The sequence below is a fragment of the Strix uralensis genome, chromosome 4 (genome assembly GCF_047716275.1).
Source record: "Strix uralensis isolate ZFMK-TIS-50842 chromosome 4, bStrUra1, whole genome shotgun sequence".
Lineage (NCBI taxonomy): Eukaryota > Metazoa > Chordata > Aves > Strigiformes > Strigidae > Strix > Strix uralensis.
Genome location: NC_133975.1, coordinates 21086785 through 21145325, shown reverse-complemented (window position 1 = coordinate 21145325; position 58541 = coordinate 21086785). Strand labels below are relative to the sequence as shown.

The 58541-nt window shown below is 36.1% G+C and overlaps 1 protein-coding gene across 1 annotated transcript; it reads right to left on the bottom strand.

Moving 5' to 3' along the window:
• Window positions 1–2688: 2688 nt before the first annotated feature.
• On the bottom strand, window positions 2689–58060 carry TBC1D19 (TBC1 domain family member 19). The gene is made up of 21 exons (XM_074865950.1): window positions 57916–58060; window positions 47886–47958; window positions 45170–45215; window positions 43328–43403; window positions 34800–34874; window positions 33807–33870; window positions 32869–32915; window positions 29577–29687; window positions 28657–28729; window positions 27807–27845; window positions 25274–25386; window positions 17876–17950; window positions 17366–17428; window positions 13384–13468; window positions 10997–11041; window positions 9770–9802; window positions 7228–7337; window positions 5920–6011; window positions 5085–5200; window positions 4054–4124; window positions 2689–3076 (listed from the first exon to the last, which is right to left on the bottom strand). Exons 1-21 carry the CDS (start codon window positions 58012–58014, stop codon window positions 3002–3004), a joined length of 1581 nt encoding a protein of 526 aa, XP_074722051.1. The 5' UTR covers window positions 58015–58060; the 3' UTR covers window positions 2689–3001.
• Window positions 58061–58541: the final 481 nt, after the last annotated feature.

Sequence of the window (58541 nt, the reverse complement as noted above, 5' to 3'; positions counted from 1 at the left end):
ATATGATTCTACTATCAAAATCTGGCCATTACTTAAAACAGCAAAAATAAAAAGAAGTTTTAGGGATTTGGAAGTCAAATGATAGACTATAGGCATCATCAGGTTTGAACTGGTCTCTAAAGAATTAAAACTTAAATAATTGATACTATCTCTGTATACAAGAGAAGTATCTAGCTGTAAGATAGAAACCAGTCATTTTAATATTTAAAAAAAAAATATTTGAGTGTTACTTAAGCAAGGGAGATTAAAAACACAAGTGTCAGCCAGAATCTGAAACACAGTATTTTGTTGGAACTAAAATGAGAAACTGAGTGGAACATGCAAACAACACCTCTTCAGTAAAAGCAATTTTTAAAAAATAGATTTAAAAAAAATATAAAACCCTAACAGTATAGTTCAAGTCTAAGGAGATGATCTGGTTAATTTTTAATCTCATCTTAATCTCATTTTTAAAGCAACTATACTCATTATTCCTGTACTTTGTGTGTGAATCCTTCTGTGTCTCAAAAAAGTCAATTTAAACATCTGACAAAAGGCAGCAGAGATCTTCAAGAGATTTGCTGCTGTAACTGCTCTGTACAATACCTGGCTCAAGAGGTGCACAGAGTCAGTGAAGCTTTTGACCAACCCTGAAGCATGAGGACCAGCATCACACCAGGTTCACGGAGCAGCCAGCCGGGGCAGTCAGCACGCGTGGTCTAGAGCATTGGCCCACAGTAGCCACAGAGCGGAAGGTCCCCCTGTCTACTCACCAGCAGAAGGGAGGGTGGAGGTCAGAAGTGGAGTTTAAGTACTCCAGTGGGGAAGGTAGAGGGGCTACAAAGGAGGTCCGAGATTGTTAGGATGAATAACAAGATGCCAAGTCAGAGGAAAACATACCATATTCTGTCAGTCACAGAACTCCTTGTTCAAACAAGGAACCAACAGTCTCTATCTCTACCTGCTTAGAACATTTTCAAAGCTATTGAAAATGAAAAAAATAGAAAAAATACTGCTCAGAAATCCCAATATGGAATGAGTTAGGGTAATGTTCAGATTCTGCAGCATGGACCTACACAGAGCAATTGGAATTAGAGGGTCAGCAGGCCTCCAGGGAATCTCTGTTGCTATTTCGTAAATACTTTTAAATCCCTAAAAAGCCATGGTAACCTTGTAATGACCTTACTGAGCCACAGTCCTTGTGACCGCTTTGTAACATTACAATTTTCAAATTGCTACCCAATCTTACAGATTTTAAAAACTAAAATGCTGCATTTTTAGAGATAGATGTGCATTACATGTTATTGTGAAGATGAAATAGGGTGTTGTGGTTAATACACAAACCGCGCATCTCAAAGTATAAAGAGGAATTCAGGAGAGGCAAGACTGCTCACTTCTTTTCGGAATTTACTCTGTAATCTTTGGCAAATCACTTAATCTTTCTATGCCTTCATTCCCCATATATAAAACAGAGCAATGAGTTCTGTAAAGACAAAAGCTTTCACATGTGTCCTCTTTTTAAAAGACTAGTTAGTTAAAACCATTTCTTGCAAATATTAAGGAAAAGGTCAATTTTGCTATCCAAAACAAAATTTCCCCAAATATTATCATTCAATACATCTGTTAAGCAGTTTGGTTCTTTATATAAGAACTGATCATACTGAGTCCACAACTTTACCTTTTTTAAAATTGGCCTTATAAATTTACTAGCACTCTATAAAAAGTTCAGTAAGATTCTTACTACTTTATCCTGACAGAAGCAACAAGAATCACAGACATAATGCTCATAACCCTATCTGAGACTACAGCTTTGGTCACTTTTCAAGCAACTTTTGAGCCAGCTATGAAGGATTCATGTTTCACTGTCATACATTCCATATGTATGACAAATGACGACAACTACATGTATGTAATCTAGGCAAAGATAGAAATCCTGTGGCAAACACGGTGGCTATATTACGCATTATGTTCTTGTGACTTTGATCCTTTTTCAGGTATTAAGATATACTTAATCAAATCAGATTATTGATTCCAACTTCGCCATTAAATCAGTGGAAGAAGCTGGGAGACCTCACAAAAAGGTACGATCGCCAACAGACGATGAGCCAGCCTTACTATGTAGTGACAATCCGTCACACATCGATACGAGTTTGGATTCTGAACTGAAGCCTGAGCTGTTGAATCAGAGCGTCTGGAAAACTGGCAAAGGCGTAGCACTGCTCTCCCAAAGAGGGTGTGGGGCACAGCGAAAGGACTCTTGGCATTGTTCTCAGGGGAATATTTTGGCTCATGCAAGGACTGGCTCCAACAAGTTCTGAAGGAAGCTATGCTCAGGCCTCCTCTGCAGGGGAACATATTTTACAACACAGGCCCTTTGATGGGACGCTGGGTAGGAGTTCAAAAGGCGCCTGAGATAGCTGTATACCTAACTGAAGATGAATGGGGAATGCACGACTACATCTCTGTATATGAAAAGAATAAACGGAAGTAGCTAACATGAGAAAGAACATGGAGAAAATTTATGTGAATTTCTGTATGATCCTATCTTTTTCTTAGAAAATGAGAAAAAAATTCTTGCATGTTCAAGTACCTTTATTTTCTCAATAGACAGTATTTGAGCTGATAACCTCTAAGCTGTGAGCTTGAAAAAGTAATTTCATATTAAAAGAGAGCTTTCACAACTCTGACATTAACATCACAAAACTCAGATCACGAATTACATTTGCTTTATTTAATTTAATATTACATGCATTTTAGACACTGATTCATATTGTTTATTTGCACAAGTAGTGATTCTCAGTGTACAAGTAATTAACCATTGCTGTTACAGTGAAATTCAGTAGCATGCACTGCACACACTCATGTGCAAAGTTATTGTTTTCAGTTAGAAAATTTTAAGGTCATGATTTCCAAATTAATATTATACATACAGTTTAATTTTGGTTTTATGCAGACATTGCATAGTTGATGATTAGCTTCTCAAGAAAGACTGGAATTGTGGTATTAGTATTGTTGAAGCAGATCAAGTGACGGTAGCAAACAAGAAGATTTGAAGAAGAGGCATAACTTTCAGGGTTGAAAGGTCAGCAAGTACAGCCTGGGATAAAAAACAAAAAGGCTTGTTAAACTTGACATTTGAATCATATTTCTTTAAAGCAAGTCAAGAAATCAGAAAAACTCAAATGCTGACTACAATACTAACAATAATTAGATTCAGACCTGGCTAGAAACAAATTATGCTGTTCTATGAATTATACAATAAGGCAGTATTGTATAATTCATTCTAACATTTCAAAGAAAAAGCATATGTTTACGTATATAAACCAAGTAACTTTGTTTTAGCCTTTAGCCTTACTTCAAATATACATGGCATCATGGGTGAATAAGGGGTCTAACATTTCAACTTGCTTCTAAAAATAATTGGGAATTAAGAATCCTTATCCTGTGGCTTGGCTAGTACTTGTGAAGTAAGTCCAATGTAATGACTCAAATAGTCAATGTCTTCTTATGAAAGTATGTTTAAAAAAAAAAAAAAAAAGAGTCATCACAAGCTCTCAAAGTTTGAAAAAATACATCACAAGATTTTTGAAAAAATCTATTTTAACAAATTACTAGAGATAAACAACAATAATCATCTTAATGACTTAATTTTCTTCATTTCCCATGACAGTACTCACAGTGAAATTTCAGATTCAATATTGACAGAAGTAATCTTGTAAAATCTTTGTAATATCAAAAAGCACAGAAGCAACTACATTAAAACATACTGAGAAAAAAAAGTACAAACCTCTACAATATTGTAAAAACAATATATCCCACAAAGATGATTTATATGTTAAATCTAATTGTACAAAGTAATTTGATAACACTGCATTTTTGTAGCAAACATACTCTTTTACTCTAGAAAAGCAGTATTATGTACTGCATGTTCATGATTTCCTTAGTTTTTTTATCTAAGGTAAGAATTTAGGCAGAAAGATTTGCACTATGTACCACGTGCCATGTGAAGCTTAAGTTACTCTTGTTGGCAAAGCATCAGAAACTATTTCAATCTCCTCTGAAACTTATCCTTACTTCAGCTGCAGCCAGTGATGTCACCTCCATCAGGTTGACTGCTCGGAAAGCAAACACAGCAGCTGCCAGGACTGAAAGAAAATGACCAATATTTAAGTTGCTGACCTGTTAATTAGTGGTTAGAATTAATCTTGAGATAAAATACCAATTCTCACTCCCTTAGAGTGGTTCTTTTGATTCTGACTAATAATATACAATGGATGGCTGTGTTTGAGTTTTTTTGGCCGCTCTTTAAAACGGGTAAGAAAAACACAACATTCGTTCAGAAAAGTCTGAGTGAAAATGCCTGAGTTGATTAGCTTTTAATTAAGAGAGACAAGGTGATTTAAAATTAGTTCATTTCTAAGCCAATAATTTTAATTTATTTAAATAACAATATTTCAGTTGTGAATATTGTATAACATTTTTTAAATGTTTATTTTGTACTATCATATATCTCTCCAGATAGCTGTCTTATACGTACAAATGGAACCAAACCCTTTTCTCTTCTCTTCACCTACTTTGTATTTAAAAACTGACCCAACTGAAGACACGTCTTCTTTAGAACCCTCATCTTAAACCTTGCATAAATCTTAGGACGTTACTTCCTTTATAAAAATAAGTACAAAACTTTCAAAGTCTCTTAAGAAAGATGGGACTTTGAAAGAAGAAATCCAGCAAAATCAGGAGAACTCTCAGGGGCTGTAAGTGCTGAAGAAGTACTTGTCATAAATAACATGGATCTTGTATTTTGTGAAAGACATGAAGTCATTTATTGTTACCACTGAAGCTGGGAGAACATTCTATGTTCTGTTCAGAGAGCGCTTAGTATTTTTGGAGTGCAATCATAAAAAAGAAAATTACTTTGCATATTTTTGTTAGAGATGCAGTATTTATGCAATTTTATACTCTTTGACGTGTATGTAGTCTGCTTTCAGCATTCAAAGAGCAACTATTTTCTTCTTGTTGCAAAATACACTGAAGCTAACATCCGCCATTGAAGCCTTACATCCACCTGGACTTAACACATTTTGTAAAAACAGTTCTATTACCAGCAAGAATTTCTAGAGAGTTGTATCCCAGGATTCTGTCCCACAGAAGCAAGAGCTGATCTGTAGCTAAATAACCAGAAAATGCTCGTACCATCCATTTAAATGAAATTCGTAGCCTGCAAACAAGTGATAAACAACAGCTATTACATTTCTGTCTCCGTAATGATCAGACAGATCCTCCATAAATTGAAAATATTTCATTGTTCTTCTCCATTTCTCCTCCAGGAAGAACAGCTGTTTTCTCTTGCTGCATTAACAATCAATATTTTCCTTTGCAATAGCCAACAGAAAATTATTTAGCATCTCATTTGACAAAGTACTAATATCATTAAAATATTCTGACCAAACAAGCACATTAGAGGGATCCTCAGCTATTATCATCCTTTCTGCTATTACGATGGATACTAATTATACCAGCAAGATTTTCAGATTCTATTGCACTTGGTGCCATGAGTACACTATAGAAAACCTCTTGCTCTCTCCCCCCTTCCAGTAGGTTCTGCTGTAACTAACATATCTGTGTCTTCTGTCCCCTAGGATATAAATCACTTAGTTCCATCAGATCTGACATGAATAACTGAAACTTAGCAGAATAATGCAGCATTTCTCATAACACAATTCTCCTCTCTTTTTCACAGAGCATACAGAAGAAATGCACAAAGTACATATATGCAGGTTAGACAAATGACTCCAACTGACTTTCACGGAAAAATGGCACACTGATGTTTGCACTTTTGAATAGTTTCCCATCTCTTTTAGATTAAAATAGTACAGAACAGCATTTTCAGAACAATGAATCTGCAACATTTGCAGCAAGGCAGAAAGAAGTACTTACGGCTGAGCACCAATTTCTCGAAGGTGATAGAAGAGCTGGGGCAGATGGGTTTGTAGAAGAGTCTCAAACAGCAAACACAATGATACAATGCCCTAATGAAACAAGATCATATCCTGAATACTAACACTCATCCTGTCAAATCTGAGAAAATAGTATCAGCATGTAAGTATGCATGAATTTTTAATTCAAGCAATAAAACACTATTAATGACATAATGTCAGGTAAGCAGGGCACAAGCAGCTCTAATGTCTTGTCACTAAAGCCTTGCTCCTACAATTCTATGTACATATTAGCAACATAATAGGTTGTGATAGTCCCTGTCAGCTCTAAGTTACTTATGGTACTCATATGTCAGCATCTAAGTATTTAGTGGGTTATTATAATATGACCTACTTGAAATATTTCCACTTTGATGAAATCGACCTCAGTTGCACTAAAAAACAGAGCATGTGAGAAATAGTATCTCTCTGATAACTAAAACCAAGCAGCAATGGGGATAGCTACAAAAAAGTTAAATGTAAACACATTTAAAAATTTCTTCTAAAAATTACCATGAAAATGAATAGATTCCTGTCTGACCATTCCCTGCTATTAATGACAGAAAACACAATGCACAGCCTTGAAATGGTATAATCAAATTTCTTTTCACCAGGAAAAGTTTACAAAACGTAATATAACTATTCAGCACTTTTTGAAGGAATAAAAAAAAATATTTACTATGTTTTATTCTTCAGAAATAGAACATAAGCCAATTTCTACAATTGTCTTACATTCAAGACAGTTGGTCCTGGTCATAAACATAACCAAATTATTTACGTTCATCTAGTAGTGCTAAAAATCATGTGCTGTCACACAGATACTTGAGTTAAAGAAACAGACATTAACTTGATATCACTGAAACAATGTCTGTATATATATGACTATTTTAGTCCCTCTACGCCACAAATACTTAAGTGTGTACTTGCATGTCATTAATTAAAATGAAAGTGAGTATGCATTTATGTGACTTCTTGAACTGAGAAACCTATTACATAGAAGACTTGACTCTCAAAAAAACCCCCACACCCTCATAAAATGAGACCTGTATTACTTTAAAGTACATGATATTCTATAGCAAAGACTAACATTGATGTAGAAAACAAAAATACCCAAACTGGAGCTACCTAATCATTTTTCCAAGCTTGCCTGATATATTTTATTATATTTAAAAGGATATATTTCAATTGCATAGAAAATCATGCCACTGGATATTACTGTTCCATAGCAAACAATATAAAGTGAGTGGGTTTTAATTCCTAATGAACTTACAGAGGGATGAGAAGAGATGGAATGGAGTCTGAAGAAAAAACGCACATACATCTCACGGAATATCTGATACAATTTGGAAGGTTCATGGTACAGAAAACAAAGTGGAGCAACTGAAAGGATAAAAGAATTATAATTGACTCAACACTGTAAACTGCTAAAAGAGTTCAATGGTTAAGTGCATGAAGTATGAAGAAAAAACAAGTAATTTATAATAGTAGCACAATTTACAAAAACAATACTAACCCAATTATTTAGAAAGAAGTATTTTATAATAGTCTACCTTTCGATGTAAAAAGTTAAGAAAGGGAGTACAATATATTCTAGGTAATAGTTCTATGTATTTCAAGAATCTAAACTAATTAGAGCCTGCTTACTGCAGTGCTGCCTTCCAAAGCATAAAAAACACGTTCTAAGGATAGCTTCTCTGGGTGCAGGGCAACGATATATTGAACAGCACACATTTTTGATTCAACCGTCTGTAACTTCCAATGTGCCCTTGGGCTAGTGACCATCTCCAAAGTGGTTCCCCATTTTTAAGACCAGAATACACTTACTGCTTGAAGATGGGTGTTGTGAAAACAAAAATATTTTTAAAAAGATTTTGGTTGCCACAGTAACATCACATAAGTATGACAGACTGATAGAGACCTGTTTATTTCTTATAAGATCAGAAAACCGTGGACATTTGCTTATTTACCGTTTAGAAGTCTTTTAGTATACCTGATTCAAAGTAAGAGTTGGCTACATTTCTAAAGCAGCAGTTCTCAAACTTTTTTTCAGTCAGTCCTCATCATCTTTTTGGAAGTCTAGCATATAGATAAATCTGTTGTATGTATACGATAGACAAACATTATCAGTTCCCCCTGATTGCTACTCATTCAATGCATGTTTTACAGACAGTTGTTCTATACCCATTTCTGTAAACAACCTTTTTATCTGTCCACTCATCATATCTACTGCTTCATTTACAGGTGCGTTCATTATGGATGACAGCTTACATTTTAACACACTCATAGTCTCTATCTCTATATTCACCTTGCCTTCCAGTTTTATTTACAGAAAGCTAGGGATATGGATACCATTTGTCTGCATACATATGTATACATATGCACACAGATATAAGTGTATTTTTATATATATACATGGGTGTATGCATGTCTGAATTCATTTTCATAAATACATATATACATATTTCAGAGAAGGTGGCTTAATAGAAAATAGTGGTGATGAGAGGTGGGGTGCTAAGGTAGGGTGAGATGTTCACAGAAATGTGTATTTACGTAGGGCTAAGAAAAGCCGAGGGTGTTACTAGTGCATATGTTTTTAATGATTGAAGATGAAGGTGGAAGACTTGTCAGCGTACATATGTACATAAAGGCCAGGAGAATAACATAACATAACAGTACCTGACAGCTGGCACCCTACAAGTGTATGCATGCAAACATGCAAAAGTATATAGCATTTACATAAGGCCCCAAGTATTTCCTCCTATAGCAGTACAACATGGAATACACAGGATGCTCTGCTTGGTCCCAGCTACCGTACCCACAGCCTGGAGTTATGCTATTGCGTTTCTGCTACCTTGCTTTTCAGCCTCCCTCCTCCTCACAACCAGCAATATTCTGAGCCCTTGCAAAGAGAGAGGACAGGAGAGAGGGAAGAAGCTCACACCCAGTTTGAGAGATGCTGTTCTTAATGGCAGAGTCAAATCCAAACATTTTGAAAAACAGTTTCACACAGAAAAAAGTGAAAGACTCCTAGTGAGTACCTACAGCACAGTTTGTAACTAAGCTGTTCGTTACTTCAAAGACTTAAGATTCCTACTCAGGTTCAAATTTGCATTTCATATTTAAATCGCTTGATTTTAATGAGCATGTGGTCATTAAACTTTCTTATTAGCAAAACATAGCATTTTAAGTATAATCTTAAAATTTGCTTGCCTTGTGATGCCACAGACACCTTTGATAAATCAAAGTTAGAAAACTGAAAAGCTGTAACAAATAGTCCCACACTGTTGGAGTACCTCTGCACTGGCTGCCTTGTTACGTCTGAGAGCTGAGGAGATTTTTATGTTCTCTTCCTAGGAATCTTTTTGATATTTGAGCTTTCCTTGGTGCGGTAAAGTAGAAACCATTCTATTATTTAATGCTCCTTTAACACCTGTTCTAGGCAAATGGATACAGCAACAGGCCTTTCACATGATTCATGTTTTCAAGAACTCTTTACCACAGGTAAACTGGTCTACTCTGACATGAAACACAAGAAAAGAGCACTCTGTCAACAAACTTTATCCCTCTATTCATATTCATTAAGATGTATACCTCAGCTCTTAGCTCTCAAAGAAGGAACTCCCATATGGTAGTGAGCTGTAATATAAGTAAATAGGAACAGCCTAGAATTTTTAAAATTATGTACAACAGCCTTCAAACACAAAGAAACAGAATACACACAATTTTTAAAGTTGCAGAAAAATACATACAGCTTTAAACTGCAATATGATAAAAAGCAAGCCTGAGGTCTCAAGAGTTTGAGTCACACTTACCATACATAGAAAAGCCATGAAAAGGAATTACACCTACAAAACAAAAATATTTCATTTTTTGTTCTTTTATATTTCTTTTTATCCATGTAAAAAAACGTATTTTACCCCAAGTTTCTAAATTGTATTCTGCCTACTGCAGGAATAAAATATTTCCTTGTTATGGCATTTGCAGTCTTAGATCTCGATCTTGTAAATATTTAAGTGCAGGAATTGTATCACTTGTAGTACGACCAACTACATGCTTATATAGTTCCTCAAAAGCCAAGCAAAGCTCCATTTCCATGAAGTTATTACGCATAAGCTTTGCTGAAATCAGAACTTAATTTCAGATAAATGACAACCCATAAATGTCATGCGCTGACAAGGAGGGAGCAGGAAAAAATGAAGCCAAGACTTCTAGTAATTCTTGTACTCAGATGAAACATTTAGAGGACTTCTCAGTTGTATCATGACAGTTCTCTTCTCCTTTCCAGCTGATCTTAGCTCCTATTCATTGGCAAAAGGTTGTAAGGACAACGTTTCAGGGCTACAAAGCTGCAAAGAATTGCGGAAACAAAAATGGAAGAAGGGGTAACAAAAGTATGTGCTACAACTGACACCACTGAAACACAGAAGACATAAAAGACAAGGCCAGAGACACAGATTTAAGAATGGTGACATAAGGCCTTGAATGCAAGAGCAAAGAGCTTGAACTTAAAATACAAATGCAGCACAAAACCAGGGAAAGAATTCAACAGACAGAGATTGAAATGGTCAAAATAAGAGCTGAGAAGAAGAATTTTAATAACTGAACTAACAACAATGATATTGTCTTAAAATTTAATATAGAGTACTTATGGGTGAATTTTTAAAACTAACACAAATTTTGAAAGGAAAAGACTTCAAGGTGTGGTCTGTTGAGTACCAAAAAGCTGGGGGTCAGACAGTTTCAGCATGTATCATTCAGATCCTCTAAGTGGTGAAACAAGACTAGAATACAAGCTGCTGCACCAGAAGTTGTTTTCCTTCTCCTTCCCACACACATAGACAAACTCCGTATGTGACTACTAACACCAGGCTGAATGTGGTTTTGGAATAGCTTCAGTCCAGCTTACTCCTTTAAATTAATGAATTTTGCAGAATAACAGCAAAACATAATTTGTAATAGAAAAAGAAGCTATGTATTTCAGAAAAAAATCCTGTATCTTTCTAATCTACCACAAGAGGAGGCAATAGTATAATTCTTACCATTTGGAGGATAGAAAACAGCATATTCTTCCATTCCAAGTTTTCCTGTGAATCATCAAACCACAATTAAAATGTGATTAAAGATTGATGTGTAAAGATTTAAATTTAAAAGGTAGATTCTAAGTTACAATTATAAAAATCATAACTAATTATATTATTGACCATTTGATATTGTCTAAAACAAGCAAGCAATGCAATAGGACAGGTACTGTGTCAGATATAAAACTAAAATGCAGCACCAATAAGGGAGGATGACAAACAGCAAAAAAGAGGAGGAAGATTTCAGCAATGCTATCACATAGAGATTTTATCTGGATGTGTCTCAGGAGCTCTAAAGGTGTTTGCTAGAGACCTTGAAGACAGTGAAGCTCTATGAGGGGATAAGGTTAAGGGGATAAGTCTGCCATGATGTGACAGACTGACCTAGGGACAGAAAAGGCATTTAAAAAGATAAAAGAACAGATGAAAAATATTCAAGGCTTCATTAAGCCTGCAACAAAGAGGAAGATGGATGGTATAGCTTTGATATAACAAAAAAAATATTTAAGTAATATGTTGGATACAGAAGATTAATTAAGTCAAGACAACCTGATAGTATAGACTGACCATATAACTTTTTCTCTTCCCAGCAAAATGAACATGTTATATTAGTTAACTATATTTTAACTATAGAACCTAATAACTTAAAATCCACTATTAAAAAGTAACAATTTATTTAGAAATATGGAAGTGTTTTTAAGCATAGTTACAACTAATTAAAAACTGTAATTATTTTAGTTTTAAAATGAGAAACTTTAACTAGAAAATGTAATTACTTATGTGAAAATTTATAGAATATTCAGAGATCGTTTAGATTTCTGTGTATTTTGTTCAGTCTACACAGAAGAATTTAGCACAGGGAACTTTTGTCAGGTTCAATGGAATCTGGACTTAGATATTTTCCTGTAGCATGAATCGATCGAATTAAATTCAAAATTACCCTGGGAAGCTCCTGCCTACTAACCCATGAAAATAAAATCCAGTATTTTCCAGCTACAGAAGCCAGTTCTTTCATTAAACTACAAAATATTTTTTACTTTTCCTTTCAATAGTTTGCTTGCTGTGCAGCAGGGAGCTGTAATCTGGAAGGAGAGTATTTTTAGCATAAAGCACATCTCTTGGAAAATTAGCCAAAAATAGGACCTACAAGCCTTTTGGATTTACACTGCACAGGTTCAGCAGAGATTTAGATTTCAGCAACTTCATTCCCCAGATTTGTCTAGGAATAAGTAGAATGTTCCCCATAGCTGTGTTTCTGGACTGCCATGCCTCTGTGCCTGAAGTGAAACCTGGGATCCCACTGCTGTTCTGCTCTCAGGTGAGCCCTTCGTTGTTTCAAGAAGTAGGTAAAGAAAACCCCCTAATTCAGTTAAAGGGAGAGAAAAGACCTACAAAGCAATAAAGTAGGAAGAAAGAAAAATTAGAAAACAAACATTGCCTCTAGTGACACAAGAAGCAGCAAGAGGAAAACTGTCAGCAGAGGTCCTGTTCAAAAAAAGTGCTCAGTACAGGGATCACATTTGGCTAAAAAAATATACTGGCATGAGGGACCAAGGAAGAAAGTGGGAATGCAGAAGGTAAAGGTACATGGGAAAAAAAAGTGATTGGATGGCTGAATGATTAAAGAAGGAGGACAAAATCAGGAACCTCTGGATAAAGCCAAGGCAGGTGAGGATCCAAGAAGCAAGGAAACGGAGTCCAGAGGTATGGCGTTAGAAGTTGGCAGAGAAGGCAAGTGGACTGAACAAATAAATTTAAGATTGTTAAGGAAAATAAGACTCACATGAGAATTTAAGCCAAAGAACATCAAAAAGTAAGCTAACACTCTGGAAGATGCCGTGCTTTGAAAAGAATCAGTGTAAGTCTGCTTGGTAAAGCCCTGCTCTCCCAGACCTTTGAACAGAGCCCAACATGTTACGCTCCTGTCTACAAATATCTGCAGAACTCACTGCTTTGGGAAGATAACATCCTACCACCACTTCCAGTTGCTATATTTATTGAAGTTGCAGAGGACAATGTTGTGTATTTAAATTTCTAGCTCTGGTGAAGACAGATGTCAAGATTTTATCATATTGCCACAGCTGCGTGTTTATTTTGGTAAAACACTGGAGAATTATACACAGAAAACTACAGTAAAAGAACAACATTGCAATTTGGCCTTCATGTTATCAACTTCTAAACTGTCATAATAGAATCTGCATGATGCCAACTGGATACACAAAGTTTTTATTAACATTCTTCTAAATGTAGTCTACTAGGTGTAATGAACATAAAGCAAATTCACATACTGTATTACTGCAGCAGTCAACAAAAATCTATACAATCTTTTTTAAAACAACTCTTTTTACCTCGTATATATGATCTGGGTGGAGTGGCACTACTGTAAGTAAAGTGCTCCAATACAGCTGTATCTCGGGAAAAACAGAGTAATACCTGCAGAAAAGACAGCATCTAAATATCAGCTGACTTACTGGATCAACAAAGCAATGTCAAACAGATTTAAGGACCTGCCTTAATTAGTACCTGTTAGATGCTACTGAAGAGAGCTAATATGGTTGAAAGCTCTTGACCAACTTAATTTACTTTCCTGTTCAAATTTCCAGGCTCGCTTTGAATTTGTTATGATTTTACCTTCACATTCATTTGTTGTCAGTAAAATATCCCCCCCTTCTCCAACCCTCCTCTTTGCCTCTCAGCACAGGTTTATCCCCTTCTGTCCCATCATTAGTGACTGTGCATGCAACTGGCTGCTTTGATGTCTATTAGGTTATTTTTCTGTTCAGTTACTATGACCCCGGGAAGACCTAGTAAGTGAGTAAGGAAATGAAACATTTACATTTTCGCGTGTGTGCAGTTCCAGAAGACTGATCCTTACATTTGTTTTAATTCCTAGGAACTTTAGAGAACACTTGCACAATATTCAGTTCTTTCAAAAAGCACAGATTATAATGTTCACCTTGTATCCATAAATTCTGAAATGTACACTGTATTTTGTAAAACATATTTGTATTTTTTATTGTTTACACAAATGAAGTATCTAGTATTCACAGCAATTGAGTATAAAATTAAATGCTAAAAGCATTCCTAGAAAATAATTAACAATAAAGAATCTCATCCTATATGCGGTTATACTTGAAAATTTTCATGTTTTCATGCAATGAAAGACTGCACTATCAAGAATGTACACAAGAGGGCAGAAGTAAGACAGGCTTCAACTTGCTGCTAACTTTTTTGCATACGTTAAACCCTCTTTCTGCTTGTAGGTTTTAAGAGTTTGGTTTTTTGTTTTAACTGTAGTCAAGGTGTAAAAGGTGGAAATGTTTTAGATTTAGATTTAGTTTTAGATTTAGAAAGGTGTTTCACGACATAATTTACTGTGAATAAAAATGAATGGATTTTACCTTCAACTAATTATTGCAAACATTTTCCAGATACCAGATTTGTCAAAAGGAAACATGCAAAACCGAAACACTGTGACATCTGAACATCATTGTCTTTTTTATTTTTTATGGAAAGCAGGTCATATTTTGAGAGGTTTTCCTCTTTTGAACCTCAAAAATAATTTCTCAAACACCTTTAAAAAAATAGTTTCTTTATCTTGAACAGTTTAAGCTAAATATTATTTTTGCACAATACACAATAATTTTCACAGCTGCCAAAATGTAGCTGACAATAACAATACACAGGCAAACAAAATTCTCTGTATATGTTAACTGAGGTGAAAGAAAAAGAAACTAATCTAAAAAGGACATGAATTATGTTCTCTCATAGGGGAAAGAATGTTTCCCCTGTTTTGTTTGAGGTCCCCTTTTTTAGGAATGCAGTGTCCAGTACCACTATCTGGAAGTCTTTAAATTAAGACTATGCATCTTCGTAAGAGACAGACTAGCTCAAACATAAGTAATGACTATACCTAAAAGCTGCCAGGTGAGGTTCTTTGCATGTATTCATTATGCAGGATGTAAGACTAAACTATTCAAATTGAACCTCTAGCCTGAAATAATTAATTTACAAATGTAATTATGTATTATTTTTCTCATTCACAAAAAAGATAATGCAAAAGAAAACAATGGCACAAGCCCCCTTTTAAGTGCAGAAGTGTTTGGCAAACTATTGGATATTTATAATCAAAACTGAAAAGAAAACAACTGAATTCAACGGACTGAGAAAAAGCAAAAAAACAAAGCCAAAGCTTTTATCAAGAAGAAATGACTATATTAAAAGTAACCGTATTCTATTTCAATAGTTATAAAGAAGTAATAAAACCATGTAAATTTGGGGATGAAGAAAAAGATATTAAAGGAAATAAATTACATTATTTCACAGTGTTCCTCCTGAAAAGGACTGCATGCTACTAAAGAGGTACCAATAATCCAACCAAATATCCTCGCTGTTATTTTATGACCAAATTTTCTGGTTTTGATGGATACTTTATCTGTTAAGTCATATACAGTCAAATGCCACACTGCTCAATGACTTGGAAAACTTAAGAGGCAATAACTAGTCATGAAAAAAACCACAAACCCAGTGCAAACAGAAATAATTTATCTGTTTTAAACTAACGTTTTCATTACCTATTTTATTTAGCCAGTATTTAATTCCAGTTATCATATGAAATCAGAGTGACTCATACTGCGAAATTTTTCCAGGGGCCACATAACAAAATCATTCAGCATCAATGCATTTGCAAATTAGGTTGGAAGAGAAAATTATCAAGCAAAATGGATAATGTTCTTCTAGAAAAAGTCTGAAGAATACCACAAAGTACCAAACAAAACTAGAGCAACTAATAATTGGAAGTTTGAGATATTCTGTGCCTCAAAGCCTTGCAGTAAAATTAGGCACTTAATTTTTCAAAGATTTTTGGTGACTCCCCTTCAAATTTCTAAGGATAGTTCAGTCCTTTTTATGATTTTAATTCTGTAATCATTCTTTAATAGATATATATATAAAATGAAAATATTCAACTCTGCTATATATTGAGAATGATGAGCAAAATCTATTTCTAATAGTCTTAAAACAAAAGATCATACTAGTTCATACTCCTTCATAGATTATAATCCTGTGTCCATTGGAACTGTCAGTTAAGGACTAATATGCCTTAAGTAGTCTATATAATGAATGAAGCAGAAAAAAGAATGAGATTTTCACATCTGATGCTGAAGAGATAATGCTACAATAATGAAGATCATCTTTGACCCTTAAATCAAGAAAAAAGTTCTACATGTAAATATTTTAGTGAATAAGTATCAGTGTTTGAGTTCTCATTATGTAGCCACTTTTCAAATTTTAATTCAGAAACAAATTCAGATACAGATCTTAAAATTGGAACTATCTTAAGTAAAAAAGGCTATAATTTTATGAGGTTATAATTTTAAGTATTAACTTTTAAATGCTTATTATGCTAAAATATTATATGTAGACATGATTGAATAATATGCTTAAATAGTAATGCATATTTTTATACCTATATGGACTAAGCAGCATTAAGGACAGTTTCTTGCTTAGTTAAATTACTAGCAATTTTACATATTACCATCAAAGAAGAAATAATTTAGTGTCACATAGCTCTAAAACAAAAAATTAAGCAAGTCTAACCTAACAGATGCAACTAATGAGATTAAAAGCACTGTGGAAATGGTAAGTTTGCTGCATGACATTTATGTTGACACTGCAATCAACTACACATTAGGAAACTCATAAATGTAATGTGCTTCTATTTAAGGGCATTTGACAGGCAGCAATGAAGATAATTCTTTATAAATTAGTTGGGAATACCATTGCTAGAAGCAGCTTTGGAATGGGAGCAATCCTAGAAGTAACTATACATATCACTACCTTATTCAGAATCAATGTCTTCAATTTAAAAATACATCAATAAATAAGTCTTTTATGCTTACTGCACTAGGTCACTGTAAAGCAATGTGTTGGGTTTTTTTTAAAACTGTATCCCTGAATATACTTGTCAAGTCTTAATTTCTCTGTATGCCACAGCTGTTAATCATTTTATTATTGCAAAGCTGGAAGGGGGAAGAATATGGCTGACTGTGTATTTTCTGGTTTATTGCATTGGAAAGACATTGTGTAGGGTCCTTCAGAGTAGGCTTTTTAGAAGCCTGTCCTGATTAATCTGTTTAAGTGTACAAGATTAATTTACAGGACTGTTATTCAGGAAGGGAAAATACATGTAATGCAGCAAACAGATGCTATCTAGGGTCCCACCATACTCTGCCTACACATGAAACACAAAGGCAGTCCTTACACCAAAGATGATATAATCCCCCAGGAGTATACTTTCTAGCTTTCTAAGAAAAAAAAATATTTACATACCTGATATAAATAATCCTCAAATACAAAATAGTAGTCATCATTGCTTGCTGTCAGCTTTACATCCTGTAATCAAAAAATACAGCAGTTTGAAGCCGAAAGACATCTTTTCAGACTCCCATAGAAGCTAAACTTAACACAGTGGTAGAAGACACTGTTTCACCATTGAACCATGAAAGAGCTGTAGTTAAGCTATATTAACTTGATGATTAAAATGTTCAGAATTGAAACCTGAAATGGAAGCGCTCAGACTCTTGTGCTTTCTTCCTTGCAAAACCAGTTATTCCTTCAAATGAAGTTACCATTTCTTTATGACTTAACAGCTCAATTCAAACAAATATCCTACAGGAGAGCCAACACAGGCACACGGAGAGAGGTTATAGTAATAAATTCACACTCATTATTCTTACACTCCTTAAAACTAAACCATCTAACATTTTCTTTGTTAAAAAAACGAGATACTGGTGTGATGAGTATCTAAATCATTTAATCACTGTTTATTGAATCACTTACTTTGTAAATCAGGCTGTCCACTAAAAGGTCGTGCTGAATCACATTTGACTTAAGCTGTTCATAATACAAGATATCCTAAAATTAAAAATATTATCATCAGCAGCCTGAGATACAACTTTAATTTACATTTAAACTAAACAAAGACAATTTTTAACAAAAAAAAAAAAAAAACCAAGAAAAATCATAAGAATGTATTCAGCTGAAAAACCCACTGCAAAATTTATGAAGTATTCTATCACTGTTTATTCTGGCTTAAGCCCTAAGAAATGAGGCAGATATTTGAGACTTTGTAAAATTACTACCCTTTAGATAATTAATAAAATGAGAATGAAGGAACTAATTCAAATCAAAGATCTGTATCTTCCAACCTTTGGGTCTCTAGAGCTAAAACCTCTTCAATGCTCAAAATCATTACTTTTTTTTTTATTTGCTACCCTCTAATTTCATGCACCTCTCCATTAATAGGTTCTGTCATATCTTCTAGCATTAGTGAGTTGCTGCAAATATTTGATATTAATCTAATATGAATCTCTAAATAGTATAATTTTGTGAAAAGAGTCAACTATAAATATATACAAAAATATTGTGAAGAATACAAAGAACTCAGACCTTTTTTTAAACTCGAATTATTTCCTGAAACTCTATAGAACATATACAAGGATGAACAGATGGGGAAGTATCAGAACAAACACTTCTCTGCTTTTGCTTATTCTACCCCTTTCTATTCTACCCCTTGCAAAGGAAACAAAAAATTAAGTATCGCACAATCATGATGTAATTCCTAAATCCCTAAAAACCTCTCTGTCATTATGCCTACAACTGAACAACAGAGTTTCAGACTGAATACCACAGTTTCAACTGGAATTGGAATAACTTTATAAACTAAATCAGCAGTCCCAAAGCTCCTTCCCACTTCACAAAACTATTCCGATTTCAATGTGTATCTACAGGCACCACACAAATGCTTGTACATTCCAAGTTATACATAATATTTATTGACAATTTCTTTGCAAAAGAAGGTAAGTCTGGAGTAAGAATTTAAAGAACAAATGGGAAGTAAGATGAAATTCTGAGTGGAAGAGAATGGAAAAAAAGTGAAGAGAAGGCTAGGGAACATTGTAACTGTTCTTTCTATCAATCCAAAACTGAGAAGTGGTGAATATTATACACTTAGGAATTATCAGAATTAACACATTATTAGACTGTTAATTGAAATGAAGACAAAGCTGTATTTATTAAGTACTGATAACTACCACAGGGAAATTATTTACATTTTACTTCCTAAGAAATAGAAAGGGGAGGTATAAATAGCACAATATTTCTTTACGAAGGATCAGACACAAGTATTTACCAAATGTAAATTAATTGCAGTATAAACATATCACTCTTTTCTTAAAAGCTACAGAGAACTACTCTAATATTCAAGTCACAATTTTAAAGCATCAATACTAACTAATCTAGCTAAGTGTAACACTGTCAAATTAATAATCTCTAAAGGTTTTTTTTCCACCTCAAATAATTGTACATATTACAACAGGAGCTAATAAAAAAACTCTCTTCTTTTTCATGCTAAGCAGACTGCATAACTCTTTCTGTTGTACACGGAAGTACTCCTGCATAAGAAATGGTAGAATGGTACTAGTTAATGCAACTACTAATCTGTTGTAACTTGAGAAAAGAGATTCTAATAACCTCATGGTTTTCTGTTATCACTTCCTTCTTTTTCATTCTCTAGAACTGCCTTGAACAATTGCGAAAGGCTGTTTGGAAGTGGGAGAATACAGTGGTATGAAGGAAGAGATTAAACTTTTGCTACACACATATAGAGCACACTTTAAATTTATATGCAGAAACAAGTTTTCTTCTTAAGATACTTTCACGTCAGGTCACAGTGGCTCCAAGCCCCAAGTTAACATTATCACTAGTTCAGTGTTTTGCACTATCCTTTTCCTTCCTGAATTAGGAAGCCATTCAATTATATTTTACATCTGCTTACAAGAGTCCATTTCCCTGTTATTATTAAAATTATTGTAAAACCACACCTAAAGAGTAATCACTTAAGTACATGGTCCATTCATCTTAACAGTCAGAATAACTCAGCATTACGTTGAATCGTTGCTGCTTTAACCACACTTAGAACAGACTTAGTGATTTGGCATGCAAGGAATGACTTCATTGAATGTTTGAAGAATACATTTCTGTACAAGAAAAAAAATATTCATAAATGATGTTCTACAGTACTGACATAATGACTTTAGAGTGCTAGTTTCAGTGCAGGTTTGTTTATGGCATCATACGGAACTATGCTTGTTATGTTATTAATTTCTAAAATATTAGCTAGCTTCCTATGCCTTAATTCAACTGCATTATTAATCGAAGTGTAAAGAATCATGTTAATTGCAATTATGTATAAGTTACAGTAGCCAGTGAACAGTATCTTCCACAGAAGAAAACAGAAAACTGCTGAAAGAAATTTAAGTAAGTTTAATCAGAACAGAGTAGTTGCTATTTGCTAATCCAGAATGACATATGCATTTAAAACATTCTGTAAAATTTCTTTTTGTTTTAGCAAAGAACTCAGTTAACTTTGCATTTCCCACCCTTCAGACTTGTGTACCAATATTAAAAAACAAATCTCATTATTAGGCCATAGGGCAAATATTGCCCGAGTTAGAACAGAGATTTGAATCACTTAACCTTAACCAACAGGATGTACAATTTCTGAAACATATATCCTTCACAATTTTCCTCCTTAATTTGTTTTAATTGGTGTAAATATTTCAAGCAGTTAAAAAAGTGGTAAGAACAAGCAACCCGCTGTTTAGGGCACTGTCTAAAAGACAGAACAGCTGGGCTCAGATTCTTCAGCAACTCACAGAAACTGGAAATTCTTTATAATTCAGTTGAATACTTCCCTCAGTATTATTTTAAGTAAAAAGGGTAAACAGTTTATCACCCTTTTTTTCCCATAAATAATAGTTTCTCCTTTGTTCTTATGAAAACCCCACTAGGCCAACTTGGTCATTTCTCAAAAAAATCAAACACTGCTTGCTGTTGCTGTTATAATTTCAGCATAAACTAAAATTTCAAACACAACTCAAAACTCTACCCTGAAAAAATGAATAGCAAATTCACACTGCAAATATTAGCAGAGTAAAACAGTACTTAAATATTTTAACAGTTAAATAATTTAGTAAAAAGACCAGAAGGCCAAGCTGTCTACCTGAACTAGAATTCACAACAAAAAGTTTGGGAAACAAATCAGAAATTATTAAAAAGGGACTTGCAATGCAAAACCAATCATAACCATTCTAGGAATAATGGTTTTAACTCATTAATTGTCATTCATTTTCTCTTGAATTGTGATTCTTGTGATGCAAAATGAAAACAGGGCTTGGGACTCACTCCCATTTTTTAGGCGCAACCTGTCCATAAGTGGATCTTGCCCGTGCCTCTTAGTAAGACAAGAGGCTTGTAATTCATGCTGTATTAATACATTTATTCCTTTTATCCGAATCATAAGATTGGTCATAGATTTGCTTTCAAGCCACATGACCCTTTTGCTTGGTGATCAGTTTTTCCTCACACAGTGAGAAATGTTTTTAAGAACCTTACTCAGGCTTCAAAAAAGATTCAAGTGTTGTTTTACTATTTTATTGGTTGCATTTCTTCAGCCAGATGAGACAACTGACTACTACCAAGTTTCAGGAGTGTCCAGAAATGTGGTAGGTTTCTTAGCCTAAAATGTTTTAATTTATAAAACCAAAATCTTACCATTTTCATCTGATTCAACCTTTCTTCTCTGTCTGCCAAATCTTAATGTAACCTTGTTTGTAAACTTTTTACTTTTTAATGTGTTGCATTGTTACCTAGACAGTAACTTTTCTCAAAAGATATATACTTTTTTATCCTGCATCTCCAAACATACTCATCTTTCCAAGCTGAAATGAAGTACTTTTCAGGATTGCAGTGCCCAGCCCTCCTGACCTTACAAGGCCACATACCAAAATTTCCATCCAAAAACCCCATACGATAGTATCCACCTGAGAGCATAAGGAAAAAGGAGCCCTGAAAGTAGCTCATTGGCAAGAGAGAACAGTATCTTTCAGCAGTACTCAGCAAAGCTAGTTTAAGCAGCATCTGGTGATTCACCTTCTTTAAAATTAAGGGTTGGATTACTCAGCAACCTCTGTGCAGACACAGCCCACCTGTGGCGTGTCACGAAATCCTTGGCACAGGAGCTGCACTCTCACTGCTGAACTGTAGGCAGCTCATGATTAATTTTTAGGTTACCCTTGTAATTTGATTGTGCTATCTATACTTGCCTCTCAAATTTAATACAAGAAATGGGTGGGTGACGCATTGAACTAGGAATATGAAGAAAGACTGACACTGGGGAGTCTAGAAAGGAGACACTAAGTTTTGTGGGAATTGGATGAAACCTAAAGAATGGCAACCAGCATTAATTAGGTGAGCTGTACACTTTGGAACAGAAATAACAGAAACAAGTACAAAATAAAAAAGTGAACATATTACATAAAGAGATAATGGACAAAAAAGCTAAAGAAAGTCCCTCCTGGCAAATCCTGGAAGATGACCCTAAACTTACTCTCCTTCTACCAGACACCTGCAAAATCTACTGGTAAAGTACATCCTTCTCCAGTCAAAGACGATGACAGTGTGTTACTGCTACTGGCTTCTCTGCTATTTAAATGGTGCAGCTACTGATCCTAATCTAAATAACCCTACTGGTAAGACAAAGAGTTACATCATGCTCCATTATGAACTTACCACCTCACCTATTTGTTACATTTTTTAAACCTAGGAAATTATATTCAGTAAAAGCCATAGTAAAACAAAGCATTAATAATTTCTGCATGCTGGAATTTTCAGAATTTTGATTTTCAACCCATTAACTTCAAAAAATTAGAGGAAAAAAGCATATAAAATAACGAACAATTTTGTTTTTTAAGCACTGCTTGAATAGCATGCAGTGAATAAACAATTGGGTAACACACTGAACACAAGGAAAAAAACCAGATTCTCAGTAAGTGTGTGCCATCCATTTTGTACAATCAATGAGGCAGACATCCCACAGGAAAAACTGTCCTTGTCTGACTCAAGATCATACATCAAAATATATATATACAGCAAACTGGACTGTTTGCAGAGACAATACTAACTGTGACACTGTTCAGCTTTTAAATGTTTGACTTTGCAACCTTAAAAATGCTCTTCTAACACAGTTTCTCTAAAATGTACCATTACAAATGAACACTAATAAACAATTCATTGCCAGGAAATGTGTTTACGCATTTCTAAATAATCCTGCATACAGATCTTACAGTTTATCATTTTTACGATTACAACGCTAGATTGCTAGTATCATCCCTTGCTTGGCAGTGTATCAGCTTAATCCAGAGGCTAAGCTTTACTGAATAAAATTTTCCAAACAATATTGGATGCTAACACACACAATGCTGCCCATACCAAATCCGCATGATGTTATACATTAAAGAAAGGAAATTCATGGTCTGAGTTACAGATTCATACAGCTATAAACATAATAAGAGTCTAAACTGCAGATCAGAAATATTACAGCAAGAAATCTCTGCAACCACACAATCCAACTTCAGCAGAGAAACAGTAAAGGAAAGATGTGTTAGGTAAACCAGTAAAGTCTATATGAAATACAGCAGATCATAAAACAGCTACATGTATCTGAAAACTGTTTTGCTGTACTTTATAAAAAATAAAGCAGTATATTCAGTATATGCAAGAAAAACGTCTCAAGGTGTTAGCGTTACCTAACAGTAAATTGAGTTAATATCCTCACAGCAGAGACTAACCTTTTGAGACCATCTGAAATAGTCACACTTCATACATAGTATAAACACATATTAAAAACAACTATAAACTTCCATTAACTTATAAAGGGTCTGTCAGTGTGGCTGACAAATACATTAATAGACAGACATAACTTGTTCCTCTTTCAAAAAGGTAACTGTTGAAAACTGTCCATGTGAATTTCAGGAAACGGATTTTAATAAATCTATTTCCATAACAACTCATGCTTTATATGAACATAAGCTGAAATATTTTATGATTTTTCTGATTATTATCTTGACTTTCAGTCATCAGAACAGAATATCTGACTTTTTTATTCAATTATTTGATTTTCCACATTAAGATAAAAATACTCTTAGAGCATGCAGCATTTAACAGAATATAAACAGATGCAATGTAACCAACAACATTAATTTCACACCTTTAATATTCCTGCTCTTACAAAGAGAAAGACTTCTAAAATTCAAACTGTCCCGATAATTTAAAATAACTTTAAATCTAATATTGAGCATCTTAAGATGTATATTTCATTATTTCAACAGCTCTTTCTTCTACAGAAAATTCAATCTTTTATTTACTAGAAACAAAAGCCTCTTTTATTTTTTCAAAAAGGAATAAACTAAGTAATTCTAATACCAGACCAAATAACTTCAACTCCTTAGGTAAGCTGTCAATGAACAAGATTTACATTTGTTTTTAAGGGCAAGTTCTTATGACTTTACTATGTAGTTACCAATAAATAACCCAATATTACAAGAAAATGGCTATATCACCAAAGGACATGAGATACTGTAAAATTCCCACATTTATGAGCAAATGTACATGTACACATGTTATTTTTTACTGCAATAAAACCCTGCATTGAAGTAGTCACAATTCTGCAAAGATTTAAATAGGGATTTAATTTTTTATGCTATGTTAGATATATTGACTACCGCATGGCTCCAGATACTACAAAAGATTTCATTGTTGAGGACTAGAGTCAAATATAAGGTACTATGAAAAACAAGAGAGTATGAAAACAATCCACATCTTACTAGTTCCTCTTTATGTCTTTTGATTGTACATATGTAGAGAATATGCAGTAACATATAAAGCAATTTGCAAGATATGTACATGCGTACAATGACAGGTTCAAATAGCCAGGAAAAAGATATAGCACATCATCTTTTTATAAAACTCAGCAAAGAAAGGAGATAAGTGATCAGAGACAAGAGAGGTTCAGTCTTCTTCCCAGGGCTTTTTTCTTGTCCCCTTCTGAAAAAGACAGCACCATATAGGAAAAACTCAGGAGCTAGCCTGATCAACTGAATAGTTTATTCTACAGTATTTTGCTCATGTATCTGTTAAAAAATTAGGGAAGAGCCAAAAAGACTTCACCACAGCACAGAGCTTTTTTACAGGCACGTGTATTTTTCTCATAAAATGTTTATCAGTTTCTGTGACAACTGAGTCGAGAATTTCTACTTTGGAAAAGAATCACTAGATGATACGTGCTTGCACTTCTGTTTTCACCTAGTCTTTGTATTTTATTCTCACTTTGCTCCTTACCTCTGGCTGATTAGAAATATTGAGAATGAGGGCCCACAGATCAGCTCGGAGTGCTGTTGGGCATCCCTGACGAACATATTGTTGAGCTGCAGCACTATCTTGCTCTGCTAAAACTGTAGGAAACAAAGCAGGTGAAGAACTGATGTAGTTTAAGACTTCCAAAGTTTATCAAATACCTTAATTTTTAACTTTACAAACCAGTTTACCATGCTGTAAGCATTAGCTAATGGGAAAATATCTAAAAGGTCTGATTTCCACAAAGCAATTTTGAAGTAGTTCCCTGGGAAACAAGGCAATCGGTATTAATAAGCAAAGCTGTACTACCTTCTGTCATAAAATAGCCCTTAGTATGTATCCTCCTAGTATGTACCTATGGTTATTCAAGGCTAGTTGCAGCTAGTAGGCTGACATCAAGCAGAACAAGCAGCCGTATATAATCACAAAGTAATCCTGTTGAACTATGAGTGGTCTCTCAGTTCAAATAGGAAATTGCCACTCATTCTGGTTTTTTGTCTCCCCTATTTTTACATTAACTATACAAATATCTTCACAGATAACCGTGGGACAAGAATTTTCTATTTCAGAGTGTACTGTCACGTTCTCTCATTATTGGTATATGTACTCTGGAGGATAAAGACTTTCATGTTGTTTTTCCTTCAGTCTGACATAAAACAAATACTCTACTGTTGACAGGTTTGCTTAGATGGGTCATTGTTGTGAAGCTTTAGGCTGCTTTATCACAAGGACCGCATCCTGACACAGTAGCATACATTCCTTACAGCAGATTATGTCATTCCTTACTTAAATCTATAAACTTGAAAGACATGCATCTTTAGCTATCCTAATCTGGTAGAAGTGATGTTTCCCATCAAGTTTATGTGATTAACCATACCCTCATACTTCAAATGTCTTTCACAACAGAGAGACAGTTGGGAGAATATTTCTGTGAGATTATCTAGACATTAGATCAGTGTTGTACTGGTACTCAGAATTCTGTCTCCAAATCCATATCCTCTGATTTTTCTGAAGTCTCTCAGAAACAACTCACTTTTCTAAATTTCACTAAAATTCAATATTCACAATATCTACTCTGACATGACTTAGAAGGATGAGGTTTGGAATTATAAATCCATTTAATTGATTCCCCTCTCCTTCCCTCTTTTCTTAAATACTGAATAGACCAGTCTGCCAATCTTCTGTTTATCCTGCCGAGCTCTAACACAAGATGGTGTGTGATCATTTTTTTCCTAAATGAAGAGGGCAAAAAGAAAAAAAAACATTCCTACATTCCCCACAAAACTTTAGAAAAGAGTGTGATTGATCTCAGTGTCCATGAGCATTTACCTTATTTTTTCTTACTGAGACACAAAATATTAAAAAGTAGTTCTGCTATGTACAAGATGGGTTTTACTAAACACAATGAAGAAAATTCCTCAGACTTGGCAACACATCTAATATAAAAGCAAAATCAATACATCACTGTCAACCAAAATCATAACCAACACCCAACAGAGCATGCAGTAGGATTCCGACTGAATGAACAGAGATTTCAGTTTATGGTCAAGACTCTTAACTTATATTTTTATAAAATTTTGTGTCTTTGCATATAGGAAAAGCTAAGACAATCTCTGTAATAGAGACTACTCTACACAGACAAGAGATGAGGAGTAAGAATTACATCGTGGAGTTGAATGACTGGCTCAGGAAGTCTGAATGGGGAGTTTATTCTGAAGAACAGGAAAAGAATACAGAGATGAACGGTACCCTAATGAGTTGCTTTTGGATCAGAAAACAGATTATGGGGGATAGAAAGAGGACCGCAAAAGGAGAAGTAAGAAAAAAACGTCACCGTTTTGTTACTGCAACAAAAAAAAAAAAAAAGGATGGAGGACTTTCAGGGTGATATCCACTCTATTTTTTATGTTGATGTTTAGCAGGAATCACAAGACACAGTAAGGAGCAGATACTGTTCGATTTCAAACATCCCTTGTATGTTTCTTTATCAGCAAATTTGAGCTAATAAATTATTATTCCTTTTATCTTACCCTTTCTCTTGTAGGTTATTTCTTACTTCTTCAGAAAAAGCCGTATACAGAGACAAATGAGTGAATTTTCCATAGTGGCTAAGTATTGCAATATTTAGCAAGTTCTGCAATTGTAAACAACCATTAAAAGACTGTTCTGACGCAAAGGCGTAAATCCCATTACACTAATGAGAACTTTGTGTGCAGAGTAGGGAGTCCAGAGCCTTTTGATTTTAAAATGAAGTTCAGTAGTGGCGTAAGTAAAGTTATCACCAAAAAGTTATGTCTCTATGCTTCCTATTTCATTTTTAAATGAAATATCTGTGGAGCTACTGGTAGACTGCAGATGCTTGCTTTTCTGTCTAAATTACAACGGTATTACTGACAATGCTTTGTATTAATCTGTCTGAATTCTTAAAATTCTCAGAGGTACAAGTAATTGAGACAGAAATTTACTAAATGCATTCCTAACTACTCACAGTTTATTACAGATGAAAACAGATCCATACCTTTCTGTCCAACACGTACATGCTCATTTTCAAAGAACTCTAGAATATAAAGAAATAGAAAAAAATGGCAAAAAATAAATGAAAAAAAGATACTCCAGCTAGTAATGTATTTTATATTTTTACTATACACCATTACATTCAGCTAATTTTTACTGCTCATGTCACTAAAAACTAACCTGCATCAGGATCAACGTTCTTTTCCAAAAACTAAGAAGAAATAATACTACAGATTTTTTTCTTGTCTGAAAGACACAAATACCAAAGCAACACTATACTACATGCACCTAGACCTTCAACTGGGTAAATTTCCATTTAAAAAGAAAAATCACTTGATACTATAGTGTTTTCCATTTTTATATGGAAAGACCATTTTAAAAAGCCTGTTTCTACGACAATCAATGCATACATGGAAAAACAACAGAAATTATGCACTATTTAAACTACTGAATAATACTATCTGTATATTTTTGTAATCTTTTCTTAAAGACAGTTATTTAAAAGATTCTTGTATATATGCCTATCTGTTAGTTGGCTTAACATTTATTGATATTTTCTTTATTTTTGGAGACAGGCAATTTGGTTCTCTAGACCCTGAATTGTTCAAATACACTGAAATGAGCATATTTTCAACTTAAGGTGATGATTTTAAATCTTCTCCAAATCTGACTCTTCATATTTGCAGTGTCTTCTATTATTAGCTATACTTTACTAAGAAAATCATTATAATCATAGTTACAGAATAAATATTTATGGTTTATTATGGGAAAAAATACACAAGTTATTTGATAATTGCAAAGTATTCTAGTCATTACTGTTCTATTTAAATGATTGAAGCACATCATTAGCTAACCAGGAGGCACTTGTGCTGAATCATCAATACCCAGCTGTCCTATATTTAAGCCTAGTTCACTGAAGTCTTCTTTCTGAAAAGAAACAAAACCATAAAACACCAATTAACAATGTTTAATTCTCTAAGTTATTAGAGATTTCTTCTGAAAAGCTTAATGCAAATATTTTCTAAGCCAAATGTAGTTCTTTTTAATATGAGCTCACATTTTTAAAGAGAAGAATCTCACATCAATTCTTACTCTATGTTTAGTCATATGCGTGTTTTCATGTCAACCATGAGCTGCACCTGGATGTAATAAAGTGGTGAATGAAGATCAGGTTAAGGATCTCTAATTCCCAGATCTTTTCCAACCAAGGTGCAAGTTTTTCTACTAGCATAAAATCCTCAAGAGCCTTATCAGTGAAGCATTAAGAAAAGCTCCCCTATTTTCCAATTACAATACTAGTACCTGAGCATTTCCTTTCATTTACAATCTGACAATAAAGGGATTTTAAGTTATTTTGAGAAGAAAATCAGAAGCTGACTGATTGTCACGTTACTGATCTTGTAGAGTGTCAAATAAAATGGTAGAATTAAGATAAACTACATATTTAAAGTTCCTTGTACAGAAAAAAAATGAGTGAATAACATGTACAGAAGTGTATTTTTGTCACAAATCAAACCTGTGTGGCATAAAACGAAAACTTTCCTACTGGCAGATAATTTATGTTTATGTTTTATTTTTCATTAAAAGCATATTTTCATAAAACTTTATATGGTCTGTGTTTTAGCTACATATTTAGATCGATTTTCACTTTCAAAAGGAGAAACTTATCATGATACTAATATTCTTCCTTACTGTTTAGAATCTTATTCATTAGCAAGGCAAAATAATCCTTACGGAAACCTCTTGTAAGAAAAAAAAAAATATATATACTTACCAATTCAGGAATATCTTTAACTTTTAGAGGAACCTGAATTAGCCCCAGATGATTTCTGAAACTAGGATGTTCTCCATTTTCGTAATTTGGGTTTCGAAGATTCATCAGTACCTTAAAAATTGTAGCTCTGTCATTCCTTGTGTATATTCAGAAATTTACATTCAGAACTCTTCTTAACTTTATCAGTATTACAAACAGTACATTCAGCATAAAACTATTTCCTGCAACTATCATATAAATGGGCTCAAATTATATCTCAACATTTTCAAAACCAAAAAGGAGCAACATTTTTAAGGAAGCAAACATATTCTACTTTGAAAAGTAAGCTCAAATTATGAAATAAAAAAGTAGAAATAATTTTTGATATCTGGAATTAAGTGCTGGCTACATAGTAATGTCTTGACTAAAATTCACTTCCTCATTAAAGATATTCAAAAGCCAAGAGTGTATTTCTGATGGCTACAATATCCAGGATATTCTTCAGTATTACTTAATTCTTAAAGAATTTTTATCCATATTCCTACACTGGCAATCTTATGTAGCTTTCAACCAAAGTGCTACATAATTTGCTATTAAAATAATTTATTACTGAATAACAATACACCAAAATATCTTCTTTTGTTTAAGAAAAAAGATAAAATACAGAATTGAAAACCTAAAGTAAGAGTAAAATTTAAGAGACAAGGAATCATAATGTCAAGATAAGTAACTGTGATCTATAAAGGAATTCACAGTTTCTTACATACTGTTATTCCATGGGTATAGGTTTTGATATCATGTTGAGCTGGCAAGGATTCTTTCTGAGAAGAGTTTACAGCTCTTATGAAATTATTCCACAACATCCTACCTCTACAATTCTCAGTCTTGTTAGTATTCTAATACCATATAACCTCTCTGTCAGACTTGTAAATTAAAAGATTAATGTAAGAAACTGCAAACTCTGGAAAGAAAACAGTATAAAAGAAAAAGAGAGTGACTATGAGGGTCACTGGATAAGGCTAAAATGAAGATGGATTTGTTTACAGATTCAAGATTAAATACACAACTTGGCTGTACGGTGATGGAAAACAGAATAAATTAAAAATTTTCAATATTATTATCACTAAATGAGCAAGAGAAGCTCTTTAGAAATGTAATCAAATCGACAGAAGTTTATTGTTGGATTCAGAAATGCATTCAGAATTCATAACCGTGAAACAATTTACAGTTGTCAGAAATACTGAGTCTCCTCTACCACTACAAAAGGCATTCCAGTAAACTTTCACTGAATCACATTGAAATATTAATACATTAATTCTGACTGATAATTCACAGAATCACAGAATTGTCTAGGTTGGAAAAGACCTTGAAGATCATCCAGTCCAACCATCAACGCAATATTAACAGTTTCCAACTACACCACGTCCCTCAGCGCTATGTCGACCCAACTCCTAAACACCTCCAGGGATGGGGACTCCACCACCTCCCTGGGCAGCCCATTCCATCGCCTAACAACCCGTTCTGTAAAGAAATGCTTCCTAATATCCAGTCTAAACCTTCCCTGGTGCAACTTGAGGCCACTACCTCTTGTCCTATCATTTGTTACGTGGTTAAAGAGACTCACCCCCAGCTCTCTGCAACCTCATTTCAGGTAGTTGTAGAAGGCCATGAGGTCTCCCCTCAGCCTCCTCTTCTCCAGACTAAACAACTCCAGTTCCCTCAGCTGCTCCTCGTACGACATGTGCTCCAGACCCCTCACCAGCTTCGTTGCCCTTCTTCGGACACGCTCGAGTAATTCAATGTCCTTTTTGTAGTGAGGGGCCCAAAACTGAACACAGTAATTGAGGTGCGGCCTCACCAGTGCCGAGCACAGGGACAAGATCACTTCCCTGTCCCTGCTGGCCACGTTATTTCTGATACAAGCCAGGATGCCATTGGCCTTCTTGGCCACCTGGGCACACTGCTGGCTCATGTTCAGCTGTCTGTCCATCAACACCCCCAGGTCCCTCTCTGACTGGCAGCTCTCCAGCCACTCCTCCCCAAGCCTGTAGCGCTGCTGGGGGTTGTTGTGGCCGAAGGGCAGCACCCGGCATTTGGCCTTATTGAAACTCCTACAGTTGGCCTTAGCCCATTGATCCAGCCTGTCCAGGTCTCTCTGCAGAGCCTCCCTACCCTCGAGCCGATCAACACTCCCACCCAACTTGGTGTCATCTGCAAACTTACTGAGGGTGCACTCGATCCCCTTGTCTAGATCATCAATAAAGATGTTAAACAGGAGTGGCCCCAAAACCGAGCCCTGGGGGACACCACTCATGACCGGCCGCCAACTGGATTTAACTCCATTCACCACAACTCTTCGGGCCTGGCCATCCAACCAGTTTTTTACCCAGCAAAGCGTGTGCCCATCCAAGCCACGAGCAGCCAGTTTTGCCAGGAGAATGCTGTGGGAAATGGTGTCAAAGGTCTTACTAAAGTCAAGGTAGACAACATCCACAGCCTTTCCCTCAAGTTTTATTCTGTAAATTAGGAGGCCATCTTAACTCTGTAATTCTACGTTGTTGTCATCCTCTAGACTATGTTTCCTGTATAACTCCCAAGATATACAGATACTGATCTTTTAAATTTTAATTGGAATCACATTTTAATCCCAAATCTCCTACCATTAAGTTCACTGTCATCAACAATATTTATTGTCCCTCATCCATGCCTATTCTAGGCATAGCTGGTAAATCAAGTTCTCTTTTACTAAGATGTTCTGTGCTTGAACCATATAAAATGATGAGTAATACTGTCATTTCTGACTTTAAAGATTCAGCAGTCACCATTTTTTAATGGTTTGGTTTGATTACAGACAAAAGCCTCTAAATTCCACACAGTTCTGTTTCATGTTTGATTTTTCACAATCTTCATAGATGATCTACAATTTCATCTGCATACAGGTCTACTATTTAACACCAAACTATCTATCAACTTCACATACTACAATTTATCAGCTTAATGTATTGCAATTTAAAATGTAAAATGTTTTATGAAATCAGTTTAAGAATTGCTCTCAGAGGAAAAAAAGTTAGATGCAAACTTTCTTTGGAGAAAGAGAAGTTTATCACAAGTACAATTTAAAACTGCAGTTAAAAAAGAGAAACAATAGCATTTTGTTTTGCAAACAAAACATGCAGTTCTCAAAAACATGCCAAATTTCACTTGCTATAAAGGACAAATTGTTTGAAATCACTTAGCAATTATTTTTTCCACTTCACATAAAAGACTAATGGATGCAAGTCTATGGTTGAGTCGTTGTTTCATAAATACTTACCTCAAGAAAATCTTTAGGTGCATATACAGGCCGGAAGAGACTTAGATCTGAAATAAGATTTGAGTGATGCTATGTTAAAACCAAGAGATGAAAAAAAAATACAATTTTCCCATACCTGTAACACAATCTAGCAATTTCAATAAAATATTAGAGCAAAGGTTAAACATGGCTACAACCACCACATATTCTCCAAGATTATGCTATTGATAGTGCCTTAGTTTTGTAAACCCCAAGTAAGTAAACAGTAGTCACAGTAAGTTTTTACTTATTCCACATAAGTGTTTAGATTGTACCATTCTTAGACATGGCAGAGATATGATATGCAAAAGAGGGGTTTTCTTTTAACAGCATAGATTGTTGAATTAAACGTACTGCTGTCAAATAAAAAGATAGAGACTAGTCATAAACATCCATGAAAAGTATTTACCATCGCAGAGGCGGTACTGCAATACAAACTAGTACCTTTGCAAAGCCATTTATTTTAAAGAACTTGGATATGAACTAACAAGGCAGCTTAGTCTTGGTCTCCCAAAGGATAATATGACTGACTATTCCATGCAAGTATTATTTTTATCTTTTGTTAATGTAACATCTTAACATCTGAGCTTAATTATCCATAGTTCTGAACATTTTCTTTCTATTAGCCTGAGCTTACACCAAGAGGAGCTGTGCCCCAGCTGTATAAATCTCTAAAGCACTGGAATGAGAAGCATTATATCATAACCTCTCAGTGATGATTTAAACTTAGTACAGTAACTTGAAACAAACTAACAATTAAATTAATATTTATTTAAGCATAATGACACATTGCCAATGAGAAAGAGACTGAAATCAGTTTACCTTGAAGTGATTACATTAATCTTTGACTGATAAATAAGATGTGTATGCTATTTCTCTACATACAGAAATTTAATGGACATAAATTTAGTTGACCTTACCCGGCTCATCAGTTCCCATTTCATTCCATTTATTAAGCAGTTCTTTCTGTTCACTTACAGGTCTCTGAAAGGCACAAGAAGGTAACTCTGTTTTTAACAGAATGAGTAAAAACATGCCTATTTCAAATACATAAATTAATGTAATTTAAAAAGTATATTGCACTACCAATTCAAACATATTTTGCTTACAAATTATCCCTATATGTTCTACTGTAGAAAGTCCAAGTTCCAGCTCAAGCAAAAAAAGGAGCCCATTAAATAGTTTCTTGTGTTTACTAATGAATTTTAGACTACTTAGTAGTCAGTTTCATACTGCTGAAGATTTACTGCTCATTCCATAGACCTGTTGGACTTTGTCAAATTCCTGTCCCTGGCATAGTCATGAAAAGCAAACACAGCTGCACCCTTTATCTCATATGATGAACCACAGAGATCCTGCTACCTATCATAGATATACAACAGGAGGAAGATAAACAACAAAATATTCTAACATTATTCCCCAATTCCATGACCTTTAAAATTAAAGCCTCTAAATCAATAAAAAACAAAACAAGAAAAAGCAAAATGAATAACAAACAAAATTAGCAATGCACCAGTATTTCTCTCTCCTAAAGTACCAGTTCAACTATAGCTTTCTCCAGCACACAATGTATATTGTGTACAGGCTATGCAGCTAGAAGTTATACAGCTGAGTATGCACACAAAAATGCTCTATTAAGAGCAATGAATGTAGCAATGAACATGCTGCTCCCTCAAGAGGATAATTACTGCAACACTAGAGGAAGATCTACCTATAGACTTGAATCTTCTCCCAAGTTGACCTGATGCCTACATTGCCACTATACCTGAAAATGATTCTGTATTAAAATTAGCTGGATACTGGCCTTGCAGCTTTTGTTAACCATGTATAAAATGAACACTACAAGTGTGCAAGACAAGGCTTAATTTCCAGGAAAAAGGCAGTTTGGCAACAGAAAGTTAATAATATATTACCTTCTGTGCTAGTGGGATACTGAGTTCTGTGCACATGCTGTTGAGACTTTTTAGAATTCGCTTCTCCCAGCTTCCCTAAAACACACACACACACACAAAATTATATGGAATTTCTTCTTCCCCCAATTGCGTTTATCATGTAATAACAACCAGCTTTTAAAAGTCATATATAAGAAAGGATAGCAAGAGTCACTGACTGACATCTGCAAAAACATTAAGGGAATATTTACATCCTTATTTAAATGGAAAAAATAAAGCAAACAGATTTCATAATTTACAGCACAATAAAAACAACAGAAAAATGAGTTGTTCACATTTCAGATCTCCAAAAAGCATGTATTTCACAATTACTGGTTTTTGACATATCCCTAATGATCAAGTGTCCTTATATATCAACACTTAACAAACAATTATCAGCAGGACAATCAACTGTGTACAGAGAATGCCTTCTCCACTTTGTGACCTGAAGAGAGTGCAAGTCTTTCTCCACAAAAGGTATCTTGGATGTTCCCAGAAGTTAAAAAAGTTAGAAATTTGGTATTCAGTAATGCTAAAAAAAAAGTTCTAAAATAATGCTCAGGAAACAGTTCTCTAAGCCAAGAGAAAATCAGAAGTAGACAATACCTCAGTAGCAAGCGGACAGGTTAAAGAGCAATCAGATTATTCTGACTATTGCATTAGACTTTAAAACTTACCATATGGTGCCTAATCCATGGATAATTCCTCTGAAGTTAATGCCAACTAGTATTGACTTCCTCGTCAACTGATTTAGGATTTTGCTTCCGTGATTACAGCAGCACTGGTGGGTTTTATATTTAATTTACTTTTCTGTGGATGATGAGTCAGGCCTCAATCAAATGAATGCAAAGACTCCTCTTAATGTCATATAGCTTTATTTATTATTTGTAATTTGCTCTAGACACAAATTCTACAACAGTTAGTTATTCTCTAACCACATATTCCTCAAGCTTAAAGTTCTGTCCAAAAGAGGCTGCAGTTCATTAGACAGGAAGCAAATGAAGGGAAGGGCAGATGTTTAAATGTTCTGTTAAAAAAATAAAAAAATTGTATCTTGTCTATAATTGTTTCATTTTAGCTTCCATTTAGAAGATCCTCTCATTACTTTTTCCATCAAATGAAATAGCTATCTTTCACTAGAAATTTCTTCTTACAGTCAGGTCATCCCTTCACCTTCTCTTGCATAAACAAAACAGATCTGAGTTTTGATTGTGAAGAATGTTTTCTAAGTCGCAGTATTTTTTATAATTTTCTGTATAATATTTTAATTTAACTGTATTATTGTATTCAAATGCCAAGTGATGCAGTTACACAACAACATGCCACAAATCGGTTATTCTCTTGCAGAGGGGTGGTGTAGAGAATTTACAGTACCCTATTTTGCTGAGAAGTGTGGTTTTATTGCTGGAAGAAATGCGAAGTGAGAGAGCATGAAGAATACTAAGCCATATAGGATCAGAAAGCAGAAACAAAGGGAGAACACAGAGGTGTCCATAGCAGTTTAAAGAACAAAGTGAAATCATCAAGACCAATCACAGAATCAGAGAACACCAGGTTGGAAGGGACCTCAGGTCCATCTGGTCCAACCTTTCTTGGCAAGAGCACTGTCTAGACGAGATGGCCCAGCACCCTGTCCAGCCAAATGTTAAAAAGTGTCCAATGTTGGGGAATCCACCACTTCCCCGGGGAGATTATTCCAATGGCTGACTGTCCTCATTGTGAAAAATTTTCCTCTTGTGTCCAATCGGAATCTCCACAGGAATAACTTGTACCCATTACCCCTCCTCTTTTCCATCTGACTCCTTGTAAAAAGGGAATCACAATCTTCTCTGTAGCCACCACCCTTTAAATACTGGAACACGGTGATAAGGTCTCCCCTAAGCCTTCTCTTCTCAAAGCTGAACAAACCCAGTTCTCTCACCCTTTCCTCCTATGACAGGCTTCCCAGTACCTTCATCATCTTTGTGGCCCTTCTCTGGACCCTCTCCAGCCTGACCACATTTTTTTTGTATAGCAGGGACCAAAACTGAACACAGTATTCCAGCTGTGGCCTGACAAGCACTGAGTAGAGTGGGATAATGACTTCTTTATCTCTGCTGGTGATGCCCTTGTTGATGCAACCCAGCATGCTGTTGGCTTGCTTTGCCGCTGCAGCACACTGGTCACTCCTATTGAGCTTGTTGTCCACCAGGAGCCCCAGGTCCCTTTCCACAGAGGTGCTCCCCAGCCAGGTAGATCCCAGCCTGTGCTGCACTCCTGAATTATGTTTCCCAGGTGCAAGACCTTACACTTGGCCTTGTTGAACTTCATAAGGTTCTTGTCAGCCCACTCTTCCAGCCTAACCAGGTCTTCCTGCAGGGTGGCTCTCCCTTCCAAAGTGTCCACTTCCCCACTCAGTTTGGTATCATCAGCAAACTTCATCAGGGTACACTTGATCCCAACAAAATTAAGGGGGAAAAAAAAACAAAACAAAACCCAAAAAAGCACCACAGATATGCTCCAAGATACAAAAGCTACAAAAGAAGCGCAGAGGAGGCAGATGGCAGCTTTGCAAGACCGAGAACTAGCTCATTCCAAGGAGCAATGGAGGTCAGTACTCTCAGTGTGACTGACAAGTGCCTGACCAGACATTAATCTGCTTATTGCATTGGGGCTGCAACATGTTAGTAATAAATCACTTCTGGATACTCATAAACTGTGCCGTAATTCAGCCTTCATGACTTCCCAGTAAAAGATGTTCAAATACAAGCAACCAAGTCAAAACAAAAGTGAGTGTTACACAGCCTCTCCAAGCAACACATCCTCCTCTCTCCCCAGGACAGCCAAGTTACCTGCAGTGAGCAGAAACAGAATGCAGTGTCCTCGACTGAAATAAAAGCCAGATGCAGAGTTCATAAAGTCATTTAACTGATGGGAACAGTAAATTTTCCAAGATGATTCCTCTAATTTTATGAAGCTATTTAACACTGAGAAAACATGTTGCTGGGATTGCTATGGTTACAATGATAACCTTCAGTAAAATAGTTGAAACTGAGGAAGGCATTACTGCAATTTGCAAACAATTTCAAACATGTCTATTACAAATCAGACTTATCCTATTCTGTAGCAAAGTCATTTATAAACTTTCACTGCAGTTAAATGAACCTAGCTGGACAACAAATAAACTAAACAGAAATTTGTCACAACTGCATAAACTAGCCAGGATTAGTTACAGTTTTTTCCACAACAATGAATGCTATAATTCTTTCTTCTAGAAGACCAGACAGAAATGTGATTCTTTCAGAGTGTACCTAATGAGACCTACTCCTCAGGTAGAATTCAAGGTGTCTGGACACAGATTTCATTTCGTAAGTTTTCTCTAGTCAAAACCTGTACATTTCAAAAAGAAGAGAAATAGAGAAGCTATGTTGGTACTGCTCTCATTCTGATGCTCATGAACAGAAATTCTTTTAGGAATAATAAAAATTTTATTAAATTTCTTTTTAGTTTAATACTTTTCAAAGAAAACACCATTTTTCTTTATCAACTAATCAAGCACTCAAGTCTATTTTCTCAAAGAGATTTAGAAACTAGGAAAGATGAATTGACTATTAATGAAAGACATTTTAAGTAGATCTTCATCAGTCACAGCATTAGAATAGGTAGTATTGTCATTTTAATTTTTTCAGCATCCACCAGTCTGTTTTAAGAAAGAAAATTAATAACTCAGCTTTTTTTTTTAATCATTTAGAGATTATTTAACTCTTCTGGGAGAAATTAGGATACAGATAGGAACATCTCTATTACAGTTTAGTAACTTTAGCAGGTTCCTAGTACTCACACTCCTATTGAAATCAACTATAATGTTACTCATATTTCAAATAGCACTGGGGAGTGCTCTAGCTTGTAACTATTCTGACTACAGGTCAGAATGCTCTTTTGATTGTGTGTCTGTATAGCATGTGCAACACAGGGAATCTGGTCTTAGCTGGGCAAAAAACCTACCGAAGATCAATAGCAAATATAACAATGTACTTCAAGGTAATTTTCTAATCAAGTCTGTTGTTTATGTATGGACTTTCTTCAAAATGCAAGATCTGAAAATGAGCAAAGAGGAACATAGGGAAAATTTATAAAGCTCCACTTCAGTAAGATCTTCACAGATTTGGCTAGAAGCATGGAGGTAAGGAATCAAATGAAACAAGCGACAAACAGGTTAAAATACAGACAATTATGGTCATTTATCTTCCTGGATGTCTGAAGTGCAGCCCACCAGAGAACAATTTATCTTTTCAGGTCCCTGTATTTTTAGGTAACCAGCTGATGCTACTCAGGTAGATCACACTGAATTATCCTTAAGATTTCCTGAAACAGTGTATCAGAATTCTCATTTTTGTGAATGTACTCCAGTACTCTAGTTTTAAAAGTTGCCCTACCTTAGGAAGGTAAACCATATTGCAAAAAATTACCAAGAGTTATGTTTCTGACTGAACAAATTTCAGATAAACCTATCTTTTTTTTTTTTCATTGGAGACAAATTTAGAAGTAATAGAACAAAACTTTAAAGAAGATCAAGCAAAAATAAGTATTATTAACTCAGACAACATGGGTTCCCCAAAGCCAGTAGAGTATCTCAGAACCCTTTAAAGACAGTTAATTAACTTAATGTTGCCTTGCTCTGGAAAGCAATACCTTTCCCACTCCTAGTGTGGAAAGCAGCTGCTGGAGTCAAACAGATCTACTCCAACACAGAACTGGCTGCTCATTTCCTGTTTTCCTACTTACGCTTTGTTACTGGGCAATGGGCATAATTTCTTATCCACCTATCTCCTCCTTGTTTACTCATTTAACATTTCTCTCAAAACCCTTAAACAAGCTCCCAGCTTACAGCTAAAACAAGGATAAAGGACCTCTATGGATTAAAACATAGCAGTGCAAATTTATGAATTACATATTATAGGACTATTGTGATAGGAGTTCCTGCTGAGATTTACAGTGTTTGGTTTGTTGTGAACTTTGTAAAATCCACATATGACACAATTAAAAGGCAGCTTCATGGGACGTATCAGACTGTGGGAACACTTCCTAACATTTCTTTGGACTCAGCTTCTTGTGCTTCTCTTCACCTCTTTCTGCTCTTATTTTTATGTTGTCCACTTAATTTCTTCATTGCTGTTTGCAGCAGATTTGTCTTAAATCTAGCAAAGGCTTTCCCAGTGAACTCTGGGAGCAAAACAAACAGTTGAAGAGGTCTGCAATCATTTCACCTCATCAAAATGTAGATATGAAAATAATAAAAACAGCAGTTCAATGGATTCAGGAATGTTTCAACTCCTATCAGTCTCTGAGGGGCAGGTAAAGCAAATTCGCAAAGTTCAAATTTTTAATCCTAGAATCTAGTGCTAACACACTGTCTACATTAAGATGTGTAAATTTCAAGCAATAATTCTGCTGTTTAACAAGGCAGGAAGAGGTGAGCTATCTCTCCAAAACTGTAACCAGACCAAATACCTCAGAAAACACCAGGGATGTGAAATAACCTGATGTTTTAAAGAAAGGTCCTAAATACTGTATCTAGCGTTTTTCAGGAAACAAAAAACCTGAAGACATAGTATTTCTCTGTCTAGAAAAGACCTAAACAATGACAGACTAAAGAAGCTGTACCCAGTGATCTATCTCAACCCAAACACAGGACCAGCTCTCCAGCACACACAATTAGAAAATACACATTCTGTTATATTAATATTCAAAGATATGTAAATATTAACATCAGCACTTTTTCTACACTGGACAATACCACAACTACATGAATGATTTACAACATTACTACTCATTGCTGTTAATGCTTTATCCTTTCCTAGAAAGCTGTTTTTCTTTTGAGGTAGTGAAGAGAATACAGTATAAAAACTTCAGTCTGCCACATAAGAACAAAAAACCAGAACAAGTTAGAGGAGAAAAAGGGTTAATTATGAACATTTTAATATCTACTCTAGAAAAATACTAATATAGTTTTATTTACTGATTCAAAGTCATTCCAATAACTGATATCAAAGATGTTTTTTAGAGAGTATGACCCTTCTTTCCAGAATTCTACAGTAGAGCAAAATTAATTAAGACAGAAAAGGATAAAGAAAATGTCAACAAGCTCATAGCAAGGCAAACAACATCTTAAATGGTGGCTATGCATAATAAAAACAGAACATGACTCATACGGAAAACATTTTTCTACCAGGACAAATTTTGTTGATAGCACCAAAATATTATTTTCCAACTACTGTGATGCTAAAGACAAATAAAGTGAAACAATATACCTACAAATAAAGCAAAAACAGTCTTTACCTTCAAAACATTAATCAGATTTCCGATACCTAAGGGAAGTTAATTGGTAAGTTTCCACTTTTATTTCACTCCCAAAAGGTATTAGCACCCCGTATGTTCTGTATAGCTATTTCAAAATATTTTAAACAAACACACCAAAACAGTGACTTTGTAAGCTTTTTAACATTATTTATTGCTCTTTAATCAAAAAGAGTAACAAAATAAAACCTCATTGTGATTCAGCTGATCTGATCATGATTGTTTTCTTAAGGACTGATTACCTACAGTGATAAATGTGTGTGCATCTCAAAAATCAAATGTTCATACATACCTCAGTGGTCTTAGAAAATACAACGTTAATCCCTAACTACCTATTTATTATTATTTCACACCTATCACCACTTATCAATATTTCTCTATGAAAAGGATTCATATGACTTTACTGAAGAGTTGTATTTCAACAAAGGATTTGAAAGAGGATCTACTGGTTTTGGCTGGGATAAAGTTAATTTTTTTCATAGTAGCTGGTATAGCGCTGTGTTTTGTATTTGTGATCCAACTGGTGTTGATAACATACCAATGTTTTAGCTATTGCTGAAAAGGATGCACATAGCTTCAAGGCCTTTTCTGTTTCTCATGCTTCCCCACCAGTGAGTAGGCTGGGGGTGCACAAGAAGTTGGGAGGGGATAGAGCTAAGACAGCTGACCCCTACTGACCAAAGTGATATTCCAGACCATATGACATCATGCTCTGAATAAAAAAAGCTGGGAGAAAGGAGGAAGGGGGGACGTTCAGAGTTGAGGTGTTTGTCTGCCCAAGTAACTGTTATGCGTGATGGAGCCCAGCTTTCCTGGAGATGGTTAAACATCTGCCTGCCAATGGAAAGTGGCGAATGAATTCCTGTTTTGCTTTGCTGACAAGGGTAGCTTTTGCTTTACCTATTAAACTGTCTTTATGTGTCTTTATCACAGGTTTTCTCACTTTCGCCCTTTCGATTCTCTCCCCCATTCCACTGATGGGGAGCGAGCAAGCAGCTGAGCTGCCTACCAGGGTTAACCCACCCCAGAGCATATGAATGCCTAATACTCTTTGAAACAGGGCTATGAAATTCTGAAACCAGTAAAGACAGGACTTCTACTCATTACTAACTATTAGAAGAACAGTCCTTTCCACATAGCACTAAAAATACTGGTTATCGTAAGTACTTTATACACTCTTATAAAATAATAACCAAAGAAACTGGTTTGGACAAACATACACATAGATATACCTCTGTGGTTTTCACATTAGTAAACTAATATGAGTGATTATTTTCAGGCAGTAAATTGTGGCATTATCTTTCACACCACAGAAGAAAAATTGTTTAATACAATCTTTGTTCCCAAACGCTAAAGACTGAAACCCAGGACAGCAAGATAAGACTTACTGGAATAAGCAACAATATGATTGCAGAAGTAACACAATTTGTTGAATACCTTGTAAAAGAATACTGCAATATATTTCTAGGCACGTCCGAGTTAAACACAATTTTATCCTCACCTCAGATATTTTCGTTAAATCATATTCTTGAAGCTTTTTTTTTAATATATATTTTTATGTGGATTTTTAAAATTTATTTCAAATGGCATATATTGGTGAAAAAAATACAATCAATGAAGCAAAAATATTTTCTTCCTGACACCAAAAATCCTCATTTAATCTTTTATAGTCCAGTTTCTCTTATTCTCCTTCAATATGCCTTAAGCTCCTTAGCTCTATACTTTTCATCTTCTTTTCACATTTCTAAGTACTAAATATATCTCTTCTTTCTGAAGATCTTGCTACTTCTGTAGCCTGTTGTCTTTCATGGCAAAACTGCCTGCCTGTGTCTCTTCAGAACAGTATTTTTGTAATCCTAAGTGAAATGACCTATAGCTACACTTTTTCTTCTTCCCTACAAATTATCCTCCTTGACATATTTCACATATTCTACAATATTCACACACCTGTCACTATATCCTACTTCTTCCATGGTTGGAGAACTACTTGAGCATTTTTTTGTATGTATGTAAAATGTCACATATACAACATTATTATTAACTTCAATGCAATACAAATTTATGTTTTTCCTAAGGTATAAAACCTAGAAATTGTACAATAACTTTATACAAAGTAAATCTCAAATAGTCTAATCAAAGATCTGATATGAATGGTACAATTGATAACAACCAACCTGTGCTTTCCTCATATAAGCTAATGGTTCTTTCATATGCTCAGGCGGTGCTGCAGGATGACAGGGCGAAGGAAACCTTAAAGAAATTATAGTATATTTTTATGTTGCTCAATTAATCCTGTATTTGTAAACCTAAGCATAACTTCTTTTATGAGAGCACTAGTAAAACCACTGTGTATGTTGATCAAAACTAAAAATAAACATTATTTTTTGAAGTATTTCTTCATCATCCTTTCCTATGGACACAAACAATATAAAGATACATAAGTATTAATAACATTTCAAGATGTGTTCTTCTTATATTAAAAACAGTAAGTCCTTATAATTTCACATATTTGTAAAACAAAATCAAATAATTCTATGAACAAATCAGGTGTTTTAAAAGTGTATCCTCTTTAAATCATGTCATCTTTATGACTCCCTGGAACTTTTACTATCCAGAATACATTTTTTCAAGAGACAATATATTTTTTGGAGGATTTCCTTTTAAAAATCAATAGTGAACACGTGCATGTCCAAAGCAATTAGAACTTTGTGGTGTTGACTGAAGAAAAATTGAACATCCATTCATAAACTGCATTATGCCAAAATATAAAAGCTGGAACAAAAATTAAAAAAATGAAACAAACTACTAATTTATCTTCAGCAGTACAGGTTATTTCCATTCAGTTACTGCCAAATATTTTATTCAGCTTAATTTTAAGTGTCTCAAACATCTTTCAGGAAACAAAATTTATACAAAGATTCATAGTTAGCCTGAATTTTCATTTGTTTAAATATATTTAATCAGTTCTTATCATTTGATTTTGGGAAACCCTCCCCAAATTTTTTCCCATTTTTAATTGGTAAGGTCATTCTTGTACTTGCTGCTAATTTGTTCTGGACAATTCTGTGCCTATGTGTAAATTGGAATCAGTATTAACAGATTTCAGCAATGCTGTTTCTTGGCTTTTCCACAATGCTTATGAAATCATGGTATTCTTAGTTCATTTCAATTTTCCAGGGCTAATTTCATTATTTTGCAGCTTACTTTCATGAACTCAAAGAAAGCATAAGCATTAGTCTAAAGCACAGGTAAATACTTTTCCCTGGAAAGATACAATGAAGATGTATCCTTACTAACAGATACATTTACAAGTATTTTGCTGAATCCAATCCCTCATACTACTAGGACACATTATTCTAAACTGGTAACTCTAATAAGCTTATTTAAATTAGCACAAATAGATTTGCATACACATTTCTTACTATATAGTTGCATTTATGGCTATATCTGTTACAAAATTCACCTTTCCACCTTGCCAGAATGTAAAGGCCAACTTATGCTTCCCAGCAGTCTAATCTAAAGTTCACTGAACAATAACAAAAAGGGGATTTCACAAATTTCAGTGTGTTTATAACCATACCCCAAGCATGATGAATGCTGATCTCTAAGTCTAGAGATCTAATATCTTAAAGATTTTTTTAAATAACTAATACAAGAAATATGTGCAATGCTGTCATAAACATCTGAAAATAATTCAAATTAATTTGCAGCAACTACCTCAGTTACATGAGAATTATGACTGTTGGTATGTTTGGAAGTAAAACAACAAAGAAATTACTAAAATAAATTAAAAAATTGGTGATATTTGTTTCACTCATTCTTTAAAATGTACATGAGTCCAATATTTTCACTAGGATGAAAAAGAAATAATGGCACTTCAAAAACAGAAATGAAGCAGGTACCCTTGGTATGACAGATCTTGCAGATAATAGCAACACACCATACACCTATATATACAAATGAATCAAAAGGAAATCATGTGAGTAGAATTTATTAAATAAAATAACTAAACTCACACATTGAGTTCGCTATAAACAGCATTCTGAAGTTTCTTTTCCCAACCTGTTAAAATGAAAAAATATTCAGAAGACAACTTCAGGAATTAATACTAACAGAACATGAATCAGAGATTACTTTGTAGTCACTAGAGTTTTCTGTCCTGTCTCAATTCATGTCTACCTACTAAACAGCCAGAAGAGATGAAGAAACCTTAATTTAATTAAGATAGGAAAAACTGTAAGATGAGACTTGTATAAAGGTTGATTATCCTTTATTTCAATCTACTGTTCAAATAATCACAACACACTTTTGGTTAAATAATTATATGCTATTTTTTAAAAGCCATCATATTATTAAAACTATAAATAGTAATAGAGTGTTCCTGATTATTATAAAACTTCTATCACTTGCCATCAAATCTTCACATTATAGTTACATAGCCTACAACTTCCAATGCAAATTGGAAATTTAACTAAGGGTAGAATTCCCAAGACTACCTCCATGAATGCTAATTTCCATTTTCAGAAGTGACTGAACTCTTGTATGAGGATGGAAGCAAGGACAGGTAGCCTGGAAGGAATACAGAGAAATTGTCCAAGCAGCCAGAGATCAGCTTAGGAAGGCCAAAGCACTGATAGAATTCAATCTGGCCAGGGACATCAAGGGCAACAATTAAGGCTTCTATAGTTCTGTCAGTGATAAAAAGAAGACTAAGGAAAACATGAGCCCTCTCCGGAAGGAAACAGGAGACCTGGTTACCTGGGATATGGAGAAGGCTGAGGTACTCAATGACTTTTTTGCCTCAGTCTTCACTGGCAAGTGCTCCAGCCACACTGTCCAAGATGTAGGAGGCAAAGGCGGGGACTGTGAGAATGAAGAACCATCCACTGCAGGAGAAGATCAGGTTCGAGACCATCTAAAGAACCTGAAGGTGGGACCTGATGAGATACATCCATGGGTCCTCAGGGAACTGGCGGATGAAGTGACTAAGCCACTATCCATCACACTTGAGAAGTCGTGGCAGCCTGGTGAAGTTCCCACTTGTGGGAAAAGGGGAAACACAACCCCCATTTTTAAAAAAGGGAAAAAAGGAAGACCCAGGAACTACAGGTCAGTCAGTCTCACCTCTGTGCCTGGCAAGATCGTGGAGCAAATCCTCCTGGAAACTATGCTAGAGCACATGGAAAATAAGGAGGTGATTGGTGACAGCCAACATGGCGTCACCAAGGACAAATTGTGCTCAACAAATTTGGTCGCCTTCTATGATGGGGCTACAGCACTGGTGGATAAGGGAAGAGCAACTGACGTCATCTACCTGGACTTATGCAAAGCATCTGACACTGTCCTGCATGACATGCTTGTCTCTAAATTGGAGAGACATGGATATGAAGGATGGACCACTCGGTGGATAAGGAACTGGCTGGATGTTCACACTCAAAGAGTTGCTGTCAACAGCTCAATGTCCAAGTGGAGAGCAGTGACGAGTGGTGTTCCTCATGGGTCTGGGACTGACACTGTTTAACATCTTTGTTGGTGACATGGACAGTGGGATTGAGCGCACCCTCAGCAAGTTTGCCGATGACACCAAGCTGTGTGGTGCGGTTGACACACTGGAGGGAAGGGATGTGCCATCCAGAGGGACCTGGACAGGCTGGAGAGGTGGGCCTGTGCGAACCTCATGAAGTTCAACAGGGCCAAGTGCAAGGTCCTGCACATGGGTCAGGGCAATTCCAAGCACAAATACAGGCTGGGCAACGAGTGGATTGAGAGCAGCCCTGCAGAGAAGGACTTGGGGGTATTAGTGGATGGAAAACTGACTATGAGCCAGCAACGTGCACTCGCAGCCCAGAAAGCCAACTGTATCCTGGGCTGCATCAAAAGAAACATGACCAGCAGGTCGAGGGAGGTGATTCTGCCCCTCTACTCCACTCTCGTGAGATCCCACCTGCAGTACTGTGTCCAGCTCTGGGGCCCCGAACATAAGAAGGACATGGACCTGCTCGAGTGGGTCCAGAGGAGGCCACAAAGACGATCAGGGGTCTGGAGCACCTCCCTTATGAGGACAGTCTGAGAGAGTTGGGGTTGTTTACCTTAGAGAAGAGAAGGCTCTGGGGAGACTTTATAGCAGCCTTCCAGTACTTAAAGGGGGCCTACAGGAAAGATGGGGAGGGACTCTTTATCAGGGAGTGTAGTGACAGGACAAGGGGTAATGGTTTTAAACTGAAAGAGGGTAGATTTAGATGAGATACAAGGAAGAAATTCTTCACTATGAGGGTTGTGAGACACTGGCACAGGTTCCCCAGAGAGACTGTGGCTGCCCCCTCCCTGGCAGTGTTCAAGGCCAGGTTGGACGGGGCTTTGAGCAACCTGGTCTAGTGGAAGGTGTCCCTGTCCATGGCAGGGGGGTTGGAACTAGATGATTTTTAATGTCCCTTCCAACCCAAACCATTCTATGATTGTTCAGAACTTTCAAAATATTACCAGTGTCTTATAAAATGATAAAATCACTTCTCTGCATAGTATGTTTTTCAAAATGCTGCTGAATCCAAGAACTTCCACCTTTTTAATTTCCTCTATCTCATTGAATAATCTGGAATCACTGAATATCTGCTTTTGGCTACTGTCAGTGACAAGATACCAAGCTGCACAAACTACGATTTTCATCATGTATGTCACATACAGCCTTACATAGATCTATACTATTCACAAATGTATCAATGAAGTATTACAAACCTGACGTCTTCAGAAAATCCTTGATATCTTCTTTTAATGATTCCAGTCTAATTTCTGGTTTGTGTAGGCTAACCTAGTATGAAAAAATAAATAAATGAATAAATAAATAAGCATCAAGCAAGCACTAAAAAGGAAGTACACGGCATATTTTAAATTATTAAATCAGAAACATACATGCTTAACATTGCACACGAAGCAAACTTGGCAACGGTAACTGCAGCCAAAAAAAATCAGTCAACTTTTTCCTTACTCTATGTCTTTGCTTTTACATCAGTGCTAAAAGCTCTATGTGGTGAAGGAGAGAGAAGGGAGAGGGAGTATGCAGTGACATATATGCTTAATATTCTAAGCAAGTACCCCACATACTTAGCACAAATGCTAGACTCTACATGTTACAGGATTGGTCATAAGGTACGTAAGTAAATAACTAGAATTCACTCACTGTATTCTACGTGAAAGAATCAAACTGAAAATGTTCCGTAACTTCTCACTTAACCTCCCACAGTTCACCTCTTTCAGATAAGAAACACTGCCTTCAAACTTCAAATAAAAACTGTGGACCAAACATTCCCCACTGCAGCTGCGACTACCGGGTATATACAGCCTCTTGTAATGAAATGCACTCGACACACAATTAGGCACCAACCAGCTTTACAACTGTACCATAACACTACCACACAGATGGTGCTGCAGATTTTTCAGCAACAGCAGGAGAAGTTGCTACAGCATCTCCTTCTTCATCTATAGCTAGACCAAGAGGAGAAAACAAATAGACCACAAAGGTCCAAAAGGACAACAATCAGAAACTCGGGAGTTTCTGTGAAGTGACTTCAAACATGTATTTTCCTAAACATGGAGTATGGCAATAGACCATTAACACCAGATGCTAAAGCTAGAGGTTTAGAAAAGCATAGCAATCCCCGCTGCTAACTTGAAAATAACACTGGGAGATCTGTGTGCAACTTACTCCACTGCCATGACAGCTCAAGGCATATGTTAGAAGCATATGGCCACATCATCTACCTGGAAATGTGAGGCCTCTCTTACCAAAAGCTACTTAGCAATATGCTGCAGGCATATCAGCTGCTGATTCTATTGCAGTAAGTTATGCTGCTATTAAAAATAAACTTACCAGCTTGTGCAGTTTGCCAGCCCTAACAGCACTGTTGACAGCATGGCATGCTTTAGGTCCATCACACACAACTAACAAACTCCACAATCCTATCATTTGCCCTACAGTTTATACATGGAAAAGGGTATTTACTGTGCTGCACGGCTTGCTGGAAAAGTTGGTCTAGATGCATTATCAATGCAGAATTTTAAGGAAATCTTTCCATTTTCCCTAGCTGAAAGAAGAAATGGCAAATAATGCAGAAACTGACAGCATCAGCATTTCTGCTGTTATTTAAAGTCACCTTGCCATTACAGGTATGGAAGGCTTTTATATTTGGTTTATCGACTGCAATAGCGAAGAGACTGTAAGCATGCTTTCTGAGAAAGAAAGGTGATCATAGCACAAACCATAAGGTGTGGTGAGTTGCATAATTCTCATGTCAAATGACAAAGATGTATTCCATTCAGCACAATGGTAAAAACTGGCAAAGAATCATTGCTAACGGCAAGGAAACAAAGATTTTCACGGGAGTTCTTGGGCAGCTCACAAAATACCCTTTTAAGCAACAGCCTCAAGGAGTATTTTATGAAAGATTCCTTCTGAACCTACTTTGATGGGAAGTCCTATGTCTGTTTTAGACTGATGTATGTCAGGCTGAGTTTAATTTTTTTCTGCTGCAAGGCAGTGGTTTTGTACATCTCCTGTATGAATTTTAAATAAAGTAACATGCATCAAACCGGGCAGATTGTGCCTTACTGTTCCTCAGAAGTTTTTGCGCATGCTGTTGTAAATGTTCCACTTTGTCTTCTGGGCTAAATATGGCCAATTTTATTCCCAAGGTCCACGGTGTGTTTGCCTGTGGGGCCTGGTACACGTTTCAAAATACTCTTTACGTATGCAAAAAAACCCCTCACAAATACAACTCACTGACAGATGATGAATCACAACAAAAAAATCTTTAGAGTCTACTAAAAAGTGGGTTCCTTGTCTTGACACTGTAAACAGTGCAAGAAGTGACAAAAGTGCAATCAGGAGAACAGTATTTTAATTCTCGGCTGTTCACACATCTGTAAAATTTGTGAGCTCTTTGCTCACTAAGGTCTGACACTCCTACTGATGACCCTTTTTTTTTTTTTTGTGGTTTTCTGGAAATTCTGAAAATTGATACAGCATATTGCATTAGGGGGGATAAAGGAGTTCAGTCCACACAGATGACTGTCCATTCTCCCTGTCAGGCCAAAAGATACAACAGAGGACTTTCTTGTAAACTGCTGTTCCCAACAGAGCCTGCTCCCCAGCTGTAGAAAAAAAACAAAACAGTGACTCTTCTGCATGCAGCAGGGTGGCAGTTGAAAAGGAAGCAGGACAGCACTTTGGGGACAACTTTTTCCAAGGATTATGTTAGTGCAGCAATCTCCAGCAGTTACCTTCACCTCTTCGTGCCCATTTATTCAGTCAAATTCTATTTCACTATTTCTAGCCCTGTGGCAGCTGCAGCAAATATTCCTATGCTAATCTTTAATTTATCAAAACTTCTATTTTTAACCTCTTTCCTGTGTCCTTTTCCTTCTCTTGACTTCAAAATGCCCTACTGAGACAAATTTTCATGTAAGAAACATGAAAATTTCCCCTCAAATTATGGGGGCACTTCTGTCCCCGCTCTTGCCATTTCAGGATGCAACTGTCAAAGACTCCTTCCATTTCCACTTTTGCTTTTGTTTGCTTCTGGATTATGATCAATATGTTCCTACAGCGCTAAGCAGAGCTACAGGGCCACAGAAGCTGTTACTGTTACAGACTCATTGCATACTGGATTGCTGATCAGATTTCAAATCAGAAATTAGATACCTGAAAGGTGAGAATCTGGCAGACGGTCCAGCTAGTGGCTACAGCCAGTTCTAACAGAGAACATACTCTAGCTCTGTATAATATAACCAAAGAAGAAAATACTTATTTCAGCAGGAAATCCCTTCAGAATTGCTTTGCTGTAACTTAACAGAACGGTACCTCTTTGGAATTTATATGGGTGCTTATGGGAACTAAATTGAGGTGTCAAGGAGACTTAGCAGAGCTGATGTTCCAAAATTACTAGACCAGCTCTCCCACATACTTTCATTTTCCCTTTGGACTAATAGATCTAACTTATTTCTGTGTTGTACTAAGTTGCAAAATATAGGTGTTTATATTTTAGGTACGGTTTTGTTGTAAACTGCTTCGTACAACATACTGCCTAAGTCTCATTTGCATTTTCATCCCATATGAGTTTTTGGTAGAATGAAAAATATGCTGACAAAATTTTATTTATATAAAAAGCATTACTATGATTTACACTGATAAAAATGCCTGGCTAAGGATTATCAAGAAAAAAACACCTTGATGAGATTTGTACTTATGAATAGAATTCATTTCCTGCATGATCAAAATGCTGCATACACCCAGGTAGAACTACAGACTCTCCAATTTCAATACACACAGCTTGATGAAAGAGTATCTTTCTTTTTTTGAAAAAAAAACCAAACTTGTCATATAAGGAAGCTATCACAAGCAGTAGAGTGAGTAATATAAGGTGACAAAGAGTGACAGCCAGACCAGGGAAGAAGTCATGCTATTCAGAGGCTCAGTGAGGCCAACACAGAGTCCTGAAAGGAGACAGGGATGCATGTAGCATATTTCAGCAAGCAATAACAAATGATTTTTAATAAAAGTTAATGCCTACCAGTTTCTTTTCCTGTATAACTGGCATTGTGCATATTCTTATGGATAGGGCACCGGGGTTCAAGCACTGGGTGTCCATGTCCGTCTACAGTCTTGGTCAGCTTCTTGCAAATCAAGAAGCAATTGGCTGTTAGACATTCCTTCATAAAACAAGGTATCATTACCGCATTTCTTGGCACCTTCTTGTCCTTCAGCTGTACAGAAGAGAAAGGATAGTTTGGGGACTTTCAAAATTGTGCCAAACCTTCTGAAAGGTACCATTAGCAATCCTTTGCATACATCTTTGTCTTTGATTTTGGCAAGGTATCCTGCTGAGGTCTGGGCAGTCACCATCATAAGCAATACTCCAGATGTATTACCCTTTCTGTATTTGGATGCCAAGATGGAAGAAAATCCAGACACTCAACACTGATCTGGCTGAAAGCAAGCAAAAGGATAGCACAGTGCTAGGTAGAAAAAGGTGGTGGGTGTAGTAAATTGATTCGTAGCGCAACTGAACACAGACACAAATCTATGTGCAAATTAGTATCTAAATTTGGAAATGGCATTCAGTCCTCATGACTGGAGCAGCACTGATCATGCAAGAGAAGAGATGAGCCATCAAGGCACAGCACTCAAAAAAGTATAGGAAAATAGCTAGAGGACCAGCAACAGTACAAAGAGGAGGCTTGACAGAACAAAGTGTTCCAACATAACTCCTGTGTTAAATTATTTCTGTTCGCAACAAGAATAAACACTGCAGAGAAGTGATCCAACTACATTGAAATGTGGAACTGTATCAGGTGAACACGTATTTTTATCCTGCTGCAAACAGTTCTGCAAATAACTTTACACAACCTAAATCTTTTCACAGGCTATCCACCATAATTTCTCTTCAAGGCCTTTTTGTTTTAGGTAAGTATGTATACTCTCAGAGCGTTTATTACTGTTCATTATGATTTTGCACAAATGCACAATGTTTTTAGCTTTTATTGCTTATTATTTCCCAAATTACAATAAAACACACTATCCCAAATATGGTCCAACTGTAGCAGAAGTAAATTCAATGAAAGCTAAAAAATACTCACCTTTTCTCACATACTCCATTCTGCCATAACTAGATTTTATCAGGATGAAGCTGACTTGATAAAAACCACTTCGAGTATGGCCACAACAATTTCAACCTAAACACTCTCTAAATGCTTAACATTCTACAAATTTAAGGGAGTGGTTTTGGTTTATATGTTTCTGTAACAGAAAGAGGGATCATTCTGAGCATAACTAAACAAATTTCATTAAGTGTAAAACCCTGATTACATTGACAATTTTCCAACCCTTCTACATTTCTACAGTAACTACACCAAGGAGAAAAGTAGTGTGAACTTTCTTATACAAGCAAAAATAACCTAGCAATTCAAACAGAGAGCTTCAACTAGCCTCATACAGGAATAAACAGCTTCAAATGTTATGTTCTCCTACAAGATACGCAGGATACATTTTCAATAATATAATGTTGATGTTTTAATAAATTTTCTAGATTTTATTTGAATTTAAAATTAGCACTGCAAATAAAATACACACACACACACAAGGTGAAACATACATTACTAAAGAAAAATAACCTGTGAATCAAGCTTGGATTGCTTCTGAACTCCATAATCTGATCAATATACACACAACTGCATTCAATTTAAAATTCACTGTACTGCAAATGTTACTGCTGAACCATTTAAACCAAAGCACAAGCTTTATCAGGTGAGGATAGTAAGCCCTTTGTTAAATACAATGCACAAAAGAGAATCATTAATTATCTATGATGACTCATGAGCCTACATTTATTTGCTAAGTTTTATTAAATAAATGCTACATTTCACAGAAACATTCTCCTTCTTAATGTGGTCCTTTACTTAAGTAGGGATCAGTATCAATTTCTTTTTTTAACTCTTGGAGAAAAATGTAATGAAAATAATATCCTCAGATATCTTGTAAACCACTCACTCAACATAAATTATTCTAAGATGTTTACCTGTACTCCCTTTAGAAGCACACAATTGGGCAATACCCCAGCTGCAATGTTCCAAGTGTTCCCAAGGCAAGCTCCTCTCCTTTGTCCCATTTGAAGTCTTCTGAAGACCCTTACCTCCCACTTTCATTAATATTTTCTTTGAACCTTTCTGATACTAGTCACAGGTCTGCTCAGAGAGTGATGGCGGCAGAGTCCTCTCCTCTGGACAGTCATTCTGATCATGACATATCCTAGCACATCTCCTCTCCACACCTTGTTCATACCTTCAGGTACCTCCTAAAATCTTGTCTCACTCCCAAACTTAATTGTCAGAGTGGGGTGGGATGGGGTGTCACAGCTGATTCTTACACTCATTTTACCACTTTTAGCCTACTTCGACAGCCATTATCCTGTTTATTTCCAAGTTCTCCTTCAAGTTGTCCCACTACAGACACACCTACAAGAAACAGATCTGAGAACATCTACACAGAAAATGCCCGGAGGGACTCCTTGTGAGTCTTCCTGTTTTTAGAAAAGGTCTTCAGCTATGACTACTAAGGCTTTTGTTTGTTTGTTTGTTGGCTTTGTGTTTGGTTTTTTAAACTTTACTTGTTATTTGCCCCTGGCTACTACAGGTTCCGGACAACTCAGTCAGACTGATCTCTATTAGAGGTTTGTGGAGAACAATTAAGAATGATTAATCTGAATTAATTAATAAAGCCCGACTTCTTTCAAACATGATGAAAAATGATCTGCAGACATGATTGTCTGCAAATGAAAATGTGTTAAAAAGGTAGCACTTTTTTCATGTATCTGAACTGTTCCATTTTTATTGTCAGTTCACTGACAAAGATTGCCCCTAAATTTTAGCAAGATTTTACAAAAAAAAAATTTGTTTTCAAACTGCATTTTGTGATTGATGATGTCCATGTCTCAGTTTTTCTAACCACCTCTAATTTTTATCTTAAAAACGTTTACATTTCAAAAAGGGAAGAGAAAAATTAAGATAAAAGCAAACAAATTTGGTTACAAACTCAACACAGTGAAAGCTGTACCTGAGAAACCAAGGTCAGATTTCTCCTCCAATACCCCAATAATCAAGCACCTAATTCTACCTGTTGAAAGGCTACTATCTCATATTTTGACTCTTTCTAACTGTTATTCTTTCCCTTCAAACACACTACAAAATATGTTCAGAAGAAATTCCAAAGCAAATGACAGGCACCTTTACACTCTTTACTGCATTAATCTCTTTGTATTAACTGTAGACACATTATCAATATATCAAAACTCAACCTACAAAATCAATTTAGCATTTGTTTTCCAAATCATCACTAACATGCATATGACCCTACCTGTACTTCAGTCCTTGGGACAAAAATGTAATTATCTTTGTATGCCCAGAGCTAAAGCTGTGACAGCAAATCATTTGGTGCCCACGCCAAACTTATTTCAAAGAGATTGTGTATCACAGTCCTTGACACTAGCTCAGGCTCTCAGTGACAGCCAAGCATAGTGCTGGTGTGATCAGTCATAACCACAGGGCCACTCTATCACCCATCACAAATAACATCAGGATATTGTGTTTTACCCCAAATTCTATCAACTGGTGAAAGAAACTGTTCATTTTGAGCTCTCCTTCCTAGACGTTAAAAGAAGAGATGAATTTACAAAACAGAGTTTTCGTTAATAGTTAAAATACTGTTTGTGAGACTGCATGACCTCTCAAAAATTTCACAGTATTATAATGGACCTTACAATCCATTCTGACTCTCATGCTTTCAGAGATCATAAATATTTTTGAGAAAGGAGTATCAGCAATGTCAGTTTCTACACTGACATATAAACATTGATCTTTGTAAAGGTAAAATATAACTGTAGTATAAATATCCAAAACAGTAAGTTTTATTCTGATGCATTGCTTCAACAGATTTCTCAAAATACAGTATACTTCCCAAAAAATAACTTAAAAATCATATAAAAAAGGAACACCTAGAGATCAATACTGCAAGCAGTGAAGACTAAGCATTGTTCAGAAACTGACTGTTAAGCAGCAGACAAAAAACCTACCATGTCCTATCAATAAACGGGAGTTCAGGTATGATGCATAGCAATAGCAAAGACTTCATATTTGGTAATGTAACTTCAGAAATACCTCATGTAATGGGAGCGAAATCAAGCATTAATTTAATACAGAGACCAGCAAAATTCCTAAACCTCCACAATTCTGTACTGCTGCTGAGGGATGGACAAAGATAAGGAACTCACTGATATTGCTATACCATGCAGTTGCAAAGGCCCTAATATGACTATATGAGCATTATAAATAAAACAAGTCTATACTGTACATGAAAGAACGTAAATGCATGCAAGGTCAATAAAAAAAATTCAAGATCAAGGAGAATATCATACAAATTCCTGACAAACAGGGTCCTATTAAACTATTATTTGGCCCTATTAATTTAAACTACAAGCTCCAAAAGATGACTCTTTACATTGAGAAATCCTGTAGTTGATATATCTAAAAACTTGCCAGTCTTTCAGATCACTACACCGAACTATAGCTCTATTACAAATGCTTCAAATACCTACTCTAAGAATCAACATGGATATGTGTTACCCTGTTTATTTTCTTTCCTCTTAGCACTTCATATAGACTAGAATAATCTTCTGACCTATATATACACATCTTTTTTCTTCTCCAAGAAATTTGTAAAACAGTGTTCTGCAAAGCTAACATGACAGATTTGGCTGTGGTCATTACACTGTTTTATAGGTTACCTTTAAGCTTTGATTATGCAGAGTTTCCATTTGTATTGAGAAAATTGATATGCCATAGGGTCAGGGAGGGATTTAGGCATTTAACTGCCCTTTCAGACATCAAACACCACCATGGAAGGGCACTGCTAAGGTCCTCAGAGTGTCCACGTGTACAAAATGGCTGTACAAAATAGCCATACACCAGCAGCATTTAAACACCTTGCCAAGTCCTGACGACACCAAGCTTCCTCGTGTTTCAAAAAAACATGCAAAGTATCAAATGACTGAAATCAGGCCTCACAGGAGACAGAGACAAAAGAATGAATGCAGACATGAGTACATACAGGTTTTATTATAATCAGTAAGTTGTCAAAAGGGTCCTGTTCTCTTCCTCTATTGAGGACAAGGTCTTGAACTTGACTCTCCACACCTCATATCAGGCTACCTATTTGGGATCCCCAACACTTAGCAGAACCCAACATCTATACTCTTTTATAATTGCAGTCCCCTTCAAGTCATGCACATTTGCTTACTCACATATTTAGAGAGCATTCAGCCAACAGGAGCAAAGGAGACATACATTTAAAAAAGCATTTAGAAACCAAATCAGCAAATTTAAAAACAAAAAACCAGAAAAGGTACGCAGTGATGTCACCTGCTATAGAAGGCTTCAGGGATATTCAGAGAAGGAAATCATGTTTCATTTAAAAACCCAACAAAACTAATATTCTATCCTAGAACAAATTTGTACAATTTTAAGCACTGTTTGCAAAAAAAATAAATAAACCCCAAGATTTTATAAAACCTAACCCAAAATATTTCAGTAATGCACAATAATCGCTATAGCACAGCTATTCTGTTATTATGGTCATGAAAACTGACACAATTCTAATTTGAAACATCCTAAATAAAGTTCGGCTGAAATACGATAATCTGGTTTCAAGTGCAGGTAAATTACTAAACACAAAAACGCAACTGTTTTCCCAGCTACAAAAATGTCGTGTCATGTGCGTTTTTCATTTTCACTTCTTTCAACCATTCTAATTTTCTCAGGGGCACTCGGGGGCGGGGCAGGGAAGGCGGTATTTAAAGCTTTCCAAATTAGAGATTAAAAGACAAAGTGATTCATTTTAGAAACTATTTGAAGCACTGAGATTTCAACAGGATAGGCTTCATATTCACTGCGAAACCCTTAAATTCCAAGAGAATAAACTATAAATACAGGTCTAGAAACCAACCAGACCGCTCTCCGGCCCCGTCAGGGAGGGAGGGAGGGGAAGAGAAGAGAAGAGAAGAGAAGGGAGGCCAGGCCAGGCCAGGCCCCGGGCCCCCTGCCCCGGCGGAGGCCGCACGGGCCGGGCCAGGGGCGAGGGCCGGCAACAAAGCGCCGGGGGCGGGGGGGGGGACAGCGGGAAAGGGAGGTGGGCCTAGGGGCACAGCGCCCGAACGGGGCTCACCCGGGCCTGTCTCTCCAGTTGGGAGTGTAGGCTGGAGCCCTTCAGCCGCTGCACGATCCGCGCTATGGTGAGGGAGAGCCCGCTGTCCGGGTCCAGCATCGCAGCACCCCTGCCCGCCAGCGCGCTGCCGCACCGGACGGCTTTGGCCGCGCACCCCGCCTCGGTAACCGGCGTTACCAGGCAACTGCGGGAGCGGGGCGGGTCCCCATGGCTGCGTCCGGGTGGAAAGTGGCGCCTCACAGAAAGGTTCCCCGCGCCGACGGTGACTCGAGCGGGACAGCGTGCCCGGTGCGGCGCAGAGCCCCGCGGCCCGAGGGGAACCCAGGAGGCCCCACACTGCCCCCAGAGCCGGGTGGTGCCTTCAGCTGCTGCCTCTCCCCAGGCGCCTGGCAGGCCTCCTCCAGCCCACAGGCCGCACTTACCTTGGGCTGCATAGTGGTTACCTGAAGCTCATGTGCCGCTTCTATTTCCTAAATAAACGTTTCTAATGTATCACTGCGAGAAAGGAAGTCAGAAACACGTGTAAGGAAAGCCTACGTGTGGGCTTTGGCCACGCAGCCTGAGTGCCAGCACCTGGCCGTGCCGGTGTTGGAGACATCCAAATGTGCCCGGCCTGCTAGCTCTGC

Bases quoted from the DNA above. Each gene is read 5' to 3' on its own strand.
- TBC1D19 (XM_074865950.1), bottom strand. From the start codon at position 58,014: ATGCTGGACCCGGACAGCGGGCTCTCCCTCACCATAGCGCGGATCGTG. The intron at 33,871-34,799 runs GTAATATATTAT...TGTGCCTTTCAG, and splicing joins GTATCCCACTAGCACAGAAG to AGACCTGTAAGTGAACAGAA. The intron at 17,951-25,273 runs GTAAGGAGCAAA...TTTTAATTTTAG, and splicing joins ATATTTCTAATCAGCCAGAG to GATATCTTGTATTATGAACA.